The sequence below is a fragment of the Vigna umbellata genome, chromosome 1, assembly GCF_029865625.1.
Source record: "Vigna umbellata cultivar VRB3 chromosome 1, Vumbellata_1.0, whole genome shotgun sequence".
In the NCBI taxonomy this organism is placed as follows: Eukaryota; Viridiplantae; Streptophyta; class Magnoliopsida; order Fabales; family Fabaceae; genus Vigna; species Vigna umbellata.
The window spans coordinates 23,736,773-23,808,861 of record NC_142165.1 but is presented as its reverse complement, the minus strand read 5'-3'; the positions used below and the strand labels follow the sequence as shown (position 1 = coordinate 23,808,861).

Sequence of the window (72,089 nt, the reverse complement as noted above, 5' to 3'; positions counted from 1 at the left end):
TGCAATTATGGTAACATGCAAATAAATATTTAAAATTCCATACAGGTCATGGTGGTTCTCGTGCTGCTGAGTATTTGAAGGAACATCTCTTTGATAATCTCTTGAAGCATCCAAAATTTTTGACAGATGCCAAATTGGCTATAAGTGTGTTCGCTTTCTCTCAATTATTGTCATGAATGTCTTGTTGTAATGTCTGTTGTTTATAATTTATTAATGCTTTCTTGTGTGCTTCAACATTGTTGAAAGTATTTGATGGTTATCCATCTCATGCTTGCATCTTTTTCTTGTGTGATCTGTGGCGGGATTCCTGCAAGGAATGTTTTTGGTCTTCCATCACCAGTTTTTGCAATTATAATAACCTCAACGAGCTTGCAGGTGAAACATATCAACAGACTGACGCTAACTTTCTGGATGCCGAAAAGGACACTTTCAGGGATGATGGATCTACAGCTTCGACAGCAGTCTTGGTTGATAACCATCTTTATGTAGCTAATGTTGGAGATTCTAGGACCATAATATCAAAAGCTGGTAAAGGTAAAGTAATAACCTACTATTTTATGACATCTTCTATTTATAGTTTTTATTAATTATCTTGTAATATTGTAAAGTTTAAGTTGTCATATTCTTTATAAATTCTGATGTAGTTTTTAGTAATATGTTAATAAAATTTCTCTTCAAAAATTAAAAGAAGTGTTTATATTTTAATGATGTGATGTTGGTGGAAAGCTTCTTGATGATGTAAATACAGAGATCACGTGGAAGATGCAGCATTTCAGAAAAGATTTGTCTGATCATAGGATAAATTTTCTCCTATAGTTCCATTTGAATACATTTTACAAATAAGATTGGTAGTAATATTGTTAACTAATTGTTTCTCTTTTGGCAGCAATTGCTCTCTCTGAGGATCATAAGCCAAATAGAAGTGATGAAAGGAAGAGAATTGAGAATGCTGGTGGTGTTGTCATGTGGGCAGGTTAGATTAGATATTATATTTCAGGCATATAAATGGCCTTATTAAATAGTTTCGCTGTTGAAGTTTTGCTTCTGGCACATTTAGTGTATCATACAATGGTGATGGGTTGTTTCCCATGTTATCTATGGCCACAGCTAAGATTTCAAGTAATTTATGGTGAGATTGGAAGCTTGAGCTGACTTTATCTTGGATCCTTTTGATCAGTGGTCATGTTGGCAACTTGAAACAATATTGATATGCATGGATTTATGTTCTTGCTGATGGATATTCCATATATTTCCCCACTTTTTATCTGTACAGTTTTTGCTATATCTCATTTAATCTTATATAAGTACAGAGTTATATAAATTCATTGATGCGATTTTATTATTAAATTTTCTTTTACAAATTTGGAACAAAATAGCCGTACCTAGGATTGGATTGGAAAGTGAAGGTAACTGTTATGTAATATGGAATAATATGGAACGTACTTTCCTACCTAAAATGCAAAAATAAGAAAAACAGCCTTGTTAGTATCACTTGGTTAAAGATTTAATTGAAAACAGATAAGGTCACACATGACATGTAAAGTAACAAACTCACATTAGCTAACATTGCAATTTTACTCCAAATCTAGATATAGAAGGCATTCACCAAATAAAAGTTAAAACTTAAACAGATAAGGTCACAAATGACTTGTAAAGTAACAAACTTACACTAGCTAACATTGCAATTTTACTCCAAATCTAGATTTAGAAGGAATTCACCAAATAAAATGCAACTTTAAACGAAAACAGTCCAACCCTAGATCTCTTTAGCTAATTATTCAGTGCAGCAAAAACAGTGTCAGAACTGAAACCCCAGTCCAAACTGTGGCAAAATAGAGAAGCAGGAAAGAGAAGAAAACTAATGCAGTATTTAAATGGCTTGAAGTTGATTAAATCAAATACCCAGATGAATCAGCACCAAGAGAATATCAGATATAAAGCTGATACGAGACTACGGAAACAAGCAGATCAGGTTGTCTCCTAGCAGTACAAAGCAAATGACCTCAGGGAAGTGATCAAATTGCCATTACCGAGTCTTGTTTGTGGCAGCAGATCAGCACCAGAGGGTGCAGGGTTTGACTGCGTAGGAGCAAAATAAAAATGGGAAGAAGAAATAGGGCTTGCATGCAGGCTCGGGTTGGTTTTCTGGGTTTTTAAGTAATGGGCTTTCTGGTCATCGTGGTTGGATTGTTTGGCAACACCCAATATGATATTTCCACAGAAACTTTCCGAGTATAATAGGATTTCTGGGTGCCTCCAAATTTCTGTGATGTCATATGAGCAAGATAACATTTTTTCCTATCATGCATCAATGTGTTTTGGGATGTGTGGACTTTAATAAAGTGGATGAAACCTACCGGTCTTTTGTACTACTTGTTCCATGTTTCACCACACAAATAATTTAGTTAATGTAGGTGTTGACCTATGTATTGTTGACATTAAATTGATTTATGCAAGTAGTATACATGTTCTGAACTTATGCTTAGAATAATATGTTTTATATCTTTACCTTAGAAGCTGGCCAAACATCCAAAGAATGGATGATTAATTTGGGCAGGTGATATTTACTTTTGCTTATTTTGCTGGTCAGGTACTTGGAGGGTAGGAGGGGTTCTAGCAATGTCTCGGGCCTTTGGAAACCGTATGTTGAAGCAGTTTGTTGTAGCAGAACCTGAGATCCAGGTAATTCTTGGTTATTGTGTGAAAATCTGAAAATTAACAGGCTATTAATAGCTAAAGATGATTCACTAATAATTAGTTTCATTGGATAACTAGTACCTAGTTTTACAAGGAAATAAATTGGCAGGATAAAGTTTAATAATATTACAATTCTAGCGGTTTGTTAGGAAGATTGGTGGGTCGTGACTCAAATTTTCAAGCTGCAATTAAATTCTCTATTTACATTAGTATTACATAAGCATGACCATATTAAATAAGTACTTTTTAACACCTATTAATTTTGAAGTTACTAAAAGGCTTTTACTTGTGATTAAGATGACAGTTAGAGAGAAAAACTGAAAAGCCCCTTGCGTAAGACTTCATGGCCCTAAAAACTGAAATCAACAACCTTTCCGTTGCACTAGTTAAACTATAAGAAATAGAAAGGCATTAGTCTAAAACCATGTTTTTCTATGACAGCACGGATGCTTTATTTATATTAAGAAAAAAAATGCAATAAATTGAGGACATATGATATCTTTTAATAATAAAGATATGATACATGAATATACAAAAATACTCCTAACATACATATATAATCTAGAGATTCTAATGATAAAAGGTCACCCACCACCTTATTTCAATGATTATAATGCTCTTCCTCGAGCTGGAACGTGTAAGTCATGTTTGCTCAGCTTGCTATACATATGATCGATCCTTGGTCCTCTTAGATACATGGTGAATATCTGGGCTAATTGTTCACTAGAGCTCACAAATATGGTGATGTCTTAATGCTCCAACATTTTTCTTGTGAAATGATAATCTACCTCAATATTCTTGGTCCTCTCATAAAAGACAGAACTAGAAACAATGTCAATGCTACCTGGTTGTCACACATAAGGTGCATTTTGGAATTTTCTTCAAATTTAAGCTATTTGTGGATTTTCTTTACCCATATGAGCTCACAAGTGACTAATGTCATAAATGATAATCTACCACACTATTCTTGGTCCAACTGGAAAAAGTTGTGCTCTATTGCTTTGAGACCCTGCCTTGTCGGTGTCAAAATACCTAATGTAAGTATTTTCATTATCTTGATTAATAAGGCATTTTCCAAGAGCATTCTTGATACATTTTAGGATATTTGGACTGCATCCCAATGATCTTGACAACATTAAGACGTGTCACAATTTAGCTTACTGCTAGCATCTCTCCTAGGGTCTATACAACCCTCTTTGGTTAGGTATAACTTTCACTCAAATCTATTGATGTGTTCATAGGCTTAGCGTTTAACATCCCTGTTTCTTCTAGATTGTTCAGAGCATATTTCCTTAAGATATGACTAAAACATCCTTGGATTGAAACTTCTATACAAGGGAATGTATCAAGTGTTCATGATCTTTTGTCCCAAGTTGTGGAGCAAGATATTGTTTTAGTTGGCTCTTTATCACTACTTGGGATAACAATGTTGTCCTCTATACAATGAGGTAGACACATCCTTGGTGAGAATGATTGTAGAACAGAGATCAACATCACTTCATATCATTCCAAATTGCTAGATGAGTGTCTGAAAACACTCAAATCATGCACATTGCTTGAGGCCATACAACAATTTGTAAATATGACATGACATATCAGATGACTTCCCCTGAGCACCATGTAGCTGTCAAGCACAAACAAAGCTTATTGTCGAATAAATACAATGAAGAAGAAAAGTTAAATAGATGTCATTTTTTACATGAGTGAAAGTGTCGTGGTAATGTTGTTGATAGAATTGTGTGTATCCTTTGGCAATTAGGTGACTTGTGGATTTTATCAAGTACATGGAAACAAATGATATTCAATGTCACAAACACACATACATTGAATGTCATTTTGTTAGGGAGAAGTTGCTGCTGGAAGATCATAGTATGATTATACAGTTCTCAAAATTAGCTTACAGACATTGTAACTAAGTCTTTGGAGGGCCTAGAATTAAGTTCATATGTTCCAAGCTTAGTGCGAACAATTTATGTGTTTTCTTTAAAGAATGCACTGGGATTCTCCTAGCCCATGACTTCTCTAGAGAACCAATTTGGGATACACTTTGATACTATTATAGAATGTGATTTTGGACGTAACATTACTCCCATAAAAGCAACTTGTAAGGTAAAAGTTTTCCCCCACCTATGATGTGTTTTATGGAGGTGGAATAACCTATCAACTCAAATAGGTGTTGAAGAAACCGTTCTCCTTGGAAGTAGCTTGGAAGCTTGCAGGCAGGTGACAACATACACAAGAACAAAGTTGCATAGAAAATAGAAAATGAATTGAGATAAGAAAAGGATTAGAACACACAACCTTTGGAATGAATTCCAAGGATGAGTGCAATGGAGATTCTCCACTTGAAAAAGCTCTTCAAGATAAGAACCAAAGGCAAGAGTCTCATTCTCACAATATCTTCTGATGATTAACTGAGATATTCTAACAGAACCCAAGTTGTAAAGAACCTAAAGACCATCAGTATGCAAAGTTAATAGAGTTTGTCCTTTCTAGTTAGTTAGTGATTTGAAGTTAATTGACATTTCAAAAAACCACTCCTTCATGTGGATAGGAACTAATGTTTCAGTTTTTTTAAGGGAATCTTGTCACCTGATGCTTTTCATCTTTGGAAAGCTCAAGATATGTGGCTTATATCAACTTGTGGTTGTTTCCCATAGCAGCACAAAAATGTTTAGGGTGTCAAAATAAGTATGGTCCGATGATTCAGTCTGAAAAAGGATATAAAACAAGCCCGGAACAGGTAAGAAATAATGTGGCCATAATTGAACTGAGTCAATTCTAGTACCACCCATTTAATTTGTGAGCCATTTGGCTTTAGGCTGGCTGACCTGTTTTTTAAAATAGTAATATTTTGAAAAATTTAAAGAAATAATAATTTATTAAAGCACGTGTCTTAATTTATATATCAAATAGTTTACTTAATGTTACTTAAATTTTAAAAATAAATTTTTATATTTTATTTTTTCGGTTTAACTTTTTTTAAACGGATAGTCTGATATAGGGCAGGTCCATAGCAGCACTTTTTACACCTTAGCTTGTTGGTCTGGGTCACCCTTTTGACATTTTTAACTTAGACTATCTATTTTCTACTCATTATTGCCCTGTATAAGCCTTAATTTAGTTCTTTTGCTGAACCACTTCTGTGATGTTAATCACCTCACCTTTTTGGCAATCTGATAGTTGCATATTAAGTAATAAGCGCCATAGTTTGTCAATGAAATTTATCTTTTCATATGCTTTCAGGACCAGCAGATGGATGAACAAATTGAACTTCTTATTCTTGCAAGTGATGGACTCTGGGATGTGGTACAGAACGATGTAAGCTGTCTTAGTCGTGCATTTAATTTATTTGTGCATATTTGATGCATCATTCATATTAATCTGGCAGGAGTGGGTTATCTGTTTAGTTGGCCCATAAAGGAAACAAAAAAATTAATGAACATAGAGGAGTTTGGGAAGGGAAATATTAGCTATCATCAAATAACTTTAAGTTAGGGAGTCTGGGAAGGGAAAGAGAAAACCATCTGGTTGTGCTTTTGGGGACTGTCTGCTTGCAAGTTGTGACTTCTTTCTTGGGCATGCTATGCTACCTGGAAAGTAGTTCAATGTGGACCATAGTTGTTTTAGTATAGCTGGATGGGGTCTTAAGGTTGTTTATTGTCATCCTTAACTGCAAATGAAAATTGAATACTCTTATACCTGGGCCAAAACAGTATTTTATATTTGCAGAGGTTATTTGCCTAGGACTAGACTTGGTAGTTGAAATGAAATAGAAATGTGACAATGAGTAGTGGCTTCCAATTCTCCTGGGTACCTATTGCGGTTCAGTTTGATACAACATTAAATCATTCGTCTGTTAAATACTTAGTTCAGGTGTTCTTGTTTTTTCACTGATATTCCATATCTACTCTGTATTTTCAGGATGCTGTTTCTCTTGCCCGCACAGAAGAGGAGCCCGAGGCCGCTGCTCGGAAGTTAACAGAAGCAGCATTTTCCCGAGGGAGTGCTGATAACATTACATGCATTGTGGTGCGATTCCATCATGATAAAAAGGACATAGCTAAACCTGACAAAGCAGAATCAGCTAGTGTTCAGCGTGAGTAGACAATATGAAAACACATATTATGTATGTGTTGGTTCTATTCGCCTCAAATTGAATGAACTGAAGTCGGCACATGCATGGTTTCAGCAAGCGATTTGTTTATTCGTTAGTTTTCTTATGTAAGTCACTATTGTATTGGGATTTTTGAGTCGTGTTCTTTTGATAACTGATTTCAGCTTGTTTCCGTATATATTTCTAGTTTTTTGTTTGTAGAGGCATAAAGATGGTATTTTTGTTCTGGTCTAATAAATGCAGTTTGCATTATTTTATTCATGTTGCTGATACGTTAAGGATTTTTACTATAAAAGTATATTAAGATAAATTAAACTTGGATTTTATAGAAATTAAAATTTGATTTGTTTGTGTGCCACTAATTTTTTTTTTAAAACTTCTGAAATTTTTTATAAATTAGATTTTGCTTCAGAAAATTTTGAATGATTTCTTACAGTTTATTCAAGCATATTGTAGTTAGAAATCGATTAATTTATCACTTTGATTAGTGCGGTAACATAATTGTAGAAATATTTTTATACCGGTAAAGACTTGGTCAGATTTATCCTTAAATTTTTTAAATGACCATTTTGCCTTTTGAAAAAGTGACTTGAAAAATACATATTTCATAACAAAATTTCTAGAACACAATTTTCGGAATAAAATTTTCATATTTTTGAAACATATATTCCGAAACGTATTAAATGTGTTTCGGAATAAATATTTTAGCAGAGACTTTTCAAAACGAGTGTCTTTTATGCACTTTTTTTCTTTTTCCTTTTCTTTTTCTTCCTCTATAGAAGTGGTGTGCAGCAGTGGTGGGATCGGTGATAGTAGCAGTGTTGTCTAATAAGGAAAGATGTTTGAGACTTTTCCTAATATTATGAAAGTGCAGCTAGTAATTATGGGGTGCAAGAAGCAATAGTCACTTAGCCTTTCTTAGATCAGATATTCTGCTACGCCCAAGTCTTAGAGGTTACAATGAATATCTAGATGAAGTGAACTACTCTCTCTTCTATCATCATGTAGCTGATATGCTATTTCATATTTGATGTAATTCAGTATGCTTAGCCTTTGGAAAAACAATTTACTATGTAATTAATATTATTGCTATCATGTATTTGATACTCTATTTTAAGATTATATATAACAATAATTATATTATTTAGAAATATTTTGATAATGCGAATGACTCTTATGATTTTATGAAAAAGACAATAATACTTTATTTGGATATAAATTATGATTTACCTGTTCCCATTCGTACAAACTAACGATCATTTTACTTAAAATGAGGATTCGATTTTTCAGCGGTGATGAGATGATCAAGAACTATATAAAGTATTTGAAATATGTATATCACATGATCATAATAACGGTATCATATTGGAATTAGAATAAATATGTATAAATACATATGAAATGAATGTTTCGTAGGAATTTATTAAAAATTAAGTTCTTATTTTCCTTTAACAATCTTTTGTGATCATGAATTAATATTTACTGTTACGAATCATTTTCTTATGATTCAACCTTAAAAAATAAAAATAAAGGTATAATGTTTCACAAATCAAGTTTTTCTTTAGTGAATACACTTTATACATGAATGTTCATTTAAAGTTGTAACTACTCCCGATTTGTCATAAATAGTAAATAAAAAGAAGTTCTAAGTATCGATTGTATGTGACATAGATGAAATGGGTGAAGTTATAAATTATAATGGAATAATTTAATTCCTAACATGATAATTGCTAAGAGAAACATCAAGTCTTTCGTTATTCTTATTCACACTCGTGCATGTGGGACATCTACTTCTTGGATTTCCTTGACAATTTGATAAAAAAATAACTCATGATGGGTTAAAAAAAGGTTGTATACCCTTATCATGAAAATTCGTACCATTGCATTAAGAGGATTTCTTTCTGTACTTTTCTCTTACACTCATTATTTTTAAATTTTCAATTATTCTTTTATTGTTGTATCATATGAACTGACCACTTAACATAACATAGACTGATGAGTCACTACTAACATTAGTGACTGATCAACATATCCTACATTAAGACTGTCAAGATAATTAACAAGGTAAAGTTTGCTTACAAGACATTGGGTCATGATTGAGACAGTCCTAAACAAAAAGTCCACTTCAAAGCCTGTATATAGTGAGATATGGTAAGGAGGTACATGATTACATTTATTGGACATTTAAGAATTAACTGTGATAACCGATTTAAAACTTGACTTGAGTGATGGAGTGCCTTTCGGATTTGCACTTTGGTAGAAAGGAGGAGAGGAGATATCGAAAGAAGAAAGACAAACTGAACTAGGTGAAGAGGTTTAAAGTGTGAAAGTATAGTTCTTGAACTCACGTACCGAAACAATTATAATTATAATTTCATACAGTAAAATATATTTCAAATTACAAAAATCCAAAATTCAAAAATATTTTCATTAAATGTTTCAAGTTATATAATCTAAAACGTAGATTTGCATTTTAGATTATAAATTTATAATCTATTATATGAATTTAGAATATAATTTAAAGGGTTAAATATGCTTTTAGTCCCTCAACTATCAAGCAATTTTAGTTTTAGTCCTTCTTTCAAACTTTAGTACACTCTGATCCTTGTGCTTAAGGAAACTATAATTTTTTATCCTCTAAAACCAATGGCATTAAATTTAATCCTTGCGGGTCGATATGGCACACCGTTATCCACATCACTTTTTTTTCCTCAAACGTGGCGATCTGCATCTTCTGAGGTTTCTCTCTCCCTCCTTTATTCATCTCCATTATCCTTCCAACTCTCTTCAACCCGCAAGTCCCACCACTTCGAACCATCTCTTCCTCCAAGCGATTTACGGGGTATCGGAGTTCGTGAAGCTCAAATATCACATGGGGCTGATGTTGTCTTCCCTTGATCAACATCTATCTCATCTGATACGACAAGTGACCCAATTGCATAACCTTTCCCGTCGATCATCGTAACAAGATCTACCTTCTGTCGTGCCGTCTGCGACTTCCACTACTTCACCTTCCCCTCCAATGTCGTCTACAACCTCCCCTACGCTTGGGCTGGGAACTCTGGCAAACAGTGCCCGAAGGTGAACGCCCGCCATGAAGACCCCACCGCAACCACCGAGGTTGGTGATCTCTACGAGGTCTTGTACAGAACGGGTGGTGGAGGTGGTCATCGGGTCTGTTATGAAATATGGAGTAGAAAGGAAAGAAAGTTTTTGGTGCAGTGGATTTGGAGCCCTGTTTTGAAGGCTCGTGCTAACCCAATGCTTTAGATTGAATTCACATTGCATGAAAAAAAAACAGACGAGTGCTAGCAATGCACCCTTCTACTAGTTAATATTTATTGAAAACTACAAAAGCATCAGTAAGGTTCATTAGATTAGTAACACCCATAAAATTTTATGATTTTCAATAAATTCAAACTATAAGTGTTTGCAAACATTTTGGAAAGACAATATGGTACATGGGATGGGGGAGGAGACATGGAGAAACCAAGATCAATGACAATTGATAGAGCATTGGACATTCCCCCAATACGTTTCACTGGCTTCCTCCCCACCCAACTTGATTCACTTGCCATATATGCATCAACAGACATAATAGAATGCAATAGAGACTACTGCCTTTGCTACCTCCAAAGCTAGCCGAGCCAGACTTCACTTCTCTGAAACACTAACTTGGATATAGGAGTAAGGACATGTTATCCATATTGCATAGCTGTTGTGTGTGCATATTTTGGGAGGGTTTCTTAAGAATTCATTCAATAAATCAATGTATATGTCGTAGCCAAAGCCTTTCATATGATGTATTTAAATTTAACAATATCTATGCAGAATACAAACAAGATGATTGAATTACAATTTTTTAAATAGCAGATCTCATCATTTCAAAATACAACCTTATCCATAATGTTATCTAACACAAAGTGTAACATCCTCAATAATTGTGGGGCATTTCATGGAACCCTGAGCTTCACATCCAGTAATTAGGAGAATGACAATGGATACGATTGCTGCTCTTGACATTTTCATTTTCATTGTTTTATTGTCATTCAATTATTTTATCAGCAATGAAGGTTCAAGAGATTCAATGTGAATTCAATCTAAAACAAATATTGTTTTATTGTCATTCAGTTACTTTACCAGGCGTTCACCTCCAACAACTGATTTTTATTCTTAGTCATATAACTCGAGGAAAAACCCTAGCCAATCTTTCTTCTCCCTAATTTCATTGTTGCTCCTTGCTCGCAGACCACCCAACCTTGGGAAAACGAGTGTTTCTTTGCAATTGTGGTTTTGGTGGTGACGAACATCTAGAACCTTGACTCGCAGGGTGATGCTAAGTGAAGAGCTAGTGATTCTGGTTGTTCGGAGAAGGCGGTGACGCCGTGGAGGTGCGATCTGGGTAGGGCTTCTTCGTCACGCAACGCAGGAAGAGTTTTTTCCTCTTCCGCCATGGCACAAGGTCACACTGATATGAGATAGCCTCCTTTCCTTTCTCTTTTATGGAATCACGATTCGTAGAAAGGTGGTGGCATCGTTGCCGGCATTGTTGACGACATTGTTGACGGCATTGATGGCATTGAAGAGGATGATGAAGATGAATAAGAGAGAGAAGTATCACCGGCTTGAAGATGCAGATTGCCATGTTTTAGAAACAAGGAAAAGTGATGTGGTACACCGTTAGCCACATCAGATTAAATTTAACACCGTTGGTTTTGAAGGACGAAAAATTATAGTTTCCTTAATGACAAAGATAAAAGTGTACCAAAGTTTGAAAGAGAGACTAAAACTAAAATCGCTTTATAGTTGAGGGACTAAAAACATATTTAACCCTAATTTAAAATATAAAATTCGTTTTAGATTGTATAATCCTTAATATAACTTAAAAGAAACAATTATAATACAAATTACATTTCCAATTATATAATTTTTTAGCTTAAATTTAGGTTAATAATCGTATTTCTTGAACAAGTGCACTACTACTCATAGGTGCATGAAACACTTAGACAACAAATATGAGAATCTATTTTCAATGTGGTGATTGGTGGCAACATATCTTTGGCTATTTTGACTAAAAGGACCTTCAAAAGAAAAACACCCTCAACAATTCCAGGGCTTCCACATTAAAACTGCAACTACAGGTAAACACCATGGTTGTAAGAATAAGCAAGAGCTTAGTCTGCGATTGAAATCTGAATTTTGATTGAAATTTGTTCTAATTAGAATTAATTTTAGAGGGATTTAAATTATACATAAGTGCTTTTACTAAAGCAAAAGTTATCTAAAATATTGAAAGTTTCACATCAATTAGAGATAAGGCCAATTTATAGTATATAAGTTATTATAATATGTTTTAAGTTACAAGTGTTAAGCCAAAAATATTCTAAGAGTTGTTTCATTTTAATAGTTGTCTATTTTTTATGTTTCGGTGCTTTTTCTAGTGCACACTGTTAGAAGTTCCAACCCTTATAAATAAATGAATATACTTTGCTTTATACAATTGAATAAGATACAAAATATACATTCAGTTTAAACACGTTACCTTTCTCCTCTCTTATGCCCAATCCTTTATGGTATCAAGAGCATAGGTTAGAAACCAGTGAGTGTGAGAAAAACTAGTTTCCTAGTTTGTTCTTCAGGTCTCGAGAAGTGTATCCAGAATAGTGTGAGAGTTCTTCAGAGTGTGAATCTTAAGGCCATCAAGAAGGGAGATATCTTGAGTCTTCAAGAAGTGTGGAAGAAGAACATCTAGAAGGATATGAGTGCAAAAAGGAGATTATAGTGAAGTTATGGCCGGACTAGGAGGAATGATGCAAGGGTCTTATCCAATCTTTGATGGAAATGTTTTGATGAATGACATATCAAGATGAATGCCATTTTTGGCTTCCAAGATGTTGCGGATGTGATGTTTGAAGGGTTTCCTGAATTAAGCACCAAGGCCTCTAATGAAGAAAAAAGAAACTTCAAAAATCAGCAAAAGCTTGATAGTAAGGCTTGGTTTATTCTCTATCAATGTGTTGGGTTGAGAGTATTTCATAGGATTTCAAAGGCACAAACAACAAAGGAGATATAACAAATTTTGCTGAAAAAAAACGTATGGAGATGGGGACAAAACTTAGAAAGTAAAGCTGCAAACATTAAGGAGGCAGTTTGAATGTCTAACTACGGAGGAGAACGATACAGTGGCTGATTATTTTGATAAAGTGCAAGAACATGTGAGTGCAATGCGTGTGTGCAGGGATACAATCACGGATCAATACATTGTTGATAAGATCCTAAAGACTTTGCCATCAAGGTTCGATCATATTGTAGTTGCAATAGAAGAAATGTGTGACTTAGAGACTATGGAAGTAGAAGAGCTGCAACATTCATTGGAGGCTCATGAGCACAGATTAAATGAGCGAAGGCAATATCAAGATCAAGTCTTGCAAGTCAGATCCCAATTTCATGGAAAGGGAAAATGGTCTAAGAAGTTTGGCAAAAAGAAGCACAAGGAGGGTAAAAAACAACAAGATAAAGACTTCAATGACTCTAAGAACCGAAAGAGTCACAATTCATAATTTGATGGTGATCAAGAAAAGAGCTGGAAGTTTGACAAAAAGAAGGTAAAATTTTTTAATTGTTAAAAACATGGACATTTTGCAAAGGAATGCTGGAAGGGTGAAGGTGCAACGAATAAACCCAAGAACCAAGCTAATCTTTCACAAGACAACACATCTGACTCAGAAGCAGTGCTGTTGATGGAAAGAACAAGTGAAGATGAACCGGAGGAGGCGTCATAGTACCTTGATTCAGGGTGTTCGACTCACATCACTGGAAGAAGAGATTGGTTTGTCAAGATGAAGGAGGTTCTGAATGGCAAAATCAAATTTGTAGATGATAGAAGCTTGAATGCAGAGGGGCCTGGTCGGATTGTGCTACGAGATGAAAATAGGAGAGAAGTAGTAATACATGAAGTCTTGTTTGTGCCATGACTCAAGACAAATCTACTAAGTTTGGGACAACTATTACAAAAAGGTTTTGCAATGAAGATGGAGAATAACCATCTTAGTATTTTTGACCAAAGCAAAAGAATGGTTATCAAGGCGAGTTTGTCTCAAAACAGAACCTTTCGTGTGATAATGAAGGCTGTGCAGCATCAATGTTTTAATGCAGCAAGAAAGTCAACAGAGTGGCTATGACATCTATGTTTTGGGTACCTAAATTTATGGATTTGTGTTAGCTGAGTCAACACTCTATGGCGAGTGATTTGCCTTTGGTTAACATTCCAGAATCTATATGTCATGAATGTGTCCAGTGCAAGCAAACTAGAGGGCAATTTCAGAGTTTTGTGCCTCAAAGGACCTCAGAAAAATTGGAGATTGTATACTCAGATGTATGTGGACCCATACAAACTTAAACTCCAGGAGGTAGCAGATACTTTGTGCTTTTCATTGATGATTGGACTAGAAAAGCATGGGCATATCTGATCAAAAGAAAGAGTGAAGTCCTGGAGGTGTTTAAAAGGTTCAAAACCTTGGTTGAAAGGAAGAGTGACAAGAAGCTGAAAGTCCTAAGAACGGATGGAGGTGGTGAGTACATCTCAGCAGAATTCAAGACCTATTGTGAGAAGGAAGGGATAATGCATGAGTTGACTCCACCTTACACACCAGAGCACAATGGCACAGCAGAAAGGAAGAATCGCACCATAATGAATATGGTAAGGTGCATGCTAAAGAGCAAGGAGCTACCATAGTTCTTATGGGGGAAGTAGTGTTGACTACAACATATATTTTGAGCAGAACACCGCTAAAAGATTTAAGAATATTACCCAAAGGAAGCCTGGAGTAAAATCAAGCCAAATGTGGAGCAGTTGAGAGTATTTGGCTCTGTCTACTTCAAGCACGTGCCAAACCAGTTGAGGAGAAAATTAGATGATAATGGAGTGCCATGGATTTTGGTTGGCTATCATACCACTGGTGGATATAAGCTATACAATCCATAAACTAGATAAGCAACCATAAGCAGAGATGTGATTGATGATGAAGAAAGAGTGTGGGATTGGAAGTCTATGTAGAGAAAGAGTATAACTTTTGAGTTAGAGGATTAGACTTCAAGAGATGAATGTGATCCAGCGGAAGGGAAGTCCTCTGAGCAAGAAAGGAATCAAAGAAGATCATCTAGAACGTCACAACTGCCTTCACATTTGAAGGACTATGATTTGTTCTATTAGGTTGCAGTAACTTCAAAAGGGAACCTGGTCCATTATGCTCTTGTTGCTGAAGATGAATCCATGACTTTTGAGCAAGCAGCTGCAGATGATAAATGGGTGAAAGCTATGCAAGAAGAGATTGATTCCATAGAGAAAAAATCATACTTAGGAGTTGACTAAGCTGCCTGCAGATAAAAGGCCGATTGGTCTAAAATGGGTTTACAAAACTAAAGTGAATCCACAAGGAGAAGTTGTTAGATATAAGGCAAGGCTGGTTGCAAAGGGATTTTTGCAAAAGGCTGTAATAGACTATGGTGAGGTCTATGCACCTATGGCTAGGATGGAAACGGTGAGACTTGTAGTGGCCTTAGCAAATCAGTTTGGTTGGACATTACATCAATTGGATGTAAAGTTAGCTTTTCTAAATGGAAGGTTGGAAGAAGAGGTATATGTAATGTAGCCCCCTGGATTCAAAATTGAGGTACAACAGGGAATGATTTACAAATTGAAGAAGGCCCTGGATGGGTTAAAGCAGGTCCCTAGAACCTGGAATCGAAGGATTGATAAGTTCATGGACAACAATGGTTTTGAGAGGTGTGTTTCAGAACACGATGTCTATGTGCAGAACAATAAAAGAGAAGGGAAAGTTGAAAGATTAATTATATGTCTATATGTAGATGACATGCTAATTATTGGAAGCAATAAGAAGGTGATTTAGAATTTCAAACTGCACATGCTGAATGAGTTTGAAATGAGTGATTTAGGCAAGCTAAATTACTTTGGCATAAAATTTGTGGAAACCGAGAAGGGGATAGTGATGCATCAATCACGCTATGCTAAAGAGATGTTGAAGAAGGCTGAAATGCAAAATTGCAAAGCTGCAAATACACCTGCGGAAGTTGGTTTAAGACTGGAAATTGATCCAGAAGAGGAGGCTGTAGATGCTAGTCTCTATTGTAGCATGGTAGGAAGTTTGAGATGCTTGTGCAAAACAAGGCCAGATGTGAGTTTTAGTGTAGGTCTTGTGAGTAGGTACATGCCAAATCCCAGAATATCACACTTGAATGTTGTGAAACGCATTCTAAGATACATATAGGACACACGACTATGGCATTTTGTTTCCAATAAGAAGAGGAGGTGTGGAAGTGAGAATAAAGGCCTATTCTGATGCAGATTGATGTGGAGATAAAAGTGATAGGAAAAGCATAGGAGGGTATTTGTTCTTCCTTGAAGACTCCCCTATATCATGGAGTTCAACCAAGGAACCGGTAGTTGCTTTAAGCTCTTGTAAAGCATAATATATTGCAGCTTGTGAGGCAACGTGCCAGGCTATATGGCTGAAATCTGTGATGAAAGGGTTGAAGATAGATTTAACGAAAAAGATACAATTGTGTATTGATAACAAATATGCAATAGATTTGGCCAAGCACCCTGCTTCTCATGGAAGAAGCAAGCATATAGAAACAAAGTTCCACTACATCCGTGAGCAGGTGAAGGATGAAAAGCTAGAGTTGTGCTATTGTAGATCAGAAATGCAACTTGCTAACATTCTAACTAAAGCTCTCAAATTTGAGAGATTTAAAAGCCTCAGGAAGCTGATTGGGGTTGCTGGAACAATCTAGTCTTTGGCTTAGGGAGGTGTATTAGAATATGTATTAATATACAGGTGTTAAGCCAAAAATATTGTAAGAGCTATTTCATTTTAACAACTGTCTATTTTTTATGTTTCGGTACTTTTTCTGGTGCACACTGTGAGAAGTTCCAACCCTTATAAATAAAAGGATATACTCTGTTTTATACAATTGAATAAGATACAAAATATACATTCAATTTAAACAGGTTACAAAATTTGAGTTGCCGTGTTGGTCCAATTGGTTGCTGCCTCTTCAATCCATATTAAAGGAAAGGCAATTAGAGAAAAAAAGACACAAGTTATTCCTATTTTGATACAACAGTGTTAAAAGTTGTCATGAAAACTTTAATGCATATAAATTACGTTTTGGACCGTAATACAAATTTGAAGGACATAATGAAAGTGCAATTTTTTTAATAAGGGACAATTAAGTCATTTCATTATGACTATGCGTTGGAGGAAGAAAACATGAAGCGTAGGAAGAAATCCCTTGCATTAAGATCACTATATCATGTGAAGGATAGTTTTATCTAATTCTAATGATGAGAAGTTGTAAATTGAGAGAGATGCAATTGAGCCTTAAAAAAGGAGAGAGAAAATTGAGTATAAATAAGAAAGAAAAAAAAAGTAATAATATGAAAATAAGTACATTTGCAAAGAAAATGATAAATTGACAATGCTTTATTAAGAGGAGATAAACTACTTGTATTCTCGTGCAAGAATGTTTACTTCATTAATGATTTGAACTCTTCTTTACCTTATGAAATTGTTTCTTGTTACAAGAATTGATACATTTGTTAAGAAGTAGTCCAAGGGTTACGAAGAACATTGACAACATAAACGCAGTGATGTTTTGTTTGAATTTCGACAAGACAATAAATACAATTTTCTAATTTAAAAATTAGACAAGTTTTACTTTATTTTCAGATTTATATAAAATGATAAAATAAATCCTCTATTCTATTGAAAACGTGAAAATGACAAGATTGCTAATTATTATGAAAAAATAAAATATTAAAATAAATCGACATAAATACTTCATTAAGAAAACTTAAAGACTATTCTAATAACGAATCACGTTAACGAAATAAATGATAAAAAGCATATATGACAGTTTTTTCACTCTCAATAAATTTGATTGTATACTGAGTATAAATAAACTTTGGCTTAAATATTAATTTCATCATTAAATTTATTTAATTTAATCTTAATTTTTTTTAATTTGATTTAAATATTCATTAATTTTATTCAATTTAGTTATTTTAATTAATGTTATCCAATTAATTTTGTTCAATTTAATTATTTTGTTAACGTGTCTAAATAATAAATGATAGTCAACGTATGCCACAAATCATTTTTTGATTTTTTTAAATATTTTTAATTAATGTTTTAAATTTAATTTTGTTCATATATACGATACTTTTTTTAATATAGAATAATTTTATCATTTTTTAAATCCAGACTAAATTTAACTTCTATATAAATGTTATAGTAATATTTTTATTAAAACTTATACTTTTATTAAATATTTTTTTAGAATTACCATTTGTTTAAAATTAAAGTAAAAATTAGCAAAAAAATAAATTTAACAAAATTGACAAAAATTAAAATCAAATCAAAAAAATATTATAATTAAATTGAATAAACTCAACTAAAATAAAAACTAACTTAATATTTAAATAAACTTCTAAACTAAAAATACCAAACCCTATAGAGGAGATTTATGCAGAAAAAAAATACAAAGAAATAATAATAGTACGGAAGTGCAGGTCAAAATATTTTCCACAAAAATGTTTATTAAAGAGAAAAGGGTGTGCATTCATTAAATTATAATACCAAAAACTGAAAAAAAAAAAAAAAGTGTTACAAACTAACCCGAAGTCATCTAATCCATTAAGGATAATTCACAGATCTGATTTTAGGTTGCTGAGAGGTTACAAAAATAACATAATAACTTTAGATGTCAAATACGTCTCAGCAACATAAAAACCTCATATCTAAACTCATCTATAACCATTAATCTGTATACAGTTAAAACTTTCTAACTTTATTTGGCCGATTTAATGCAGATTCATTCTCTCGAGACCGGTTGAATTTACCCCCTCTCCCATGCTTTCTTCCCCTGCAATCGAATGGAAGAGAACGTGTCATTTCCGAATGTTTACCAACATTTCTTAATATTTGGTCTCAACATACAATGGTTTTCGCGTGACTAAGAGTGTTATGTTCATTATTCTTACATGAAAAAAATGACAGATAGCCATTTGTTTGGCACAAAAAGGCACACACATAATGAATACCTTTTTTAAAACCATAAGAAATAGGCCAAATTTTTACCAACCAAAAATAAAAGAGGAACCAATAATGGCTTATTCAAGACATGGTTGAGTTACTCATTTTACCTTCCTCGGTTATTCATACATCCTCTGAGTTTTTCCTGATTACCACGAAGCAGGCTCCAGTATTCTCTCTCCACCTCACCTGAAACCATACCAGAACAACAGCTCTCAGATTAACCACACAAAGAAGATTGCGTCAGTATCAGTCAATTTATCCAACAATGTCCTTTAATTGCATCAGCACATGTGATGAGTAACTTATTAGTGATGATGAAGGAAAAACTAATTAGGTAGATGAGAAATTTTGTTGATCAAGATATAAAGTGGGCCTTTTACCAAACAAATGCATATTAATAACTCATGAAAAATTATATCAAAAGTGAAACAAACCAGTCACGGGATCCAGAGTAGCAATACAATTCTTGACAACTAAGCCGTTCTTTTCAGAAAGAACTGCTGCTGCACGAGCTTTCTGAGCACCTTCAGGTTCTTCAAATCGGATATATCCGGACTCTTCTCCAACCTTGAAATCAATGTACTGAACAGCCAAACAGTATATAGTTTATACAAGTCTTGATCGGTTCAGTCAAATAGTTATATAATAAATTAATAACCAATTTTTTAGGGTTTAAAGAATGAAAGTGAGACAGATTAGTTGAACCCACAACCTGGGTATTCAAAAAACTAAGCAAAAGGTATCATTTTAGAAGTGCATGAAACTCCAAAAAGAAGAAAGTGGCAAATATAATAAGTACATAGATGTAAAATGGACAAAAATAAAACAATAGACACCAAGCCCGAATAGCCAAAGAAAAGAGGAAAACCCAATTACCTTCACGGTACCAAACTTCTCAAAGACAACTTTCAAATCCTCTCGTGAGACAACAAACTTGTTGTCCTTGTCCAGAGTAGCAGAATTTTTTCCATCAGTTTCTTTACTCTTTTCCTCACCCTCAGTCCCTTTTCCTTCACTCACCTCACTGTTTTCTTTATCATTCTCATCATTTTCTGATATCTTTTTACCACTTTCCTCAGCAGCAATTTCAGATGGATTTTGTTGATCGGTTTTGGAGATATCATCAGCATCATTGGTTTGTTGTTCAGGGTTATTTTGTTCTGAAGGAACTTCATCAGAAATAGTTTTTAGCTTGAAGGCTATAAGTAAGCCTTTAGGGTAGCTGCAAAAAAATAGATAATTAGCTACTAAATTTATCTGTTTTCTTGTAGGAGCAGGGATAAAAAGAATTGTCAGTATCTTACTCTGCTTCTGTATGAATGTTATTTTGGTGATCTATACCCCCATGTGGACGGAATTTTTCTTGCTCTTTTAATTCTTCCTCTCTCTGCACGTCAAAGTCCTTCCTGAATTGGATACAATAAACATAAACAACATTAGATAATATGCTTATGTACACTGTCTTCACGTTCTAAAATTCTAATTGTAGAACAAAACCCAACGTTGCAACCGAAATGCATTACGTTCAAATTTTCAATGTAATGATACGAAAGTAAACTGGCTGTAAAGCAGCTACAATCAATACACATTTTTTTCTTGTCTTTTGACCTATTACAAATATCAATAATTGCAAACCCGTTAGCAATCTACTTTTTCAAAGGAATTTGACATAAAATATTGGACTATCCTACCTTTCTTCCACTTACATAAGAAATTATTCTAATTTACAGAAGAAAAAAAAATATAAAATACTTTTTCATTATAATTGATCAAAAAATGACCAAGTACTGAATCAATATGAGCATTCTTACTTTGGCTTTAACTCTAGCTCAGCCCCCGCATAGACAAGACTTTGCCTCAAAAATAATTTCATTTCTTCATCTGATGAAAACTCAACAAGAGCAGTGCCACAAAAAATCCTTTTGTCTCCAACATGGCGAGGCAACCGCACGCTGTTAACCTGGAAGAGAAAACTAGAATTTATCCCTTTTGTTACGTAATATAAATTATCAAAAGGTACTCTCTACCACCAGGACCATCGTACACACTTTTTAATCATTGAAGTTACCTATAATCTGAAGAATGTAAGATCAACAAGTGCAATAAAACTCCAGAATTTTATCTTTAAAAGTGAAGACAATTTATTTATAAGAAGCAAATCAATTCTGCGCTAGTTTCACATCAAGATACTTAATAAACTTTTATACAGTTTTCACTCCAGTTGCCACATACCATACATCAAAATCAATAACAATTAGGAGAGGAACTACAATTCCCCCAAGCCAAAAAGTTATAATACAAAAGATAGCTTCAATCTATACAATACCTTGGCATATTGACCAAAGAATGCCTCCACATCTTCAAGCTTAACATCATATTGAAATGGCGATGCAGCAATTGTTCTTATCTCTACCTGCTCAATTACCTCTTCTGGCTTCAGAAGCTTAGTTGACCTGCCAACTTTGCTCCCTGAAATATAAATAAACAAATATGAAAAATCTTTTTATATATAAAGGTTAAAAAGTTCATATCAGATAGAGATAAAGGTCATATTATAGTATATAAGTGAGTCCAAACCTCATCTTACAAGTTAGTTTTGTGAGGTTGAATTAGACATAAGCCCACTTACTAAGATGTTATCAAAACTATTCAGAGCCTACCTTAGCCAAGTTTATAAGGAATTGTGTCACCCACTATCGAATGAGAGAAGATGAGAATGTAATTGGTGTGATTGAGATCAATAAAATAATTCTTTAGTTTTCAAGCATTTTCATCCATAGTCTCACCCCAAGAAACATAAAACAAAGTTAAAAATTAAATTTAACTTATGACCATTTGATTCCTCTCCCACTCATTTCAATAACCCCTAAAATGTGTTAAACAATTAAAAAACAAAAGCACCATAACCATTACAAGAAATCACCATAAAACTTATTTCAATAGTGAACAAAACGTTGGGGAAATAAGATGTTCAGAAGAATAATTTTTATCATGTTTATCATAAGAAGCATGGCAAGAAGGTAGAAACAGAACCCAAGGGGAAAAAAAGAAAAAAGCTTAGTTCGACAACTTATTCACATTGCTACAGCATGGCAAGGGGAAAACACAGTCTCCAAGTCTGAACTACCGACAATAAAGAAAGAATTTACACAACCAATAAGCTAAGAGGAATCTACAGTAATCTTAGATTCTTTAATGATGAATAAATATTAACTTAATGTCGCCAGAATAAAACCACAGTTTTTTTTTTACAAAACCTCATGTTTTACAAAACCAAACACATGCATCAAAACAGAAACTAACCATCTTCTGAGACTCTGACCAAAGTCGAATCTTTCAAAGCTTGAGCAACAGCTTTGACTGTATCATCGGGCACCTCAGCCGACTTAACTTCCTCTAGTTTGAGGTGCTTTCGCATCCGATTAAAAGAACAAATAAGAGCCAAACTAACCACTGTGTGGTTGCAAGAAAAGTCAAGACAAACAAAATCCCAAAAGGCAAAAAAACAAACAATTAGCCACATGCTTTGATTGATTAAATAGGTTTTAATGGAATCAGAAAAGCAACAGGATCAAACACAATGTCGAGACTCCTAATAAAAATTTGTTGTTCTAAGGCTATGTTTCCTTGTGAACAAAAATCCATTTAATCACTTAACCGAAACGCTACAAATTTGAAGCAATTTACGAGGGAACAAACGCGGAATAAAGAAGAAGGATACTGCCATCTTCGCTTTCACTGACGGTTTTCTTCAAAAATTTGTCTGTGGGAAGGTTGCTATCACTGAAGTAGAACTCCACCTGTTTGGGAAAAAAACGCAAACAAAAGTTGAATAAACGACGCGAAGGAGTGTAGAATGGCTAAAGGAAAAAACCACTGTTGCAAACCTGTCGTACGACTTTCTTCGCAGTTTCATCGTCCAGCGACGTCGCCATTGTTCAGAACCGAATCAAAGAGCGGTTTCAGAGAGGGAAAGCAAGAGAGTGTAGGGTTTTTAAGTTTTTAGAAAATTTGCAATTTCTTTTCTTTTCGTCTTATGTATATATACATACACAGTCATATATATATATATATATATATATATATATATATATATATATATATATATATATTCTTCCCATTTAAATTTTTTAAAAGAAATGCGCCATATGAAAATAATTAATTCTTATCATAATTATTAAAATATAGATATGAAATATATCACTTATATAAGTTTATTATAAATAATTTTTATTGTAGATAGTTAATTAAATTTAAAAAATAATTATTAAAATTAAAGAATAAAATGATTTATAGTAATAAAAGTAAATGTGTAAACTAGTAGTTATTAGACGATTATAAAATTAATTTTCTTTATTAATAGATTAGTAATAAAAAATAAAAATTTATGAAATGTTAAAAGAAATATCTTTATTAATAAAAATAAAATTTGTAATAGAAAATCTTGTTACTTTATTCAACCCCTGTTCGAGATTTCTTTCAAAAATTACTTTTAATTTTCAAGAATTAGTCCAAGATAATATACACAATTTTTTCTAATTTTCATACTTCAAATAAAACACAAAAAAAATCAAAATTAAAGAAATTAATCAAGAAACTTAATATTTTATATTGATCTTTCTTTGATCACTTATATTAAGTGGACAAACCTTAGTTGTATATAAACTTCCTACAAGATTTCCATCAAGTAGAATATATTGGTCCATTTCAAGCTTCCATCAAAGCAACGTCTAAAGTCATGATTTTCTTTAATAATAAGATTAGTTGAGGTCTAGCACTTAGTTTTCAAAAGACTGAGCTTTCTGGTTTATGTTTTTAATTTCTTTAAAGGCTTTTGTAAGCATAAAAACATAACAAAGTTCAAAAATATTGGAAATAGTTTCATATTTTCGGTGATAGAATGTATTTTAGTTAAGTTTACTTTACCATCAAAGTCATAAAAAAGTTTATTAGATAATATATTCACAATGAGAACCAACCTAAGCTTCTTTATCTTTGTTATTTTTTATTCAAAAGAGATCAAGTTTTCACATGTTGATATGAAGTTTTTCTTTTTTGAAAAATTTTATTTTTTTTCTATCATGCTTAGGACACTACAACCTATAATGTTCAAGTTCTTAATTGTCACTCCGAGATATCATCACAACATATAGAAAAAGGTAAGAAATAGTCTTTCAAGAGAGAAAATAACAAATGGTTTCCTCATAATTGTGTGACTACACAAAGTGAAATTATAAAAGTTTAATATATGAATAAATTAAATACAAATTCTTTTCTTGTACATTGTAAAATAAGAAAAATACAATAAAAGAGGATTGAAGTGAATTTTGGAAATTTTTGACAAATTTTCATAGTTATTATCTGAATAAGTTCAATCAAACAATAGACTTTGTTGATCAGACCAGGTGATCATGATTTACACAAAGTTATTTCTAAAAAGTTTCTCATTCTTTAAGTTAATTTAACAAATATAACATGAAATGCAAGAGATTAAGAAACATAATGTTACTTAATATCTTTATACCAATTTGTCTGACAAAATAGACTATGTTCAATTCTTGATAAACTAATCAAGTTTTACTAAGCAAACTATTGTTGCATTGCAAAGTAAAAATGAGTATTCTTTCGAATCATGATCACTCTTAATTGACCTCGTACGAGTATTCTTTCATATTGTAGCCCCTTCTAGCTGATTTCATCAACTATTTTTTGATACTTAGCCACTCTTAGTTATAAGGGTTAAGTATTCATTTGGATCATAATATTCTTTCAACAAGTCACTCTTGGCTTAGTGAAGTTTTCTTTCAACAAGCCACTCCTAACTTAAGAAAAATATATTTGTCTTTATGATCAATAGATCACAAATTAAGCTTACTAGAGGATAATATCTTTCAATGTATACAAGGTTTAATCTCACTCTATTAATTTGCTATATGAACACAAATAGTATTCTTACAAAGCTATTTAAGTGAATAAATATTTTGTCAATGTTTTGTCACTTATACAATTATGGCTATCATGTCTTTTTCTTCTAGATGACTTTATAAAGTCGTAAAAGAAAAAGAATTGTTGCAAATCCTTTCATGAGTCAACTTCATATTCACTAAAGTGTTCTTCCTTGTATTTGAGGAGCTTTAATGTTGAAGAGGCATTAAATGCACTTATTCTCTTTAATCAACATCCCCATAACTAGTTAGACTTATTAAGTCTTTTTTAGAGAGTTTCTTACTTGAAATCATGTAAGATAGAAATGTGTATTGAGAAAATAATCCTTTACCTAGAGTTAATAGAGTGGACATTAAGAAGTTGGTGAAACAAAACAACTTTAACTTGTATTCCAAGATAATTCACGTGATAAAAACTTTAAAGTGTTTTAAAGTGGATCCTCTTCATTAAACGAATATAGTATAAAATAAGCATAAATGTATGTGTGTGCGTGTGTGTTCGTGGGTGCGTGTATGCATGCATGCGTGGGTGTGTATGATCGTTTCATAGGTGAAACACTTATGCCATACATGATTTGTTGTAAAACCAAATTCATTGTCTTATAGAAAAAGTATGACTATATTATAATCACTTGAATTTCAAATATATATATATATATATATATATATATATATATATATATATATGCTCGAGATTGCACTCTCACAAGTCAATCTCCACAAATCAATCTCCATGTATAGACTTTCATATTAAATCTTAAAGCTATAAATATATAAACATAAAAAAGTATTTCACACTATATATCATTGATTACTTTCATATATATATATATATATATATATATATATATATATATATATATATTTCTTTTCTTTCTTATTTTCTTGCAATATAAAATGAATCCTTAAAAACATTTGGAATCATATATTTCCATATTTATAAAATCAACACATTGATGGTTGATTGCAATGTTTAAGTTATTTTTTAACAATTTGAATCTAATCACATATATGTGATTTTATGTACAAAAATAATTTATGGCTACCACTTAATCATGTGCTTTTACTAACATTGTGTTAACTAGTTGGTAAATCACCTTGTTTATGATATGAACCATTGGAATGTTCTAGTGCATGTGATTATAACTCTACTTCATAGGACATACATTAAAAGGTTCATAAACAAAACAAAGATTGGTTCAATTACTTGTTTATGTTTTGTTACCAAAAGTTTTTTTCATTGCGAGATAGATACTATAGTGGCTCCATTCGAGTATTGGATAATTCATGTCCTAACAAATTCAAAATGAAATAACTTAGAGATCTTAAATATGTATTGGAATTTGAAGTGACTAATTTAAAAATAACTTTCATAAGCCAAAGAAAGTGTAATTTTAACTTAATAAATAAAATTGGGATGTTTGGGTGTAAAGTAATGGACACTTACACCACCATCGAACAAAACAATTGAATAAATCATAATACCAAAGATTGGTTAAGAAACTAATTTATTTCTCTTATACACTATCAAACATTATGTATGTGTCGCAACCGGGATCACAACGGGGGAGAACGACGAGACTCTTAAAAATAATAAAAGAATTAGTGTTTGGAGTCGCCACCATAGTTTATTATGGAAAACTACGGAAAAACTATAAAATAAAGACATGGTTTACGAAATCAAAGTTTTGAGTTCGGGAGTCAGTTACGCGTAGGGAAGGTTTTAGCACCCCTACAACGCCTACCTGAAAGCAGTACCTTTAATTAAACGTGCAAAGTTGATGTGATTTTCAAAATGGTTATTTCCCCTGAAAATAACAGTACAAGACAATACAAATAGAAGAAAAATATTTTTGGAAAATTGAGAAATTGTTTGGAAAATTTATTTGTAAAATGATTAAGGATAATTTTGGATTTTTGGGAAGATGAACCTGAGAAGGCATTGCCTTGCTCCTACGTATCTCCATTTTTGATGGAGAATCAATGATCACGTAGTTCTGGCCTAGATTAAATGCATGAAAATTTGATATATTTTTTAGCTTTTTGGAGATTTTATATATTTTTTTTGGTATTTTGATATAATATTTAGATTTTGCGTAATGAGCATTAGGTTGATTGCACGAGTACTCATACAACTTTTTGGTTTGTTTTATTGTTTTGCATAATAAGTACTAGGCTGATCGCACGAGTACTTATACGACTTTTTGATTTATTTTATTATTTTACGTATTAAGTACTAGGCAAATGATGACACGAGTACTCATACGACTTTTTTGGTTTATTTTATTGTTTTGCGTATTGAGTACTAGGTAGATGATGACACAAGTACTCATACGACTATTTATATTATTATATATTTTTATATTTTTTATTATTTTTATTTATTTATTTTTTAATTTTTTTTAAGAAGAGATTAGTTGAAAGATCTATTACACACAAATGTAAAAAGCATAAAATAAAACAAACGTGGTAGAAAACAAGATAAATTTACAAACAAAAATAAAAAAATTATTAAAATGCATATATAAAGGGAATGACAAAAATATTTGTACCTTGTTACGGATTTGAATGATGGAGGAAAACCTTACTTGCAATAAGTTATAAGAAGAGGTAGATGGAAGGTGAAAAAGATGACCTTAGAGTAGAAATGTGATGAGTTTTAATGTGTATAAAGGGATTAGAAAATGGTAAAGTGTAAGAGAAAAATGAAGTAGAGTTTTGGGATGGAATGAAGAGATTTTGAGAGAGAAGAGATGAATATTATGTAATTGTGTGTGTAGAAATGGAGTGAAGAATAAATGAGTATTTATAGAGTTATAGATAGAGAAAGTTGATGAATAAAAATAATATAATAAGTTGGTGGTAAATTTAGATGAAATAAAATATAATAAAAAAAAGTAAATAGTAAAAGTTAATGTGGAAAGTAAGTGAAAGAAATAATATAAAAAAGTTGGTGGAGAAATTAGGTGAGGTAAAATATAGTAAATAGTAAAAGTTAATGTGGAAAATAATTGAAAGAAATAATATAAAAAGTGGGTGGAAAATTTATATGAAATAAAATATAATAAAAAAAGATGAATAGAAAAAGTTAATGTGGAAAATAAGTGAAAGAAATAATATAAAAAGTTGGTGGAGAAAGTAGGTGAAATAAAATATAGTAAATAGTAAAAATTAATGTGGAAAATAAGTGAAAGAAATAATATCAAAAGTGGGTGGAAAAATAAATGAAATAAAATATAATAAAATAAATAAATAGTAATAGTTAATGTGGAAAATAAGTGAAAAAAATAATATAAAAAGTTGGTGGAGAAACTAGGTGAAATAAAATACAGTAAATAGTAAAAGTTAATGTGGAAAATAAGTAAAAGAAATAATATAAAAAGTGGGTGGAGAAATTAGGTGAAATAAAATATAATAAAAAATGTAAGTGAAAAAATTTAAAAAGTTAGGAAAAAAATTAAATAAAAATAAATAAATAAAAAATGTAATAGTAAATGAAAAATGTAGGTTGTAACATCCCAATATCTCACACTGGATAGTTCATAATTTATATATTGTAACATTACATTTACGGTAACATCCCGTAATCTCATATTTAAAAATTCATAGTTGATATATGTCTATACATATTTTAAACTCAGATTTCAACTATAAACTCCTAAATATAACTTGAATTCTTCTAACTTATTCTTCGATCTCGTTCTTCATTAGTACTGGATCAGACGACATTCCTTCATCTACTCCCGTATAACGAATTATACGATCATCGTACATACCCAAACACAAACAAGTAGGGTGAGCTAACATGCAACAAATCATTTATAAAACATGCATAATTGCTTTGATACTAACATCATATAATAATTATGTCAGACACCCTCAAACCATCATATCACAATTCCTATTAGACACTCGTTCCACAATACCCAATGAACACCACAATACCCAAAAGACACTCATCCGGATGATACGTTGATGAGCGGTCACGGGAGGTTATGCACTTGTGATGACTTCTACTTCTTCTTACAAATACACTTCCAAAATACTCCATACCATTCACAAGGTTAGTCCTCAACACTATGTCTAAAACCGGCACATAGACCAGGACCTCCTGCTCCTCTCACCACATAATTCATCCCTCTCTACTTGAGACTAGATGATTATTAGAGTATCAGGATAACCTCCAACTACAGGACCCTCAACATCAACATATACACAATTACCACATCATTACAGAATCTCTCCACGAGATTCATACAATGCTCACATTCCTCAACTCATATTATACCATTATGAAATCTCTCCATAATACTCATATCATGTTTAGACGCATAAATTTAAATCCAATATAATAAATTACAATCATCACAATTAAAATTCATAATTTCGTATCTACCACAATAACATGAATTCATTCCAACGAGATATATTGAACAATAGTTTAACAGTACATAATCTGTTCAACAAGATTTAAGTTAAAAGCTTGTCGAGTAGACTTCCAGGAAAGAGAGGTGCGTCACAATGGACAACTTAAGTACCAAGTCTTTTCTTAGCCAAAGTGTTTCTCAACTAGTTTTAACAAATTTCTTATTTACAGATTCAAAATAACAGCATATAATATTGACACAAAAATTCAATATAAAAATATACAGTAAGCATTTACAGTATTCACACAGAATTTCAAGACATGAATAGTAATAAAACAATACTAAATCAGAATATAAAAGCTTAAAAAGGTTAGCTCCCCTACCTCTATTCCAGACTTCTCTTGCTCCGAATTTGTTTCCCCGAAAACTCTTCAGAACCTCTACTCTAAAATTTCTTCCTACTCCAAAAACTTCCTAATTTCTTCTTTTCTCATAATTCTCTCTACTTCTTGGTGCAAAAACTCCATTCCTCTGATTTCTATTTATAGGCCAAAATTTTGGCACTATTTGGTTTTTTTTTTTCCATTCCTTATTTTATTAAAAATATTATTTTAATTCAAATTCTATCTGATCCTCTTTGCACCAACGTGGCTTTCTTATCACTTTGGCACTATTCATTTTTTAATTTTTTGTTTGTTTTTACTATTCACTTTTTACTATTCACTATTCACTATTCACTTTTTACTATTCAATTTTCTTAAAAAAAATCCTAAATAAGTTTTCAAAAATTTGAACCTCTCCTTCTAGAATTACTATAATTTTATATCCAAAATTTATATTTTTCTATTCATTAAAATTATTATTACTAATAAAATGCTAAAATTTACTATTATAAATATTTTTCATGGATCTTACATAGGTGATGTGGAGGATGATGTGGAAGGTAATGTGGAAAGTGTTGTGGAGAGTGAGGTGTGATAAGAAAAAAAAAGTGGTGAGGAAGTAAAAAAATGTGAGATTATTTTGGACCATTGAGCTATGAGTTAAAAGTTTAATTAGGGGGTGCAAACAGTAAAACAAATAATATTTTATTATTTTTTAATTTTTGTTCTTATATTTTTATTTATTTAATTTTGTGATAAATTTTATTTATTTGGACAAAATTGAGTGTTGACAGTATGTTATAAGTTAATTTATGCATAACCCATTTAAGGTAATATGGATGTTGTTTCGTAGGTATTGACATATTTGAAATCTACTCCAAAGAAAATGAATATTATTCTCAAAATATAAACAATTAAAGGAAAAAAGATTACATCATTGTATATTAAATAAATAGAAGATTCATTTCTAAATACTTTATTTTTGTATGATTAACTTGAAGGAATAAAAAAATAAGGCGTTGTAACAAGATCCAAACAAAAGATAGATATATAGAAGTAAAAGTTTTTAAGTTTCCATGATAAGAAATGTATAATCTTACTTGGTTTTGAACTAAAAAATTCTATAAATTTGTATTGTGGAAGTCCATAAATTTGTATTGTGATAAACATCAATTATTTATTACTTCTAATTTTGTTCAACATTATAGACAAAATATGGAAAATGATAAAAAAATTCTTCAAAAGTTGAAGTTTGAATAATTTCTTTTTTGTCAACAAGGTTGAAAGGACAACTAATTAATAGGTCAAAACAAAATCATTTAATAAATATTCTTAAAATAATAAAAAACGCATACTCATGTGAATGCACATATAGTCTTAGTTTTTGGATATTTTTTTAAACAATTTAAAAATTTCAAAAGTATAGAACTTTCAAAATTAAAAGAAATATCCACATTTTCTCAAATAATTTTTTAAGAACTATGTTTTCATTGTGAATATAAATATGTAGGAGCAAAGTAAAGTATGTCTTTGTAGGGTTTAAAAACAATCAAAATCATTTTTAAATAATTTTTAAGAATTATAATGATCATTAATTTTTTTTATTTTGAATGAAAATACGTATTTATTTTGAATGAAAATACGCAACATTGTTAATTTTCAGGTTCACTAAAAAAAGTTAAAATATTTTCAAAATCATTTTTCAAATATTTTTTTAGAAGTATGTAAATCTTAATTTTTCATTTTGAATGAAACTATTTAAGAGTAAGGTTAATCCTTATCCAACCCACAAATTTAAAAAAAACATTTTTGTTTCTTTTGTGCAGTCTTTTATTTTTATTTTTGGGAAAAATAAACATTAAAAAGTTGGATCCTTTTTTCATATTGAATTAGAGTTATCGTCTTAGGACAAACACTATAAGATACTAATATCTTCCTTATGTAAATCATCCTCAAACCCAAAATTCATTTTCGTATACCATGTTTATCTTTAGAGTTGTTATGTAATTTTTCATAACAAAAATTAGTGATAACTCAAAACTCTGTTTTTTTTAATTTTTTTTAGTTTTCTGTTTGTTGAAATTTTAGTTGCGATAGATGATTCTACTTGTGATCTAACTCATAATTTTTAGTTATTTTTAATTATTATTCTTTTTTTTTGTCGTCCTATCATGATTTCACTAATAATTTGTTTTTATATCTAGGTTTTTAATTTATTTTGATCACATATTTTTTTCACTCTATTGAATTTCTATTTTTATAAAAAAAACTTAATTGAGTTTCTATTTTTATAAAAAAAATACATAGTATAGTTTCTTATATTAAATTGTCATTTGAAAATGTCACCTAAAATTAAATATTTAAGTATAATAACTAAATTAGTAATTAAATCTAAATATTTTTAGACTAAGTTGATCACAAGGTATTGAATCAAGTTTTTTTTAAATATTATATATTAGTACTTTTTTTTCTCTTTTAAGTTTATTTTTTCAACATTTCGATCTATAAGGGAATATAAAGGAAAAAAAAATCTTGTACATACTCTGCTCTTCTCTCGAAGTAAAAGTATTCTCTTTAAAGATTTTAATTGTAGTATGGTCCAAGATTAAATCCTTTCATGCTCTCTTTCTCTTTGATGTGGAACAATTCATTATGCAGATTTATTTCCTTTTGACAAATCTTTTAAAAATAGTTGAAGTTCAGTAGAACTAATCAAACAGAAACATTATGTATAAACGAAATTGCCATCTTATAATTCGTGCAAAATGGTAAGTATACATCTCTAATGATATTATATAATAAAGATCATGTACTTCTACATCCTATATTCTAAACTTTAAACTTTAAACCTTTTAAACAAGAGCAAAACACATAATCTCTTCGTCATTTCTTCATATATAGTGAAAGAAAACAACAATTAATGACAAAAACAATGTCACTATATAGTTGGAAACCTCTAGCAAAAGTTCTCAAATCCCATATATTCATTGTTTAGAATCTTCAAGATCATGCTTGATATTCCAACTCCACCTATAGACAGGCATATTAAGAAAATTATGAAAAAAAATACGACAAAAGCAAACACTAGGCAAGTATCAACTAATCGAGAGAGCAAAAACACTCACCCAATGCAATTGCGCTGACAAATATTGTGACAGCCAGGACAAAAATAATTAAAGATGCCCTTTTGAAGATGTTAACAAGCTTGTCAATGAGATGTTGTCCGAGGAATGCTGCAATGGCAGCCACAAGGGTGAGGAAGAATGCTGCCAAACAGTAAGAAACATGAATATGAATTACTTGAAATTCTTGTTTCCTTTGAAAACCGTTCAAGAGAGACTTAAAGGGTAAATGTGAAGTTTAATTTCACCATAAGGAACTGGAAAACGGTTCAAGAGATAATATTGTACAACTGACAAAGATGCTGAGTACATCATTCCGAATGTGGCTGTGGCGCTTGCTACCTGCATAATCATGAAAGATAAGAAGATAAAATAAGGGTGAAAGTGAATGTTCTATTAGAACCTGTGTCATGTATCTATTTCTCTTGACACAAATTTGCATATTATACTAAGTAATACTTTTATAATTATATTTGTAAGTTATTTATGGTACATAAGTTGATGCAAATCTTAGTTTACAAGTTGATTTTGTGAAATTGAATTAGATAAGTCCATTTCTTAACATGGTATCGTATCTGTATATCATAAATTAAAACTCACCTGGGGAGCAATTCCCACTTCTAGAAATAAAGGACCCATGACAAATCCAGAACCTGTACCAAGAAGACCACCAACAATTCCAGACAGCAGAGAACAAATGCTGGCTAGAAATAGATGGTGCAATGGCCAGTGTGTGTGTTGACCACCAGAAGATTTCCCCTGATATAGGGCTTTAGCTTGATACAAGTAAAATCCTACAGTAATTGGTATCTACAAAACAAAAGTGGTGCCAGAATATAATAAGCAATTTCCACTTTGCCACATTTGAGATCAAAGTCTCACTGAATATACAGCTGGTTCAATTATACAATAGATCTTAGCCTCTCTTATGCACATTCACTGATATCTGGCACAACAGAAAAAGAAGTGATCCTAATTGGTTTACCTGTGACAAAATAAGTATCCAGTATGTGACAGAACAGGAAGCTACCAAATTCTGTCAAAAGTTAATAATCCCTTTGAACAGTTAGTTGAAATAACTACACCAGAAAAAAGGAGGAAATGCAAATTCTTCTAATTCTACCAGCAGGAAAAGGAAATTACTTTGGCAATCTGTAAGATAACAAATGCAAGCCACACCAAGAAAATAAGTACAAACTCCTTCCAATAGATGTTGCCAAGGAAGCTCACCTGCATGCACAGACCTTCCTTTATGGCATATAATATCTTAATTTGATCATGTTAAGAACTAGTGAACCAGTGCATACCCACCTCAGTTTTTCTAGTATCCTTTGCAGCCCCTTCTTCTGCAGAACCTGGAAGATGCTTGTATCCCTCTTCCACACTGCATGTTGCTGGAAGAGAATTGGTTAAATTGTAGAATTATATTGAGTCTGTTTCTTGTGACTAGATTAAGTCTTTATTTGAGGAAAAAAATCAATTCATGAACTCACCAGTAGACTCTGAAAGTTTGATAGTTTCCTGATATTATTGTAAAGAAATGGAAGATCAGAATCATAACAGTGCTTGAACATGTGGGTTGTTACTAAGGTGCAAGGTGATTTAAACCCCAAAAATTTGTAGCATTTACCTCTTTGATTTTGGTTTCCTTTTTCCATGTCTCAGAAGCATTGAAGAATGCCCTGATTGATGTCACTGCATGGCCCAAAACAGCAAATTAATCACATCACTGAGTCATATTCTAAGCAAAGTTCAAATCTTCTGTGATTACCTAAACAGAGAATTATTAGAAGAACAGTGACCATCCAATCGGCAAATATTACACTCAAGATAACTCCTATGCTGATTCCAAGCATGAGAGGAGGTTGGATAAGCAGCATCAAATCATAGTCGATAACAGGTTCATCAAGAGTGGGATGTTTTTGTTTCAAGCAGAAAAAAACTGCTGAGGTAGCTGCACCTGTGACCATACCTACAAAATTGACTCCATAAAATTAAGGTTTGTTTCTACTTATATACTATAATTTGGTTTTATCGATTTGAGATCTTCAACAAACAGTCAAAACCGGTTTACTGGTCTATAAACAAGCAGTTTCTGAACAGATGATTGCAGAAAGTGATAGAGAAATGCTTACACTTTGAAATGGAAACTGCTGATTTTGGATCAAACCCAAGAATCAGGATTAGCATTGGCACAAAGATGCCACCACCCCCTACTCCACCAACACTTCCAAATGCTGCTCCCAAGATTCCAATCAAGGTTCCCACAACAATCCTCCAGCCAAATTCCATTTGCTATTCATAATTGAGTAATCAAATTTGTTCTTTCTTAATCTCTGAAGTTAGATAAGTAATAGCCAGAGATTACAGATATCTATTTATCTGTCTATCTCCTTACACAATAAATCAACAGAACAAATTCATCTTAACAGTGACATATCAACACCATCATACAATACAAGTGTTACTTATCTTATAATGCATAAAAGCAATACATTACAGTGAATTAAGGGACTAACTTCCATTGCTAATGAATTAAGGTATTAGTTTGAATGAGAAGGAGAGTGATTAATGAAGAGAGACACAATGTAATGTGATGGATGCAAGAACTTACTGGCCACACATGTTGATAACCCAAATGGCTCCATATGATTTCCAAGACTTTGATATGGTAAGAAAATGGGTTTGCTTCATTGGTTCTAGACACTTCAGTTTTAGTGCTTGCTTTAGCATAGATCATGACACACAGCAGCAAAAAAATTAAGGAAAAAATAACCACTTTTCTCATGATTGATCACCCAATTGTTCCAGCAAAAGTGAAAGGAAAACCAGAAGAAAAGAAGATGTCTGCTATGCAAAGCAAAACAGGTATGATATGTGTTTTAAAACTCTGACAGTTAAGAAATGTATGTTTCTTCAAGCAAGGAAATTGGCATGTTCTTCATGAGTTCCACATTACACATTTTAATATTATAAAAAAGATTGAGTTTTGATTTTAGTTTTGTAAAGAAAAAATTGTATTCACATCATCTAGAACAGTTTTCTTGAAAACTTATCTCCACTAATCTCAACTGAGCAGCATTACACATTTTGGAATTATTAAATGTATTTAATGTTAAAGTACATTTTTGTTTATATTTGGTGATAATTGAATTATTAAACTTAAATAAATAAAAGTAATAATAAAGTTCATTTTTTTAGCTAACCAAACATTTTAAAAATAAAAATAATAAATTGAATTCTTTAAAAACTGTAAATTTTTCTATGAAAAAAAGAAGAGGAAAAAATCTGTACCGTATTATTACATTAAGAGAAAGGGGAAATGTATTAAAAACTCATTTATAAATATAAATCAGTGTATTTTATTATTTGTGACAAAATTCGATAATAATACTTATTATTTTATCTGTAATTTGACATCTCCCTAATTTATTTATTGTCGGCTTCTCATTTTATTAGAATCTTCTTTCTCTCTCAAAATCATATTTTATTATTTGTGACAAAAATTCGATAATTAATAGTTATTATTTTATCTGTAATTTGACATCTCCCTAATTTATTTATTGTCATCTTCTCATTTTATTAGAAACTTCATTCTCTTTCAAATCATATGGCGTAATAACTTATTGTGAATGTTTTCTTTGCTCTAAATTTTTGCATTGTTATAAATGTACGTTTTATGTTCTATGAGTTGTAATTTTTTCACTACAATTTATTTTTTCTTTTTCTTTTTATTTATTTTAAACTTTAACGTGTTTTCCTTCGTTATAATTACTAAAACTATAGATTGAAGGCATAAGAGAAATTGTTATTCGTATTCTATACATAGAAACAAAATATTTTTTTGGAATTACACACCAAAGAAAATCTTTCTAAATTTAACAACAAAGTTAAAATATATTTCAAGTTGAACATTATTGAGATTGTTCGGACTCGGATAAGAATGCAGCTTTTGAACGAATGGTCTGACTGTCTCAATTATAAAACAATAATAAAGTGGCCTACAAGCTGGGAGTTAGCAAATTCTGATCTGTGAAATTGACATGGAATGAGTGTCTTTTGGGTTGTTCCAAGGGTCAACAATGTTTTTTATTTTATTTTATTTAATCACATGTACTAATTTCAAGGGTTATTTATAGATGTGGAAAAAAATGTAATACCCAAATTTTCATTTCCTAAAATCTATAATCAATAATAATTAAAATAAAAGTTTATTTGTTTTATTCACAATCTCAACAATAAAAAAATCATTATTTTACATTCATATAAGAAAAATAATAAGACTTAACGAATATCTCAAATATATATATATATATATATATATATATATATATATAAAGATTAACTATTTTTTTTAAGTATTATACATCTTTCTCAACACATATACGATTATATGCTCTCCTATAAAATATATTATCACGAGTGAAAATTACAACCACAAAAGTAAAAGAGATGAGCTAACATACAAAAAATCAATTATAATATAACCATTCATCCAAACCTTATGTAGTCACGTGTCTCACAACGTCATACAATTACACTGATTATTTCATACAACAACACAAAACATGTTATCATCGCAAACAATACAATCATCAGTGATATCAACATTAGGAAACTGAGTTGTAACTCTCACATGTAACTTACCAGTACAGGTGTCACCTCTCATTACTCTCCTCAGAAGCCCCGACAAAGTATACATATGTCACTTCCCATTAGTCTCCTCGAGAGCCCCGACGAAGTATACATGTGTCACTTTCCATTACTATCCTGGAGAGCCTCGACGAAGTACACCACTAGTACAACTACGCGGAATTACCCTTCACCACCTTTCGTCGAGTCACCACATATGAACATACATTTACATTTCTAAACAAACACATGTTAACATGTCACCACAATCTTATTAAATAACATTTACATCACAATTTAGACTCATATAAAATACTACATCACATACAAACAAGAAAACAAGAATGTAAGCTACCCCATCTCTTACTCTTTACTTCTTCTACTGTAAAACTCAACCTTTAAAATTTTCTCACTTCATTCTTGACTTCCCACCGTTTCTACTAAAACTTTTCTCCTAAATCTTGTCCTTCCATATTTATAAGCCTAATACCTCTAAGAAAAATATGTTATTTTATTATCACTTATTATTATTATCTAACAATAACACAACAATATATAAGAATATCTCATAATAACTAACCATATATAAGGATATCTTTTAATTTGTAATAGTATAACAATATCTAAGAATATTAATTAATGCCTAACAATATCTAATAATTTTTTTTCTAGTTGAACAATTTTCATTGTTGATGCTTTAAAGGAATCAATTTTTCTAGCCAAAAAATTGATATATGAAAATTAGAGTTGTCAAAATGGGTAATTCGGCTCGACCCGACCCAACTCACCACGAGTTGGTCACTTAGTGAGCCAACCCAACCCGACTCACTTATTAGCGAGCTGAAAAAATTCGAACCCGGCCCGACCCACCACAGGTTGATGGGTTAAACGGGTTGACTCACTAGCTCATCTAATTATAAGTTTTTTGTAAAATAAAAAAATTACATTTTTTTAATTCAAATCTACATAAACGTCACACTAAAATGATATTAAACTCCAAAGACAATTCAACATAAAAATAAAAGTATCATACAATCCAAGCGTAATCCAAAAATCCAAGTGTAATCCAAAAACATGTACAAAAGGCGAACAAATAAGTTTTTAATATTGATAATTTTTGTACCACTTGTTCATTTATAATATTAGAGTCTTGAATAGATAAATCTATAATATTTCTCTCTCTTGAAATATCTTCTTCTTTATCACCATCTACAATATAATAAAAAAAATACTAACTAATAATATTAAAACATCAAATAATAAATAATTAAATTAAATTAGGTGGGTTGGTGAGCTGGGTTCTAAGTGAGCTTGGTTGAAAACTAAACCACATAAAAAAATTATATTTTTTCCAAACTCAACCCGGCTCAAACACGTGGTGAGCCGGGTTGGCCCGCGGGTTACAACCTATTTTGATAACACTAATGAAAATAAAGTTATTTCTACAAAATAACACGTAAAACAGTTCGTAATTAAAAATGGTTGACTTCAAGATGATAAAGATGTGTTGAAGCTAGATTTCACCACTTTGTTCCTCTCTAGTAAAGACATAATTAATCATGTCCTGAGAGTTCTCTTTAAATGTAACTCTAAGTCCATTCTTGACACTTAGAACCTAAGATCATTAGACTTTAGTATGATTCTTCAATGACACTATAACTAGTTAGAGCCTTAGATATATTCTTAGATTTAAAAGCAGGAGGAAAATTAGTTGGACCACAACTTGAAACCAGTTCTCACTCAATTCTAGTGAAATAAGAAGAGTGATTAGTTCATTCAACAACAAACACAAACTAATTCAGAAACATGTAATAAAAGCATACTTTGATAAATAAAACAATACTAATAAAAGAGAATTTAAAAGGGTTACATATTCACTTCAACACTTTAGGAGATTTAGCTTCTCATAATAAATGGAAAGAATGCAATACAAAGAATAGTCATCATCTTCTAAACCTCTAATAATATTCTTTAAAGTATAAAGAAAAGTTTGCCTAATAGAATAAGTCAAATTGAAGTGATTTTATATATATTTAACACAATCAAAACAATATAAATGCCAAAATGATTTTAAAATTAACTTATATAAACACTTATCAACACACTTAACATTAGACTTTGTTGAAGTTAATATAAAATTTTGCTTACAAAATTTCATAAAGAGTTTATCTTTAATAATTATATATATATATATATATATATATATATATATAAATGATAAGTCTGTATTTTAATAATTAATTTAAAAATTATATTGAGTATGGTTTGTGTTTGAATATATTGGATATTTTTTAAATAGTTTTTCTCTCTATTTTAGCATTCATATTTATATATATTAAAAACAACTATATTTATTTCGATATTATAAAGCAAAAAGTTATAAGTTTTTAAGAAAAACATGATTAAAACTTAGAAGGACACAAATGTTAATATTCAAACATGTTATCGTTTCTTTATGAAGATGAAAAGGGTGCATGGGGCAAGAAAATGGTTGATAATAAAAAATTAATATATGTTGCCAATTTTTAACTTTTTCTTAAAAGTCCCCCAATCAAAGAGATGATTGATATGGTCACATCAACGTGGCTACATTTTTATTGCGAAAATTTATTAAAAGGTCAATTATGGAGATATTTGGGATTTTTTTTAATAACCATGTGAAAACATGAGCTTTGCTCGCCCTCTCTGCTGACTCTACAAAATGCAATTCCTTGTGAGAGAAGTTTGATATTAAAGAAAAAATTATTTCTTTAATATATGTTCCACAAAATACTTCAATAAAATTTAGTTAATTTTTCTTAAAATTATTTTTAATAAATTAAATATTTTAGTTTAATTTTTTTATTAATTATTTCTCCATAAATTTTTTCACATCTCATTTCCAAATATATATGTTGGTCTTGTCAATAAATGTTTTTTTTATTAAAATTAGTTTGATTGTATTTTTAGTTTTTATATTTATAATAAATTATTATATATTTTTGCTATGTATTTTTAATTTTTTTGTGTTTGTCATATTTTGAAAAGAGAGTTGATAATTAGTGTTTACTTCATTCAAAGATAATGAACTAATATTTACTAATATAATCATAACCTCTTTTTATATGTTTATTATTCTATTTCATAGACAAAATAAAGAATAACCCGTTCACATTAATATAACCAAAGAATCGCATTTAATTTTTTAAAAAAATGTAACAAGCACATTAAGTAAAATGTAAATTAAAAAAATATTAAATCACTGTGTAACATCCAAAAATGCTATTAAGCCAATTAAAGTTATAACCTGTTATTATGATAATAAGAAAATGTGGTGAACTATGTATAATTTGTGCATTGAAGTATCTGATTTCACAAACAAAAAATGTTGTTGGAAAAAGGGTGTAAATGGATTGGGTAACATTTTGAAGACTTTTTAATAATAATAAAGAAGACTGGTCAGCAAGTTCTTATCTAGTTGAATATTTTTTTATTCAATTCTCCAATATTTCCAATCAAAATAAAAATAATTTTTTAATTAAATTGTTTAAGTAGTTTAGATGTTTTTATGATTAACTTTCTCATTATAATTCTTATAGAGTACATTTGCAATTTATCTAATGTAATAAAAGATTAAGATATAGTTTAATATATATGTTATTTCTGTTCATTTTTTAAATCTTAATTTGATGCTTATAGTATGTATAGAATTTGAAAAGCAGTTAATATACGGTAATGATAAGTGTTTTCATTTATTACATATATATATATATATATATATATATATTATATATATATATATATATATATTATATATATATATATATATATATATTATATATATATATATATTATATATATATATATATATTCTTATTACCGAAATTTGGAGCGTAGCTTTTAAAACAAGTGGTGAAGGTGGTTGGATTAGAAAATTCGGACAGTATGTTCCTAAAGATTGAAAAGTGAAAGAAAATTTACTTATAAAAAACTCTTAAGTTAACAAAAGAGTTGAATCTTTGTGGGTGAAATAGTAAGTATGAGTTTTAATCTGTATTTCATGACGAGTGGTTGTGTGTTCAATTATCGGGAAAGAGATGGTTAAGGAAAACCTTTGTTTTATTTTGTATTTTTTGATATAAGGACAAATTGGTTTTTATCCTTTATTTAGTTGGTGTATAAATTAAATAAAGGGGATGTAAGAAGTAAAATCATACAAATTAAAGTAAATTAAATATAAAAAGAAAGGTTGAAGGTGGAATAAAGGAAAAAGAGATATTTAGTTAGATTTAGTTCTTAAAATATATTATTATAAGTGAGAGAATGTTAGAGACAAGGTTTGGGGTGATTATAAATTCTAAGATATAGGAAAAGTGGGGCATTTATGTAGAAACCCTACAACAAAGAGAGAAACATAGAGAAAGAGGGAGAATAGTGACATTTTTAGGAGAGAAGAGAAAGAGTGCAACAAACCTTAATGCATGGAAAGATTTGTGGTGTTTTTGGAATATAGATAAAGCCCTAAGATTGACCAATGTATAGGGAAACTTACCTTGTTTGTTGTATGCTATGTATGTTTGATTATCTTGAATGGTAATCATTGTTTTGATGCATGTGTACATTATTATGGTTATGATTATTTGTTGTTATTGTTGGGTAAAGGTTTGTGTATGCATGATGATAAGGTTTATATGATGTTTGTGTTGGGTTTTTCCCTATGAAAGTATGTATGTTTTCTTTGGGTTATTCCATGATAAATGTTAAGGAAAAGCAAAGTTATGATGCTTGAGGTTTTTACCATGCAAATATATGTTATAAAGATGGTATGGTAATCATATTTAGAATATTGGGTTATTTGGGTTGTAATCTGCATAATAATGGGTTTTGGATGATTCAAGTGATGCAATGTATGTATTAAGGTATGCTCATAAGGGTATGTGAGACTTGAAAGCATGCATGATGTATTAAGTATGTTCTTTCGTGATCTAGGATTGATGTATGTGTGTTTTGAACACTTGAACTTTGTCCAGGATATGTTTTGATTCGACAATAATCGATTATAACTAGTTATACTTGATTATTATAATCGATTATGTACGCATTGGATTGAGCTTTGTTTTGGGAATACTCGATTATCTGGGATGATAATCGATTATCCTTTCATATGTGATGAATCTGGAAATTTGATGTGCTAGGGCCATTGGAATAATCGATTATCTTAAGTGATAATCAATTATCAAAGTATATTTTTTAGTAATTGTGAACTTCGTGGGAATACTCGATTATCACTTATGATAATCGATTATCTCAGTGCATTTTTGTTAAAAATGACGAATTTGGTGAAGAATGGACGTGGACCAAGCTTGAGGAGCTATAGAACGTGATGATAATCAGAGAATGAGATTAGTGGTTATGTTTAAGGTTAGTTATGACTTGTGTTTGAGATTTAAGCATGAGTGAGTGTTGGGGTGTACCTGAGTGTGTGGTTGATGAGCATAAGGGGGGATAATCTCTTTGGCAAATAATTGTGGAAAAGAGATGATGTTCGATTATTGAACCTTCCTTATATGGTGTAGTTAGCATAGATGTTGTTGAGAGGATAAACTACATGCCTATGTTTATGATGTTCGTGATAACATCGAGGATCGAGGATTGAGGCTTAAGGAGCAGTAATCGGATATGAATGATTTGTTATGTTTAGAAAATTAGAATCCTAATGTTATTACTTCTATGTATGAGGTGTTTGATTATTGTTGATATAGTGGGTATGTATGTATCTTGTTTTATGATTGTTGTATCGGTAGCTTACTCCATACGTGTTTGTGTTGTGTGTTTATGAATGAAATATCGATGATGATCGTATAATGCGTTATACGTGAATAAATGATATTGTAGATATTCCAGAAGCATGATCGATTCGTGAGATAATTGAAGAAAAGATTTGGGTTTTCTTTATAGTTCTTTTAATTGAACTTTTGATACAATGTAATGTGGAGTATTTTTATTTCCTTGGTCCTTTTAATTAATTTGAAAAGATGTAATCAAACATTGCTTTTGGAACTAATACAATTTGATTCAGTTATGCATGTTTAATTATTGAGGTTTTTGAAAAATACGTTTTTACGCTATAAGAAGGTTTTAAAATTATTGGGTTTTGTAAGAACTCGTGTCAATCGAAATTTTGGGGTGTTACAAGTCTCACTACTTGGCATATTTGGCTCGGGTATGTACATTAGTCTCGAAACTTTGATTTTGCTTTAGGGCTGCTCGTGATCGTCCATGTGGTCGAACTTTGTCCACTTGTAGGGTTTGTAGGTGGATTGACCATTTGGCTGAGCTCATATATCTTTTTAATCATTCAAGTTCGTTTGTATGTGGGTTGACCATTCGGTCAAGCTCTTATATCGTTTGGTCATTCACCTGAGCTTGTTTGTAAATTGATCATTCGACCGGGTTTGCTTGTAAATTGATCATTCGACAAAGCTTTGTTATAAGCTATTCATTTGATCTGACTTCCTTATAAATTGATCATTCGGTTAGGCTTGCTTGTAAATTGGTCATTGCCTCGAGATAGTCCAAAATCCACTATGAAAGAAATAGACATTCCATCTTCTGTTGTTGACTTTAAGCAAACTTTATAGTAAATTGTCGGCTTAGGCAAGTTCAATTAGGCATTGTCCACTTTAAATGACTTTTGTTGGGTGTTGTGGATTTGCGTAAATCCTTGGTGTTCATTTTTGGCCAAATTGATTGTGGCTTTTAACTTGCTTGTCTTCGTGTTTATTGTCCTCTCTTGAACTTGCTTATTGTAGAAGGAAGTGAAAGTGACTGAGGTGAAGACTGGTTGGTCAGGCTGGCCTGTGTTCGTAGATTGACCAAAAACTAATTAGGAAAAACTTGGAGGTGTGTTAACTAAAATGGATCGAGGAAAGAGGTGAAGATCGAGATAAGCAATTTGACTTGTGTACGGTGGTGGTCGACTAAAAACTTGACAATTATGTCACAACGTTACATGTTATATCTTTTCATTTTTTTTAATTTTAATTTGATGCTTATAGCGTGAAACATGTGCATGTATAAAATTTGAAAAGCAGTTAGGTGTAAAAATACGATAAATGTTTCCATTTATTATATATATTCTTATTCTTACCGAAATTTGGAGTGTGGTAGAAGGTGATTGGATTGTAAATCTGGACGTATGTTCCTAAAGTTTGAATAGTGAAAGACAAATCCACCTATAAAAGACATATCCACCTTTAAATAGGGAATATTATTGTTAGAGGCATGCTATTAAAATTCATTTAATGATTATTTAAAGGATATAGTAAAACTATCGATATTTTAGTAATTGACCCTTATTGGGTTACGCCACTTGGCATATTTGAGGCTGGGTATGTACATTAGTCCCTCTAGTCTCGAAACTTTGATTTAGTCTTAGGGCTGCTTGTGAGTATCCTTGTGGTTGAGCTCTACCAACTTGTAGGGTTTGTAGGTGGATGGACCATTTGGTCAAACTCATATATCGTTTTAATATTTCGGGTTCGTTTGTAGGTGGGTTGGCCATTCGGTCTAGTTCTTATATCATTTGGTCATTTGTTGAGCTTGCTTGTAAATTGGCCATTCGGTTGAGCTTGCTCTTAAACTGATCATTCAATTGGGTTTGATTGTAAATTGATCATTCGGGTAGGCATGCTTGTAAACCATTCATTCGGTCGAACTTGCTTGTAAATTGATTATTCAACCATACTTGCTTGTAAATTGGCATTGGCATGAGATATTCGGTATAAGCATTGACATAAAGTATTTGGCCATCCTTTAGTAATTGGGAGCCTCAACTTCTTCCTTAGGTGGCTTGGTATAAGCTCACCTTACATCTTGCACAACCCCATGATTAAGCTTGGGAAACTTAGTCGCCTTGTTGTCCTTTTGATTGTAGGATGTGAAATGACTATACAAAAATCTCCTCGGTGATGATATCTGCAATGATTATCATATAGCCTTTACGCAATATAGCAATATTGCCTTTTCAAAAGGTTATCCCAGACATATTTGAATTAGGAAGGATGTTGGCAAACTCAAATAAACACCCAAATTTGAGTGATGGTCTTCATATTTCCTTGTTCAACCTTTGAGGCTGGCCACTCTTTCCTAGCTCAAGTGTACACCAAGGCAGACAAAGCAATCATGTTATGGGCTCTAACAGTGGTGAGTAGTAAAACATACAACAAAAACTAAATATATATTTGATACATACATATATATATATATATATATATTATAGTTTATAGAGAAATCAAACTAATTATAACATTGATATTATTAACACAAATTTTTGATAACGATGCCAAAACCTTGTTCATGCTCTAATGCAATCAATTTTCCTACAAGTATACTAGGTAGTTTGTAGTACAACAAGTATCTTATAAAACAAGGTTTGGCTTGTAAGACAAACGTGTAAAACATATTTGCTATAATAAAAAGTTGAATAAGGACATGTTGTTAGATTTCACCACATTTTCCCTCTCTTGTACCAAACTAGTTATTATTTATAAAGACTTAATTATTCATGTCTTGGGAGTACTCTTAAATGTAACTTTAAGTATATTCCTGACACCTATAGCCTAATATTATCAAACTTGAGTATAATAACTCAATGACTGCTTGAATGAATCACTCAGTGACTGCTTGAATGGATCACTTGCATTAAGATCAGGACTCTATAATTAGCTAGAGCGTTAAATCTATTCTTAGCGTCTAAATATAAAAGGAGAATCACTTGGATCACAAGTCGGAACCAATTCCCACTTAATCCCAAGCTAGTGAAATAAGATGAGTGATTCGTTCATCTAACAACAAGCATAAACCAATTTAAAAACATGTAAACAAAAACATAATTTAATAAATAAAATAGTACCAATACAAGATAGTTTAAAATGGTTACATCTTGAGCCCAACACAAGAGGGGCTTAACTCCTCATAATGAATGCAAACATTACAATGCTTTGAATAATCATGCTCTCTTATGCTCTCTAAGATTATTCAATAAGTGTAGAGAAAAGTATTTATAAAAGCTCTCTAAAAAGCATCTAAAATGACACTTCAAAAGTCTGTCTAAAACAGGGGTATAACTCTATTTTTATTAACTGTCCAGGGTTGTGCTCAACATGAACTTGTTGCTCAACAGTAGAGGTTTCCTTCTTATATGGTCTACTTTTCTGGCTCAACTTCATGTTCTGATGCTCAACTCCTGAAATAACTTTTTTAAGGAGAAGTTTTCATGGCTCAGCCTCAAGTGTGGTGCTTGAGGTTTCCTCTTCAAGGGGGTTTGCTCTCTGTGGCTCAACCACAATTCTACCGCTTAGTACACTAGTCACACTTTGCCCAAAATTGTTTGAATTTCATTCAATTTCTCTTATTTTCCAGTTTGACTCTCCTATGGTGCTAGAAACGGTAAAAAAAAAACTAAATTGAGGTAAATTTAGCATAAACTTAACACAATCAGAATAAGATAAGTGTCAAATTCATCTCAAGATTAACTCAAATTAAACATTTATCAATTACTTAACTTGTTTTCTTCAAACCTATTGCATACTTATCTTTGAAAGAACGAGTCTTATTGAAACCATATATCAAAATAAGATTTTAATACATGGTTATCTAATGCTTCAAGTGTCTATTGTTAGTTTATTTATAATTTATGATGAATGTTTACATGTTCATTTATTATTGTGTTTAAGACTTGAACTTTTAATTTTTCTTTTTGTTTTGTGCATGTTTTACACTAGGTAGCACTCATTAGACCAAAAAAAGTTGTATTTGTTTTTTATTAGAAAAACTTAGGTGTTAATGACCAAACTAAAAAAATGAAAACTTGGATCTTATAAAGTTTGCCTTCTCTTTACCTTAACATAATCATCCTAAAAAATCCACGAACCCCCTTTTTGAAAACGAAGTTAAATGTGATTCTCTCTTACACTTGTTACAAATGATTCTTAGACATGTTTTGTAAGCTTCTACATATATTCTTATCACATTGATTTTAAAATATCATTAGCATCCAATGAAAATTCCTTCAATGAATGCTTTTTTTTACCATGAATAAGGAAGAAAACACCAATTTGTAGTAAAAATCACTTAAAAAGTCAATCTACGAATTAATAAGCAATGGGGGTGTAAGATGTTGTATACACTATTGCAATTGTGCGTCTACTACAATGAAGAAAAATGTATCTATACATCAATAACCACTATAAAGACACATAGGAGAAACAAAATGCAACACTACCAATATATAGTTTAACATTATTAAAAACAAAATTCAAACTTATTTTCATAAAGTGTTAATATAAAGAGTAATGATTCTTTGAGAAATTAAGTGTGTACGTTACTCTAATATAAATTATTAATTTTATGTAAACAAATTAAATAATTATTTGAAATTTTAAGCTGATAAAAATAATAGAAGGTTACTTAAACGCATATTTAAGTAAAAATATGTAATAAGGAAGAAAAATATCGCAACCACTGGGAGGGAGATGAAGAACTGGTGGTGGAAGTTACAGCAACGCAACGCGATATCCACATTGCGCATTGCTTAACGCATTTTATGACCTTCCAATTCGGATTCTTTCTCTTCTCTGTGCTCTGAACTTCAACCGCCGTTGTTTCATGGACTCTCTTTCTCTCTCTCTCACTCACCGCAACAAAACGATATGGGTCTCAGTTTAAACGCCAACAGACTCAGATATTGCGTTCCTCTTCATACCCCTCATTCCTTCACCAATTCACCTGTTTCTCTTTCTCCATCTTCTGGTTACTTCTCTTCTTTCCTTTTACATCATCATCTTCATCTTATTCTTGTATGATTATGTATTTCTTATTTATGTATTGTTGCCCCAGTGTGTTTATCACAAACAATCTATAAACTAAGAAATTAGAATTTGTGTGTTCATTCAATCTATTGATTTTTACAGTAATCATTTTAAAATTTGGATCAAGGATTAGAACTGTATTGTTGATTATTACTATAATTATCTTGAAGTTTAGATCAACCATTAATTCTGATTACCGAGAATTTACGGAATCGTGATTGTGAATTTTTATTGTAATTGTTTTAAAATTCATCGTAAAGATTATGTCCGAATGAACAGAAATTGAAACTCAGAAAGACTTAACAACCGTGAAGGTAGTAAAATCATATTTTTTTTTTATAAAGTGTAATGTTATTAACATGCTACTTACTTTAGTATTATGTTTCTAATTCGTTTCTGTTTTAAAATTTGGGTGAAATATGGCGCAGCTGGAGTCAAGGAGAATTGTTTCAACTTCACGAAGTTGTCTTTGCCGTCGACTTTTTATGAGGAAGCAGAAACTTTGCAGAAAGATTTTGGAAGGGTTTATGCATTTTCGGCATTGGATACCTTGGAAAATGATTCATTAGGAAGAGAAGAAACTGGGGTACGACATAATAATTCTTTATGATGATTTTCTTATTTGACCGTAACAATTATATTGGGATTTATGGTGTATGTGTTCTTGATTTGAGTTGTAGTATTTGATAACTCAACTCACTTTAAATTAGTGGTGATTGTATCCTTACTTTTTCACTTTAGAAGTGTCGAATCCATTATATTGATGGCCAACATATAGGTCTTATGAGATGCTAATTTCCCAGGTAAACAAAGGGAAGATGTCAGTGAGTAGTGTACATGAAATATTTGATAATACCCAAATGCCTTTTGGAGAGGTATCTACTGTCTCAAAGAAGTTTGAGTCATTCACGCCACAGCATTTCCATTTATTAATGAAGAACCTTGATGTTTTAGAAGAGACTTTTGCCGATTCTGAAGCATCAAGGTTGGAAAAGGATATTAGATTGCAACTAGAGAAGCTTGGTGCTCTCGAGTTATTCAATGTTTGTCTATCAAGATCACTTGGAAGCTCACTTGTGTCAGACTATACTGATAAAGTACCTAACAAGGGCAAAGTTGTTGTCCCGTCTAGCAAGAAAAAGGAAAATAAAACTAGAAGAAAGAGAGAAATTGATGTCACAGCAGTTTCGACACAGTCATTGACTTTAAAAGCTAATCAGGAAGATCTATTAGGATTCTCAGTTTCAGTTGTGAAAAGAGCAACAAATAGTAAAAGTAAAAGAGTGATGGTTGCTAAAAGGGAGGCAGAGATGGCAAAAGGTGTAAAGGTTAGTGTATGATCTAAGAAATAGAGAGATTCTGTTCCGTGATTGTAAAGTACATAAATACTGAAATTCTTTACTAATCTAGGTGCTAGCTGAGTTAGAGAAAATTAGGACAGCTATAGAAGATGATACCAAGCGCGTAGTGACCTTGAATCACTGGGCCGAAGCATCTGGAGTTGATGAGAAGGTGCTACAGCAGCTATTGCATCATGGTTATTATTGTCGGGATGAGCTCATACGGAGTTCTCGTTCCTTAGTTCTATTCCTTGCCAGAAAATACAGGGGTATGGGAATAGCTTTGGATGACTTACTTCAGGTTTGTTCCAAATGTCATTATGCATGATTATATATATAATTTGCCATTTGTTATTGACGAGGACATGTTTCTATTTGTCTTTTATCTATTTGTGTGCAGTTGTAAATTACATCTCAAGAACCCAACTTACCTGGATAAGAGCCAATATTTATTGAGCCAACAATGAACAATTTCTGAGTTAAAATTGAACCAAATAATTCAAGATATATGCATGTGTATTCTGTGGGTGAGGAAGGGGGAGGGGAATGGATATTGAATTGATTGTATCAGTTCATTGAAATAAAGGACATGCATAGAGGCTTAGCATAAATTACACTTTTCCCTTCTTGATGATTACATCTGTACTTATTCCACTGCACCAACAATTTATCACCTCTAATTTTGAAGACAATTATTACATGTGATCTTTTATTATATTCTCCTTTAGTGCTAAAGCACTCTGATCTTAAATTCTTATCACTGTGCATTGAATGATATAGACCCAAAATATCTCATACTAGGAAGGAAGTGGGGGGAAACCAATTTCTTAAATACTCCATCAAACATCCCATACTAGGACATAGACCTAAAACATCATAGGATTTAAGTCCTCTCCACCCGAAAGGTCATTCTACTACACATGATGAATCTAATGATTCTTTTTTCCTGTTAGTTTTATCACTTAGAATCAAAGTCTCATGCTTTTCTTTATTGTTTTGTGATTTTTTGTTGGAGATCTAAAACAAATATACAATATATAAATGGAGGCAAACCTATCTTATAAGTCAATTTTGTAGAGTTGAATTAAGTTTAAAGTCTATTTCTTAATATGGTATCAAAATCAAGTTAAAAACTTATTCTAATGAAATTTGTTGTTTTGTTGGGTCTATTGTGCCATAGTTATCAAAACACCCATAAATACCTAGTCTCAAGTTTAAGATGTATATATACCTTATTGTGAAGGAGGATGTTAGAGATCTCACGTCAACTAGAGATAAGGTGAATTTACAATATTTCAGTGGATATAAACCTCATCTTATAAGATGGTTTTGTAGGGTGGAGTTAGACTTAACATTCATCTCTTCGTAATTTCTTATTGATTTTGTAAATATAAGATAACAAAAGGACAATTGAAATTTGCATGGTGCTTCCATCATTGATATTTTGATCAATTTTTTTGTGACGTTGACTGAAGTGGAAATATAGAATTAAAATGTTACAATTGAGGCCTACATGAATCCTATTTAGATTCGATTTTCATTGACGCAAGCGTTTTCGTCACATTTCATAGGCAGGATATGTAGGTGTTCTCCAAGGAGCTGAGAGATTTGACAGTACAAGGGGTTACAAATTCTCAACCTATGTGCAGTACTGGATAAGGAAATCAATTTTAAGAGTGGTGGAACGATATTCTCGAGGAGTCATAATTCCTGTATGTTCTTCTTTTGCTTACGAGATTGTTTCTTAGCACCAGTTTCTTCCCAGACAACCTAAATTTTGATCCTGTGTTCTTTTAATCATCATTATTCTTTTTAGTGGTCAATAAACAGGGCAATAAAGCAAATCCAGAAAGCTCGAAAAGTCTTGAAAAGTACACACAAGAAATGCCCAGATGATTGGGAAATTGCAAAGATGACAGGTCTTTCACTAGATAAAATCAAATCAGCCAGCAATTGTCTGAGAATAGTTGCTTCAATTGATCAGAAGGTGGGGCATTGCCTTAGTATAGAATATAATGTAAGACTACGATCTCCCTGTCTTTGCCTCTCTTACCTGCAACCTGTCTGTTTTTATTGTGTTATGATCTGAGTGGTGGTATTTTGTTTTTAATCATCATTGGCTTGCCTTTAGGAAAAGGAAAGAAAATGGAAGATAAATTACCTTCCTAGCAAATTTACATCAATTAACTAATACTGAAAACATGCTCTCTTGTGTGCTTTCAATGTTCATGAGAACTACATTTTTGTCCATATTATCAATTTTACTTTTGCTTACGGGATTTTGTTGATCATGCATGTTGGTATGTTCATGTTTTGAGCATGCTTTCCCTAAGTCAAGGTTGAACTGCTGCTACCGCTATTTGAGATATGTATTTTCTAGTCACCAATCTTACCTCACTTGTATAACTCAATCAATTTTTTGTTTTGTTTTTTTATACCCATCGAGAGTGATAAAGCATACAACATTCTTATTTGGGTAAGTGGGTTCAAAGTTTCCATCACTGTTTTTCACTTAATCTGCAACCAGTAATAAGATTTGGAAGCTTTAACCAGTGCAGGAATACTAAATTTTGAAGAACAATTATGTTGTAATCTTATGTCAAGTATAAACTGTTTTGTGGATTAATGCTATAGGAACTTCTGCCCGATACAACAATCGAGAGCCCTGAAAATGCTGTCCTGAAGCAACATATGAAAAAAGACGTACATGATCTCCTGAAAGGCTTGAACTCAAGGGAAAGGCAGGTATTAACCCTACGCTTTGGCCTTATTGATAACCAGCCCAAGTCTCTGCAGGATATAGGGACCCTTTTCAAAGTTAGCAAAGAGAGGATAAGAAAAATAGAGAAAATCGCTCTTACAAAGTTAAGAGATGAGGCCACCACCTCAGACTTGCATTATTATTTGGATCTGTAGTACAAATATATACATATATATATTATCTTTAGGTTCTGGTAAGCTTAAATAGTATCTTGGTTTCATCTGGCAATAAAGGATGTGTACAAACTTTTGGTCCTGAATTGGTTGGATGAGATATGTATAAAGTTTGGCGCCCTCTTGACCTTGTGTTTCTCAACATTTCACCACAGAAAGGTGTCGACAATATAGAGAAAAGCTACGTCAAGTTAATGATCTCTTTTGTGGTTATCCTTCAAATCATGTGATAATGCTTATATGCTTGATCTTGATTTGGCCTTGAGAATGAATTACAGAATATTTTTGTTGGTCTATTATGTATATTCAAAATGCCTGTCATACAATGGTATATTTGTAAAAAGTATTACATTTTTCTTTTCATATTTACCATCTATTTAATCTATGCTCACTTAATTCCACTTCAAAATATGTCTGATGAATGGATGGGATAGATTCAATAGTTTTCTTTTACAAAGTTCATTGCATATCAAAATTATTCTTAATGAAGGTTATAAGTAGGAAAAAAAAATGTGATTAAAGTATATTACATTAATACTTCATGGTATTCTTGAATTACATTTATAGTCATTTTTAAAGTGACCTCCCTAATAAAGGAATGTGGTAACTGGAGCTGCAGGGGAACACTGAAAAAAAAAGTTAAGGAATTGTAGGAAAATAAAATTAGAAAGATCAATAAGAAAGAAAATACTGATTTGTTAAACTAAATTCTTGAATTTGGGAGTTTATTTCAAGAAACGTATTAACATCTTGCAATGTTGATTACAGAGATGATTATTTATAATTAATTAATATACTATTTATATTATTAAAATATTTCTCTTATCCTAAAATAATTATAACATTAATTTAAACAATCATTAATGTGTTTTATTATTTTATGATTAAATTGGGCATCATTATTATATAAGATAAATGTTAATATTTCGTTTTCATGTATATTTAGATAGATAAGGATGAATATCTCCTTTGTAAAAGATAATAGTTCGTGGTAAAAAAATATAGTATTTATGTAATGATAATATTTAAATTTCCATTATTTTACAATTCCTACATGGTGAAGAAAAATGACAGAGGTACATATCCAAACCAATTCATTAATATATTTATCTATATATTTTGTTTATTGTTTTTATTACATTAAATTTTGTATATACTTTTATTTAAAGTAATATTGAAATAACAAGTTTGCACAACTCTATCAAATTTTATAATTAAAAAATCAAATCTAATTAACTCATTATCTATTTTTAAACATTATTATAACCTTTTAATCACAAAATAAAGTTTGATTTTAATAGTTCTAAACTACTTCAAATTATTATCACTATTATTATTTTTAAATTGAAAATATTTAAAAATATGAAAAAGATTAAAGTGTGAGCTACTTGAGATAATATCTTTAATACATGTGAACTTTAGTGTCGTCACAATTGTTTGGTTGGAAAATGATAGCATATCCTTTAACTATGGTCAAATATCTATAAGAAGAGTTAAAGTCATTCAGAAGTTGGTTTAAACTCTACTTTTTGGATCACCTTTGGAGTCATCATGGAGCATAGTTTTAAGTAATATAGGTTTCTTTAGATCATGTATTTTTGCCAAATATTGTAGGTTTCTTTAGACCATGTATTTTGGCCAAATAGGTCGGTTTGTTTAAAACTTGTGTTAAGGCCTAATTAGTATATGATTTTTCCTTAAGCTAGACATTCAAACCATGTGGAAAGTATGTGTCATGTGTCATGCTTCTATTGGAGAAGATTTAACTTTAGTAATGGCCACATGACACTCTAGGAATGGAAAACATTGTGCTTTATGAGTGGCCACATGTCTTTCCCTCATTGGAGAGGATTTGTGGACATTTGTCCACTCCTTAGAGGACCACTTTTTTTGTCTAATGAGTGCAAGGGAGGGAGATCACGCTTTTAGGATTTTTGTTAGGAGACACCCTTGCCTATATATAGAGGTGTTTCCTCTCTTGTAGTCATATTTGATGTTGAGTAAAGTTATGTTGCCCACTTTTGGTCATACTACTCATCTTAAGATCAAGACTAGAGCAACTCATGAGGTCCCTCTAATCACCTTCCTCTAGAATTGACCTAACCTCTCTTAAATCATCACTAAACACCACCTCCATCATCTATAAACATCATAAAACTGTGAGCTTAGCTCCCTTGTCCATCAAATCTTTTTTGCACCATATCATCTTTCACCCACATCCATGGCTTTTCTTCTAGTTTTGACCCAACCTGGCTATGAGGATATCCATCATTTGATATCAAGAGCTTAGGTTCTTCAAGAGAAAAGTCTTTTGGTCCTTTATCTATCATTTTATTTCTGTGTTGTCCTTGTGTTTTCGTAACCTTGTCTTGTTGTAGCTGTCTTGAAATGATTCAAATCAACCTCCCTTACTCTACAGTTAACGTTGAAGATTTTCAAAATTAAAGTGCATCTAGCTTAAAGATCCAAAAAATACGTATGTGTATTCAAATGAAAGCCCTTTGAGTTTAGTTTCCAACAAAAAGAAGTCACATAATTAGGAGTTCTATGGATAAAGTTATGGCTAAACCAGTCAGCAAAAGTCAGAGTTGCCAAAATGTTGTCATCAGTGTTTTTTAGATTTTGTTTTGGTAGTTTTGACTACTGCTTTGTGCCTTTTAAATGCTCCTAAATGTGTTGGATATCCTGTTCTTAGTTTTTTTAGTCTTTATTCATCTTTTAGTTTGGTCATTTTGATTTTTAATCCATCAAGTTGTCTAGTCCTTTGTATGTCATTACTTCTTAGTTTAACTTTGAAAAATCACAAAAATATATGTGTTCAAGTGTGTTTTTCGAAAACTGAACCATATTTGTCAAAGTTAAGTGTAAGAGAAAAGTGTGTATAATATAATATAATACCCAAATCAAAAGAGAGAAAAAGGTGTGAAGGTAACATATCTTCCCAGCTTTTGGTACTCCCTTAATTCTTCCTTTAGTAGTTGTCATTGACAAAGCCCCTTTTACGCGAGAACTTATTCTCTTCTATACTTTCTTTCTCTCTTTCTATGTTTCTATGTCTCTATTGTTTCTACGTGTGTCTCTCTCTTTTTCTGTTCCCTTTTTTCTATGATAGGGTGCGTATTTATATATACATATTGCAATATTATGATAATCTTAATTACCTTAATTGTGAACTAATTGACAATGAAAAAATAGAGAAGGAAATGGTCTTGGTTGCAATATATTTTAAAAAAAATCAAATTAAATAGTATCTAAGACATTGATTATAATTATTTTCAGAAACTTTGTCAATTTTTAAGATCATATCTTTCTCTCTTTTTTTTTAAAAAAAAGAAAATGTCGCAACAAATTATACCAAGATATTATTTTGGGTTAAATATGTTTTTAGTCCCTAAAGTATTGACCGTTTTTGGTTTTCGTCCCTCTTCCAAAGTAAGGTACAATTTGGTCCTCAATCTTTAAAAAACGTTCGTTTTAGTTGAAAAAACGAACGTTTTGAGAACTAAAACGAGTACTAAAAACAAAATTTTGAGGACTAAAACGAACGTTTTTCTAAAGAATGAGGATCAAATTGTACCTTACTTTGGAAGAGGGACGAAAACCAGAAACGACCAATAATTTAGGGACTAAAAACATATTTAACCCTATTATTTTTAATTATCATTAGGAATATTATTTATAATTATTGGCATGATATTGATTCAAATTATTATCATATTAGAAAATATTTCAAAAATATTTTCTAGTTATGTATCTTGTGAGGGGTATGAAAAGCGAAGAGGGGATGGAGATATGTATAAAACTCTTGGGCTCTTGGTCTAAATTAAAGTTTGAAAATTATATATACATTTTTTTATGAAATTTTTTTATGTTTTTATTTTTATTGACTTATCCGGATGAAGTTGAGTGTTGACCTCCACCAAAGGAGACCAATTATGCCCTTATGTTGCTTCCTAAGGTGGTCTAGGTGGTTGTTGATTAAAGTCAACCACAAAAGGTGTCACCTATAGGTCAACTTAGGAAGTTGACTTATGTTGACCAAAATCTTATACTATTTAACCCATGATACAACATCCAAAAAAGAAATCCTATAATACTTGATGCAAAAATCAAGATCCAAATTATTCCTACTCTACTAGATGTGGTTCAAGATTTTATCTCTTCTTCAATATTCTTGATCATGCTTATTGTGATTGGTCATTAGACTAGGAGTTTTTCATCATGTTATTTCATTAAATTTGAGATCAAAATAATTATAAAACATAAAATATATTATTCTCTTGTTACCGTTCCAGTGATTTTGTGAATTTTTACTATCTTAACTATTATCACGATTTTAATTATCTTGTGAGCTAAATTAACTGTTACATAAACCGTTGTTTATTATTCTTAATTACATTCTTAAGTTTGATTACATATATGTAGGTTGATACTTCATTGATGCATTGTTAAACTACCTTTTTCACACAATCTTTCATCAATATATTTTGCTTTATCATGTACGGAAATGCATAGATATAAAGTGTGTAAATAAAACGGTGTATGAACATCGTTATCCGAAAGAATATTGAATTCCATCAACCTTAGACCTTTCCTATGTTGAAAATATTTGTAAATTCTTCTCCATTATTGAGAGTTCAAGTTCTTGTAAGGTTCTAAGAAGAATCACATCAATGGGTAATCGATCGAGTTACGTACATGATTTTGCAAATGTGGTTCACCTAACAAAACTTAACCAACTTACACACGTCACCGTTTATGTCTAATAATTTGTCTAAAGCTATGATTTTGTGTCGCACTTTTTACTTTTGAAAAATTCTAAACTTTTTATTTTTTTAGATCTTTGTGACACCTGATAAAAAAATATTTTAAGTGATTCATTCTAAAAATAATAAGAATTTCTTTGTAGAATTTTGTTGAAAGTCCAATTTAAAAGAAAAAACAACAGCGATTCCTCTTAAAATTGTCGTTAAAATTTTAGAGAAGCCTTTCATAATGTACTATCTCTTTGCAATTCCTTTCTTGTGATTCATTTCTTCTATTATCGTTGTTTTCATTTGATATAATATTCTAACATTTGTCACCGTTATTACTGGCACAATTGTTGTCGCATTTTTCAACCTATCATACTGCTTCTCATTCACATTTTGGACATCTATGTCTAAAACCTCTCTTATTATGAAATTTAGAATCGTCCCACTACCTCATTTAAATCAGTGTTTGTACCGCCACTTCAATGTAACAGTTAGAGAAGCTTTAGACAATTTATGTAAATAATAATTGTTAAAAGCTCCACAAACAATGAGTTTTAACCATCATTTATTAGATAGGTCTTTTGACCACATTTTTACTAATATAAATATTCGTCAGTAATAAAATTATGCATTTCCAACATGTTTTACAGAAGAATCCATTACCAATATAGATATCATGAAAAGGTCTTTCACATGTTCCTTCAAACCATTTTAGTTTTCACTTCAATTCTTCACGCCTTCTTCGAGCCTAGCCAATACAACCCCTCCCTTATGTTAGAAGGATCCCCTGTTCACTTTAATGGATTTGAGGGAGAGTGATTGGATAAATTTGAGAGGATTTGAAGTTAAATTTTTTGTTGTTTATTTGAGTGGATTTTGAAAATAAGGGAGAGTGAATTTTGAAGTAAAATTTGTAAGAATTAGTGTATAATTTGATTGATATGATACATTAAAAAAATTTACTTCTAAATCCACTCTCATTTACCTCCAAAATCCATTCAAATAAACAATAAAAAATTTATTTTCAAATCCTCTCAAATTCTTTCAATCACTCTTTCTCAAATCCATTCAAGTGAACAAGAACTTAAATGTTCCTAACATTATTGTTTCTGATTATGAATGACAAATGAGCTTTCTCATTGGTATTGTTTGAGATGGTTCCGATTTTGACAAAAAAAACATCTATTAAATATAAGTATGAATAATAGCCAATTTGAAAAATTAGATATTAGAATAAGAATAAATATATATATACATATTCATCGTGTCACTATTTTCATACCCAAGAACCTTTCGTCTTCGTCTTCATTCTCGTACTTATCTTCATTTTAAATTACTAAAACATCTTTGATTTGTTACATAATCTAAAAAAATATATTAGCATTTTTATCTTTATTTCATAACTTATTTCTAAGACACACGTTCAATCATTTTTATATTTTATATAATTATTTGACCTTTATATATTTTTTATTTGATATTTATATAATTATAATTTCTTTTTTCTATTTGATATCAGAAAACTGCATGTTTTATGTTTTAACATTTAATACTTGATAATATCACGATTTATTTGGTGTGATTTTTCACATTTTGTAAAAAAATTATTTAATTGGTATTTGTAATAATACAAAGGTGGATACCAGTGTGGTACTACGATTATACACGTTTCTGGATGAATTAGGGTGATACAAAAATTTCAAAGTTGTTAAATATGAGGATGAATTGTCGTTCCTATGTCTAACGTATCCCCACTGCACTAGTTGTCTATGTTGCACAATTAGGCATAGGTTGTCTTACCATAGCCATACAAGGTTACCTTGGTGTTGCCTTAACACAATTCATTCCTTGAATTAATGTGTAATTTTAAACTATTAATCTGTTAATATAAATACCCAGTTATAAAATACCTCTTAAAAATAATTTTTGTTTATCTTGTTTATTCTGCATCTCATCACCGTTATAAATTCCACTTTCGCTGTCTCGCTAACACGTACTCTTATTTTTAATAGCATGTAAATATTAAGCATCTGTTATTTTTAATCCCGACTACAAATTATTTTAAAAAAAGTACATAAAAAAAGGTTGAGGAGAAACCTTCTGAACCAATTTCATGCAAACTATAATAATAATTCCAGCAGTTCGATAATTAGGTATCTCTGATCATGCATAATTTTAACATGTGATTCCCATAAAAGTTTTCGCACTAAAATATATTAACATAATATATAGAAGGCAAAAACCAAGTCGTTCAACACATGTTTGGTACGAAACATGGGATCCATTTGGAATACTAATCATATTAAGAGGCTAATTATTTAAAAAATAATAATCATATTCTACGTGATAAAAATGTTTTTACGTATTTTTTTTAGGAATTTTTCGTTTTAGCATAAAGTATAAGTGTGCGTCATCTCAGTCTGAATTGTCGACAACGCAACCAACACAGAATTAATGCTAAACTATAATCAAAGATTAAGCATACAACACAGCTTAAATCACACTTGAACCTTACTTAGTAGCATGAATACACCCACTAAGAAATAGTATATCAAAATTAGCATCTAAAAACACTACCAGGAGGTCTATATATATATATATATATATATATATATATATATATATATATATATATATAGTTATCAATCTATAGAGCAATTGAAAAAGGTAATTATCTTGGGACAAACACAAGTCTTGTGCAAAGTAGTTTTACCTGAACGTGAACGAGACATAAAACACTTAAAAAAACATAATCATTTTGATGATATCCAACTACAGTTTCAGTACTAGAATGTTTTTTATAAATGTATGAAACTTATAAAGAGTCCGAATTCAGTAGGAAGGCCAGTAACTGTCAAGATCCATGCAGTGGTCCATGCCCATGAACCTATTGCCATGAGAATTTGCATTGGTCATGTCTGCACCATAGTCTACACTGTGAGCAGCAAGAGCAGCAGCAGGTGTCACCATGTTGGAACTGAAATCATGATTCATTTGGGCCACTGTGTGAGCAGAAAGTGGCTGTGGTGGTGCCATCATTGGCCTCAGAAGGGGCTGTGTTTGTGCGGTGGCAGCCATGGAAACTGTTGCTCTGAACTCTGAAGGGTTCATCATGTAGTTTCTTGATCCATAAAGGAAATTGAAATGAGCAGAAGGGTCACCCAGATGCATCATTGGAGGTGGCACAACGCTAGGGCTAACTTCCACACCATAAGGGTTCACTGTTCTGCTGTGGTTTGAATTTGAGGGGAACTTTTTTGCACCACCACTCTTCCGGAACACCCGGCAAACCACCCATTCATCTTGCTGTATGTCAGACTTTGTGTCATAAATACTAGACAAATCGTATGATATTTGATAATCCATATTATAAATTTATATTAGATAAATTTATTTAGAGACACAAATATGTTGTTAAAAATTTACTTCTTAATGAGTTTGATTGGAGTCTTTTCTAACGAGATTTATGTAGGTTTTCTGTTTCACCCGTTGTAGGGCCACTATCAGACCTGAAGGGAATGTGTTGGAAGTTCCACATTGATTAGAGATAAGGCCAAATTATAATATATAAGTGAGTACATACCTCACCATACAAGCCAGTTTTGTGAAGTTGAATTAGGTTTAAAACCCACTTCTTAACATGTAATCTATCCCAACTTCTGTGTTTCATATTGTGCTCCATAAAATACTTAACACGTAATTATAAAATATTTATTTGCATAAGATCTTATGCAACTAGTTACTTGTATTATATGAAAATTGTTAGTTACATAACAGTTAATACATAACCATCAAAAGGATGAAATAAATAAATAGGAAAAATAATTTGGATCATGGAGATATACTACGAAGTAAAATATATAGCAATAACAATTTTGTAGATTAGGAATATCCATTAACAGAAAAAAAAAATTAACTTCAAATGTTCTAATTTTAGACGTGGAAATGTGAACAAATCATTATTACCCATTGAAAATGTATTGAATAGTGATTGAAAAAAAAATATATACTATCAATAACGGAATTGGTGAACAAAAAATTATTTGTGATTTAGTAATCAAAATAGTGGTTAAATTTTTAGTTACAAAAAATTAGTCACTAAGTACATGTTGGAGGGTATATATTACTCTTCGATTTCAAATTGGTTATTGAAGGAGGCACAGTAAGTACATATAATTTATACATTCTAGATTAATTTACATATAAAAAATTTTCTCATACACATATATACATATAATTATAGAAAAATCTAACTACTTTTAGTTTATTTAATAATATTATTTCTCAAATAATTATCTGTGGTTGTATTTCAAAAGTATTTTTCTAATTAACTAGTAAAATTAAAATATTTTCTTAGGTAATTTAATATTGAGTATCTTAGTCATAAATAAGTTTAGGTGCAATACCTTAGTGATTTTGAAGGTGGATTTTGAATGAATGCGATATTCATGCATGACCCAGTTGGTTTTCTCTCCTCTGGGAGCCCTACCTTTGTAGAAAACCAAAGTCTTCTTCATACCGACCAACTCCGATGTAACACTGTTCAAGATCTCTTTGTCTTTTCCAGTGGTTTTCCAGTACCCTGTGTTCGTTGCTCTGTTTGTTCTCACACCTGTTGGATATTTACGATCCCTTAGGTTGAAGAAGTACCATTCTTTTTGTCCCATTTTCGCCTTTCCTGTCAAAATATTCACCATAAAAATAAATAGAAAAAATTAGTATGAAACACGATGAATTGATGGAACAAGTAGATCACTTGCCTGTGAAAAGGGTATGTAGTTATTGTATATCATAGAGAAACCCTAGATGGCGTTGACTATTTTCAGAACAACATGGATGCAAATTAGATCAAATATGTGTAATAAGTACTAAAATTTATGAACAAAATGAAGCAATATAAATAGTTTCCATACGGATCTATGATTTCTTGATACATAGATGAGTGTGCAAAGGAAAAAGGAAGTGCAAAGTGAGGTACATGTATGAGATAAAGTATTGATGAATCTTATAATGAACGAAAAAACATGGTTTTGTGAAAGATATATAACTGTACCAGGAAGATCCCATGGCTCACATTTGTTGAGATCTACAACAGCTATTGCTTTTGCTGTAAAATCAGAATCTGAAATCTTGTTTGTGAGATAGTAACAAATTAGTTCTTCATCTGTGGGGTGAAACCGAAAACCAGGTGGTAGGGTTTCTTCCTTCTTCTTCTCATGACTGCCTTCTTCCATTTCAACAACAATTTCCTTGTCTTTCTGTAGCACACCAAAAGTGTCATGATGAACAAATTGATTTAGTTACCACCTCGGAATTTTTGTGAACAAAAAGGTTAAAGAAATATTAGACTATAGAGAGACTCTGATTTGTATATAAAAATCTCAGAAACAAAGGAATCAATAATTGAGAAACCAAGTTTAGGATGTTGTATAATGAATGACTCGGTTGTTGCTTACTTGCATGGAGAGAAAAACTTTTCTTGGATTCAGGTTTTGATGTTCACAAGAAACACTGACTTGAGGGTTACTACAAGGGTTTTCTAATTGTAAAAGGAGATGATGAAGATGGTGAAGCTTTCTAAGGAGTAATCACCATGCATGAGAAAAGTTAAAGAATTTTGAGTATGAAGTCATTGAAGAAAAAAAGGGACAAGTGTGTTTGTCAAGATTTCACCAAACGTGGGTTTTTTACCGTCTAGTTGCATTGAACAGCTGGGAATTCCACGAAAGATACCTAGACTTGGACTAAAGTCACTCTCTTGACCTTGTCGTCGTATGTTGTTTTTAATGAACAAATGCTATGCAATGTTTTGAAAATGAGGAAAAAGTTTATGAAAACCAACTAAGAATATTTCTTGCATGATGAAATTTATTCATGTCACGTTTGTTAAGTTATATAACATACTAATTATACAAATTATAGAAGTGAAATAAATAAATAAATAAAATAAAACATCCGACAATATATTCGGAAATAAAGATATAGATAAACGAAAATTTCATCCAAATAACATTGGTCACCTTCTTTTACCCAATAGCTCACTGTACAATTTATTTATTCAGATAACACATTTTTCTTAATGTTTATCAAATTCCAAAATTGGTTGTACGTTTAATATACCATAAAAACTATTTTGTTTCCAACCAATGTGTTGTAGTAGGTTAGCCATATGAATATACTGAGTAAACTCATCGTGTACATCTAGTGGCAACTAAATAAATCAGACTCTGAATAGTTGTTTAAATAAAGTTTCTTCAACACCTTATTCCCTTGTATTTTTTGACAACTGAGTTTTTGGCACCATGGGATTCTTCACGGCATTGTTGTCTTGCAATCCAAAATGGGATAATACTTCTTGTGCATATCTTTTTTGAAAAACAAAGATTCCAATCCAATATTAAATCATCAACATATCAACATATAAACTAATAATTAAGATTTTACCTCCACCGGTAAAAAAAAACATTTAAACTCGCACAATAGGTATATAAGTTTAAGAGAAACCGAAGCCTATATGAACGCGATGACATTTTTGTAGTTTTGTCGAACTTATCTGTCTTGGTTCAAGGGGAACTGAGGCATATACGCCATATTATCTCGGTTAAAATATCCACCAAGCCAGTATGTCCTGTACTAAACTGACAGGTCTGATTATTAAACGTTCCATTTATTTTTGTTCGAACCCTACAGCTTCGGTTCATTCAGAACCGGTGTGAAAAGGCTTTTCTGCCTCGGGTTCTAGTAGAATCGAAGCGTATAGGCATTTCAGAACATTTTTTTAGGCATATAGGCATCAATTGCCTTGTTAACGGAGGCATATAGTAGTCTACTGCCTCAGGTAATGATAGAACCGAGGTAGTATCGCTTTAAATAAGGTTAACAAATTTACCCTACTTTTTGTGTTTTTCTTCCTCGTACTTTTGCGTCTTCCTAGCGCAACCTTCTCTGCAGTGGCGAAGCTTTTTTCTCGTTGGTGGTCCAAGGATCGTCGCGTGTTGGTGCCTCTTCCTCCATTGCTCTCGTGGTGGCACATGGGTCGTTCATCTTCTTCTTTTTCTTTTCCGTTTTAGGTTCGTCTTTGGCAAGAGATGGAAGGCTCTCTTATTCCCTTCTTTCTTTTCAGGTTCAGACGTGGCTTCACGTAGGGAGGGGCGGGCGGCGCGACTTCGTCTTCGCGGCGTGACGATCCCTGTTTGTAAAGGTGGCAGCAACGACGTCTCGCGATTTAGGGTTTCGATTTGGGGCTTTTACGGGATTGGCAACACTATGGCAGGCGCGACTCAAGAATGATCTCACACTAGTACAAAACGAAGTTAAGAACGCGGGTCATATATCTCGGTTTTCAGAAAATCGAAGCATATATTAAGACGGTGGCATTTTTGCAATTTTAAGGAACTTATACGCCTCGGTTGTAAAAGAACCGAAGCATAAAAGTTCAGTTAGTAACAAAACCGAGGTGTAATTAATGTTCTGACTATTCCCCTACTGCCTCTAACCAACCGAGGCCAAAAGGTTCTCAGATTTCAAAATGAAAACCCTTCGCCTTAGGTATTACTTTCACGCGAGCCTTGGTATCTCCACTTCCTTTTTCTCTTCTTTCTCTTCATCATGCGAAATCAAAAGCTTGAAGCTTTTACACTTTTTCTTCATCGTGGCAGACTCAACATTGGCGGTGAGCGCGGTGAGGCACGACGAGCGCAGCGAGGCACAGTGAGGTCGCGGCGAGGCACGGTGAGGTCGCGACGAGGCACGGTGAGGTCGCGACGAGGGCATCCCGCAGCGGTGGTGTTTCTGTGAGGGTTCAAACTCCAACTTCTTTCTTCTCTCTTCTTATATTGGACCCAAGCCATTGTCGATGGTCGTCCCTTGCGCGATCTGCCGGTAGTGAAGGAAAACCTCACAGCAAGCAAGGGGAAGCCGCCGTTGACGCAGATGCAGAAGCGAAGGGGAGTTCGGCAGACATCCGGAGCAGGTCAATCGGCGACGACCAAGGAAAGCTTCTTCGCGAGGAAGATGGCGAAGAACGATTCGCAGCGTGAGGGGCTTCTGCTGTCGCAGGGATGGAAGTACGTAGGGTTCAAAGGCTATCACCATTAATGGCCAAAGAAGTTTTATTCTCAAATGTGCTTCAGGGTCCTCATATCTTCTTATTTTTCTCAAATGTGTGGCTTAAAGTTTCTCCCTTTTTTGCATTTTTAACAGATGTGGAGTTCCTTTGTTTTCAGATGTGGCCAAATCTTATTCAGAAGGCCAAGGAGGGAGGGTTAGATGTGATTCAGACTTATGTAGGTATTTATTTATTTTTTTGCTAATTTGTAGGTATGGTTCAAATTCAATACTAGATCTCCATTGTTGTACTAGTTCTGTTGTGGTATGAAATCACAGGACAAAATGGTTACTGCTGATCTTCTTTCCTATCTTTAGGTGAACTTGGATAGTAATAACTTATAACTCATTGGAAAGTTATCTTATACTTGTAGGAGAACTCTTGGATGCTGGTGTAAATCGCAGTCCCAATGCTTATCTAAATAATCCTGCTGCAGAGAGAAGAAATTATAAGTAGAATGTTGATAAAGAAATGACTCTTTTAAAATTTGTTGATGATGAATGGGGACTTGTTGGATCCTTCAATTGGTTTCCTACTCATGGAACATCAATGAGTTGGACAAACTCATTAATTAGTGGGGATAATAAAGGTGCAGCTGCACGTTTCATGGAAGATTGGTTTGGGCAAAAGGGCTATGGAAAAACTAATTCTGCTAAAATTGAAGATGGCAGTTTCATTTATGTGTGCTAAATCAGAATTTGATGGAGGGAGTAAATCTTCACCTACATCTAAAAATTGGGGCATCGTATGATCATAAGAGCAAATAATAGTTAAGGTTTCTCTGATTTAGATGATCATGATTTTTTTAATTGGGATGTAATATTTGTGGTGACATTTGGGGCGTTTGCAGAGTATGTTTTCATAATTTTTTTCTTTCTTTTTCTTTTCTTTCTTTTATTATATATCACATATATTTTTTGGGAGAATCCCATCATTATTTTCTTTTTCAGTTTTAGTGCTATTTAGAAAATTTTAATAAAAATTAACTTGAACTTCTATTGTAAGAAATATTATGTTAAGGGATTTTCTTAATAACATAATGTTCTAAAACTCAATTTCAACCTTTTACGGCAGGGTAAATAAGTATGACAGAACTTTAACTAACATTAAATTCCTGGGAATATTAGTGCAGGGAGATTCGTCAAAAGAATTTTGAACAACCTAAATTCGGTGGCAGCATTTAATTGTGTATCCAGTTTAACAATTTGTAGGAAGATATCATAGGAAGATGAGAGGACATATTGCCTCGGTTCAGAGAGAACCGAGGCATAAATTCCTGGAGAAAAAAAACAAAAAAATTTATTGCATCAGTTCCTTTTGAACCGAGATGAAATCTTTCATTTTTTGCCTCGGTTGTGAACCGAGGCATAAAAGGGTAGACTTTTTGCCTCGCCTGAATATGCCTCGGTTCAAGAACCACTGTCTATGGGTGAAAATAATCGGTGCCGTTTCCCTTGACTGCACTAGTGTCACCTTCGTTGGTGGCGGCTGGCGATGGATCTCGCCTTCGTAGGGGATAATGCTTAGCGCAACAAAGGCGCGACAATGGAGCACAAGGGCCCGGTGATGGCGCGGCGGTGGCGCAGCTAGGGCTTCTGCGTTTGGTGACGAGGTTTTCGTTTGAAGATTTTTGGGTGCTCGCATGAGGCTAGTGATTTGAGTGGATGATTTTGGTTCCTTTTCTGCAGGTTTTTTCTCGCTTGTATATGTCTCGGTTGAGGAATCGCTGCCTATGGACAAAAATAATCATTGTCATTTTCCTTGATAGCACTAGTGTTCGTTGTGATTGAGTGAGAAATGTGTATTTAACATTTCTCAAACTCTTCTCGTGCAAAGTAGGTCTCAATATTGTGATATCAGGCCTACGATACTTGTTTGAGGCCATACAATGCTTTCTTCAATCTTTATACCTTCTCTTCTCTACTTTTTTTAATAACACCTTTAGGCTATAGGACAGAGTGACATCGAGTGGTGTTGAACACCAGTTCATTTTTGTTAGTATGAGAGCATTTTCTCTCTAGAGCATTAGGAATAGGATAACACCATTGGACACCACTTTGACAATAGGTCTCTAACTTAATTCTCGTTAGGCGCCACCCTGCGTCACTATGCATTAATCTCTAACTTCATCAAAAGGTATTCCATGGGTCTTTTCTGTAAGACCCTTGAAAATATTTGTAATTCAGATATTAGGTTATAAAAAAAAAAGTGAATAGTAAAATGTAAATAGTAAAAATGAATAGTAACAAAAAAAAATTGTGGAAGGGATAAGTATTCCACGTTGTCTTGAGTCATAAGAGATCAGAATTCATCAAATTGTGAATAAAAATTTGTTTTTGTAATAGTAAAATGAATAGAAAAATGAACAGTAAAAATGAATAGTAAATTTTTTTTCTATAAATAGCCAAGGGGGGGAGGCTGAAAATTTACACCAAAAACTTAGAAAAATTTTGGGAGAAGAGAGTTGAAAGAATTTCCAGATGCAAAGGGGACATTCTGGAAGTTTTCGGGAAACGAGGAGATTAACTCTGTAATAGAGGTAAGGGAAGCAACTCTTGAATCTTGAGTATACAATACTTTATTTTTATCTAACCCTAAATCTTGAATATGGAGTATTTTGTTTCTGGATGATCTTGAATTTTGAATGAAGACATGCTTTTGTGATGAGACCCAAGTTTGATGGTTGTAAAACGTGATATTGATTCTGTTATGCTAATTGTTAATTAGCTGTTATTACTTAGAACATTTAGTTATTCGTTTTGCAATTTTGGAAGGATGAGAAGTTGTCTAACCGACTCTGCCAGATTCAACTTCTTATTTCCCTAGACCTTTATTGTTTCGTATCTCTTTATATTGTATTTTTGGAAGGACGAGAAGTTATCTAACCGGCTATGCCAGACTCAACTTCTTATTTCCCCAGACCTTTTATTTCTTATTTATTTATATTATATTTTTGGAAGGATGAGAAGTTGTCTAACTGGCTCTGCCAGATTCAACTTCTCGTTTCCCCAGAAATTTTATTGTTTTATCTATTTTTTTTATTGCATCTTTCTAGAAGGATGAGAAGTTGTCTAACCGGCTCTGTCAGATTCAACTTCTTGTTTCCCCTGAATTTTTATATTAAGATTATTTTGATGGTAGGGGAGCTAATCCTTTCTTACATATGATATTTAAACATATTATGATCATGAATATGAGTTGAACATGTTAAAATTTTGGTAATTGTAGTTATTTATTCACTTGTGTAAATTTAGTTTTCATGATTATAATTTTTCTATGTTCGAGTTACCGTGGTAAAACATTCATTTTAATTGTTTTTACCGTTGGATCAACCTGAAAATTTGATATATGATTCCTAAGATATATTACTATAATTTGACCGTTAGGATTTGTAATTAGAAGTATATGTGTTGAGAAATAAGTTTCGAAATTTTGAAAAGTATGATGAACACTATATTTTTGTTCTTAAGTTATCATGGTAAAAACTTCATATATATTTCATTTACCGTTACATTGAGCCCAAACTTTAATATGTAGTTCCTAAGATATGTTGATGTATTTTGGCTGATATATGACCTTTGATTTGTGAAAATATGTTGAGTTATACTCGTTATGGGAAAAATGAGTTTATAATATGAAGTATGATATCTGGCAATATGTTTAATTTATTGACACCAAAACGGGTTATTGTCAAGTTATGGTTAAAGAATGAACATGATTGAGTTAAGTGGATAAGAGGGTATGAATTGTTGATTTTATGAAATGTTGGAGTGGATATAAGAAATCATTACTTATGAAATGATGTTTAGTACTAGGAGTAGTATGTTCGGTTTATACCATGAGAGTTTGATATGAGCAAAGTAACACCCGAGGTTTATGAAAACAGGCAGAAAGTGGTTTGACCATAAGGCTTTGACATAAACATATGATTTGTAAGTATTATAGAAGCAGGCAGAGAGAGGTATGACCATAAGGCTTCAGAAAGTAAGACATAATATACATGTAAGGCTTAAGGAAGCAGGTAGAGAGCGGTCTGACCATGAGACTTCGTGAGTAAGCATGATATACTTGTAAGGTTTATGAAAATGAGAAAGATGATGAATTAATGACATCGGGATAATGATATTTACAAATTGCAGAAATACATGATTGAAACATTTATATTATAAGTAAGTTTAATGATTGTATGATATGGTTGACTTACCCTTATTTGTTTGTGCTATGATCATATAATTCATGTTATATGTGAGCAGATAATGTTGCAGATGCGGTTGAAAAAGCTTAGAGATGATGAGAGAGATGCGGGGAAAAACTTTCAGGGCTTTTTATAAAAAGAATAAATTTGCATTGGAAAAAATATGTTGTGTAAGACTTATAAGTTTAATTTCGAATTTATGTTAAGTGATGAAGACTATATTGTTTAAAGTTTGTAAGTTTGGAATTGTACTTTGGAAGAATTGAAATAAAGTTTGATTGTTTATATCAAATATCAAATTAATTTAGTCTTTACTACCAGTAATACCCTTTAAATTATTTAGGGTGTTACATTTTCTCACTGGGCGTGAAGCCCCTAGATGGCTAGGTCTGGACATGCCTCTAATGTTGTTGGGTGTCATTCTATTTTACATCTTTTGTGGGTTCTTTTTCATGATCCTTTGATGTTATTGGTTATCTTAATGATGTAATCGATTCATAAAGTGTAACCATGGTATGATTTAGTGAATTTGAGGCATTCTCAAGGAGGGAATCATATTGAATATGTGAGTTTAGGGTGTGTATTAAGAAAAGAATTGTTCCATCATGTGAAGCTATCCTGAACTCTACTAATCATTCATACTCATGTATAGGAGAATGATTAAGTGGTGAGAGTGGCAGAAAGTCCTGGCATGAGAACAACTCCAAGTGTTTTATACCATGCATGATTAACCTTGTGTGTGGTAGCTCTGGTGGGCGAGTTGTTCCACTACCACGAGTGCATAGCTTCATGTGTTCTACTCAGTTTCACTTATCCAGATAAATTTAGTCTAGAAGAGTAAGATTGTATGTACGATCTTGTGTGATGGATGTTTTTTTTATCTATTATGGTAATTAAATGGTTTCTCATATTGTGAATATATTTATCTCTTGTTTAGCTAGCTTACGTTTGTGTTTTGCTAGTTGTTGATTTTTGTCTTTTTCTTTTTTTCAATGATCACCTATGTGATGTGAGTAAAGGAGGATGGAAAAGTGGATGCCCTTTTTGGATGTGGAGAAGCTTGAAGTTTGACTTCACACGATAGCATGTTTTGTAGTTATGTATTTGTTTTGGAAGGAAAACTCTCTAGTATAGTAGTTTCCTTGTATACATCATATTACTATGATTATACTTCTTTTTGGATGAGTGTACTAATATTTTATATATTGTAAATCATCTTCTATTGACTATCAATTGTGTAATGCCTTTATTTAGTAATTTTGCACTATTGAATGTGAAATACATATGCCTGATAACTTAGCCACTTGTTCCTAGATGTACTAAGCTCTTATGGTATAAGGATATATCATGACGACTTATTACTTACATATTTTACATACGGATATCAGAAATTGCATTACATACAAATTTTTCGATAGCTAATGCGGAAAAATATTTACATACAGATTGTAAATAATTAATAATTAAAAATTAAAAATATAACGTTGATTGAGGTTTCTCACTTACACCACTCGAGCATTGCAACCTTAGTTCTCTCTCGCTCCCTCATTCTCACCCACTTCACTCATTGTCTTTCTCTTTTGCTTGAGCACTCCAACCCTCGTTCTCTCATGCTCCCTCATTCTCACCCATTTCACTCATTGCCTTTCTCTCGACCACTTCAACCCTCCTTCTCTCCCGCTCCCTTATACTATCTCACACTCTCTCTCACTAAGCTCACTCTTGCACTCACTCCATGTCCATCTCGTTCACTCCATAAGTTCACCATTGTCTTCTTATTTACACACCATTAACTCCCTAGTCATCATTGTCTCACACTGACTTACAAAGAAGAAGAAGTTTGTTTTCCTCGCTTTGACTGAGTCTTCGTTCTTTTGATTTAGGGTTTATTGTTCATTCATCTATTGAGTAATCTTCTTTGTTCATTCGTAAATCCCTAAATTTGTAAAACCAAAAAACCTTAATCCTTTTTTTCTTTCTTTGGATTGGAACAAATGCTCTATGATGTGGTTCACGTGTTATGTGTGGAAGACATTGCATTGTTAAGAGATTTTGATTGAGGAGGGTCTTGCGTTTTGGGAAGTTCTTGATTTGTAAAACCAGAAACCCTAAATCCTTAAATTTGTAAGACCAGAAAACCTTAAACCCTTTTTTTTTCTTGATTCTCTCTTCGATTTGAATTTGAAGAAGCAATCAGTTTTATGAACAAGATAAAAGGAATCAGTTTTTCTGGTGGTTTTGCTGATATAACTTATTCTTATTTGCAATTAAAATGTTTTGCTTTTACAAAATCAATTCCAAAGTGACGAGCATGGTTACAATCATTTTTAGACATTTTAAACATGTATTACAAATAACACAAGGACATCAGTGAGGTTTATAGTGAGGTAATATGTTCTACACTAGTACAAAATAGACTTTTTATAGCGTGTGTTTATACCTATTCAATTTTATGAGGTATAAGAAATGATGCGGTGACAAAATGGTAAATAAAAAGAACTTTTTTACACCAATTACTTTAAAAATA

General features: G+C 31.9%; 5 protein-coding genes across 7 annotated transcripts in view; 2 read left to right on the top strand and 3 right to left on the bottom strand.

Annotated features, from left to right (window-relative positions):
• Positions 1–7,075, top strand: part of LOC124833340 (Protein phosphatase 2C family protein) — a 9,023-nt gene extending 1,948 nt beyond the window's left edge. For 2 of the 3 annotated variants that reach the window (XM_047307801.2, XM_088101207.1), the window contains 6 exons: positions 46–144; positions 376–534; positions 887–973; positions 2,591–2,682; positions 5,944–6,018; positions 6,622–7,075. In XM_047307801.2, coding sequence (XP_047163757.1) covers positions 46–144; positions 376–534; positions 887–973; positions 2,591–2,682; positions 5,944–6,018; positions 6,622–6,804 — 695 coding nt within the window. In that variant the 3' untranslated portion in view covers positions 6,805–7,075. The remainder of the gene's footprint in view (positions 1–45; positions 145–375; positions 535–886; positions 974–2,590; positions 2,683–5,943; positions 6,019–6,621) is intronic. The other variant, XM_088101210.1, reaches the window with a different exon arrangement.
• Positions 7,076–18,509: 11,434 nt separating this feature from the next.
• On the bottom strand, positions 18,510–22,960 carry LOC124833344 (la protein 1). The gene is made up of 10 exons (XM_047307805.2): positions 22,821–22,960; positions 22,655–22,733; positions 22,237–22,386; positions 21,260–21,402; positions 20,745–20,893; positions 20,238–20,339; positions 19,810–20,155; positions 19,368–19,515; positions 19,041–19,119; positions 18,510–18,760 (listed from the first exon to the last, which is right to left on the bottom strand). The coding sequence occupies exons 1-10, from the start codon at positions 22,866–22,868 to the stop codon at positions 18,670–18,672; spliced, it is 1,335 nt and encodes a 444-aa protein (XP_047163761.2). The 5' UTR covers positions 22,869–22,960; the 3' UTR covers positions 18,510–18,669.
• Positions 22,961–32,487: 9,527 nt separating this feature from the next.
• Positions 32,488–35,688, bottom strand: LOC124823043 (sulfite exporter TauE/SafE family protein 3-like). Its single transcript, XM_047295171.2, has 12 exons — positions 35,365–35,688; positions 34,886–35,045; positions 34,522–34,722; positions 34,381–34,445; positions 34,244–34,271; positions 34,062–34,144; positions 33,894–33,980; positions 33,736–33,786; positions 33,351–33,560; positions 32,999–33,092; positions 32,754–32,894; positions 32,488–32,658 (listed from the first exon to the last, which is right to left on the bottom strand). The coding sequence occupies exons 1-12, from the start codon at positions 35,536–35,538 to the stop codon at positions 32,585–32,587; spliced, it is 1,368 nt and encodes a 455-aa protein (XP_047151127.1). The 5' UTR covers positions 35,539–35,688; the 3' UTR covers positions 32,488–32,584.
• A 12,187-nt stretch (positions 35,689–47,875) lies between these two features.
• SIGC (RNApolymerase sigma-subunit C) lies at positions 47,876–52,869 on the top strand. The gene is made up of 7 exons (XM_047295162.2): positions 47,876–48,173; positions 48,661–48,818; positions 49,036–49,560; positions 49,643–49,873; positions 51,144–51,284; positions 51,389–51,589; positions 52,207–52,869. The coding sequence occupies exons 1-7, from the start codon at positions 48,074–48,076 to the stop codon at positions 52,486–52,488; spliced, it is 1,638 nt and encodes a 545-aa protein (XP_047151118.1). The 5' UTR covers positions 47,876–48,073; the 3' UTR covers positions 52,489–52,869.
• Positions 52,870–60,059: 7,190 nt separating this feature from the next.
• On the bottom strand, positions 60,060–62,501 carry LOC124823064 (NAC domain-containing protein 92-like). Its single transcript, XM_047295197.2, has 3 exons — positions 62,314–62,501; positions 61,667–61,938; positions 60,060–60,566 (listed from the first exon to the last, which is right to left on the bottom strand). Exons 1-3 carry the CDS (start codon positions 62,492–62,494, stop codon positions 60,093–60,095), a joined length of 927 nt encoding a protein of 308 aa, XP_047151153.2. The 5' UTR covers positions 62,495–62,501; the 3' UTR covers positions 60,060–60,092.
• Between the last annotated feature and the right edge of the window lie 9,588 nt (positions 62,502–72,089).

What these genes read in the sequence shown, in the direction of transcription:
- SIGC (XM_047295162.2), top strand. Translation starts at nt 48,074, where the DNA reads ATGGGTCTCAGTTTAAACGCCAACAGACTCAGATATTGCGTTCCTCTT. An exon ending in CTCGAGGAGTCATAATTCCT is followed by an intron (nt 51,285 to 51,388) that starts GTATGTTCTTCT and finishes TATTCTTTTTAG; the next exon opens with TGGTCAATAAACAGGGCAAT. An exon ending in GCCTTAGTATAGAATATAAT is followed by an intron (nt 51,590 to 52,206) that starts GTAAGACTACGA and finishes TTAATGCTATAG; the next exon opens with GAACTTCTGCCCGATACAAC.
- LOC124823043 (XM_047295171.2), bottom strand. Translation starts at nt 35,538, where the DNA reads ATGAGAAAAGTGGTTATTTTTTCCTTAATTTTTTTGCTGCTGTGTGTC. An exon ending in TCTAATAATTCTCTGTTTAG is followed by an intron (nt 34,446 to 34,521) that starts GTAATCACAGAA and finishes TGGGCCATGCAG; the next exon opens with TGACATCAATCAGGGCATTC. An exon ending in TGTCAGCGCAATTGCATTGG is followed by an intron (nt 32,659 to 32,753) that starts GTGAGTGTTTTT and finishes GCCTGTCTATAG; the next exon opens with GTGGAGTTGGAATATCAAGC.
- LOC124823064 (XM_047295197.2), bottom strand. Translation starts at nt 62,494, where the DNA reads ATGGAAGAAGGCAGTCATGAGAAGAAGAAGGAAGAAACCCTACCACCT. An exon ending in TGAGCCATGGGATCTTCCTG is followed by an intron (nt 61,939 to 62,313) that starts GTACAGTTATAT and finishes ATATTTTGACAG; the next exon opens with GAAAGGCGAAAATGGGACAA. An exon ending in CCACCTTCAAAATCACTAAG is followed by an intron (nt 60,567 to 61,666) that starts GTATTGCACCTA and finishes TCTGACATACAG; the next exon opens with CAAGATGAATGGGTGGTTTG.
- LOC124833344 (XM_047307805.2), bottom strand. Translation starts at nt 22,868, where the DNA reads ATGGCGACGTCGCTGGACGATGAAACTGCGAAGAAAGTCGTACGACAG. An exon ending in CGAAGAAAGTCGTACGACAG is followed by an intron (nt 22,734 to 22,820) that starts GTTTGCAACAGT and finishes TTTCCCAAACAG; the next exon opens with GTGGAGTTCTACTTCAGTGA. An exon ending in GGTCAGAGTCTCAGAAGATG is followed by an intron (nt 21,403 to 22,236) that starts GTTAGTTTCTGT and finishes TTTATATTTCAG; the next exon opens with GGAGCAAAGTTGGCAGGTCA.